Below are 72,089 nucleotides of genomic sequence, written 5' to 3'. Positions count from 1 at the left end.
TTAAATCAAATTCCTACTCCAACCTCATCCCAAATTAATATCCACAAAATTAGATTTTTCATAATACATTTTATGCAATAAATCATTATCTAATAATAATGTTTCTGGTTATCACCTAAAATCATCTTGGGAAGGTGCTACTCAACTCCTTCCTTGGATAATGCTAAAATTGATAATCACTCGATGTAGATCATTTTCCCTCTTTGAATGTCTCTCTATTGCACTAATTAGAATTATTTACCTCTGTTTATCTTCATCATTATCTGAGATCTCTAAGGAAAGGATTGTGACTATAAATTCTATTGCCGGTGATTACCAAGATACTTTCCCAGAACAGCAGCTCAATAAATGTTTGCTAAATGAATTCAACAGTTATTTGAGTGCTCACATTGATTAAGGAATGTGTTAGGTATGTTGGCAGAATTCAAAGAATAATTACACACAGTTTCTCCATCAAGAAGTTTGTAAATTATGTAAAAAACACTTTTGAATGTATATTATGCATATGTGGTTACTTTTCATGATTATTAAAAGCAGGAAAGGTTAATAACTCCCAGCTGAAAGTGACATTGAAGCTATACCTTGAAAGATAGAGGTGTGATTTGTTAGTGTGTGCTTGTATGTGTTTGTTTGGTTGTCTTTAGATTTTATGTAAACATGTACAAAATTCAAAAGTACAAATGGTATTGCAGTGAAAAATGTCTTCCATCCACCAATCCATTACTAGGTTCTCCATCCCCCAGATATTCTGTACTTATGGAATTAAGATTCCAATTTAAGGATTCTGGAGAAAGATATTTCAGAAAAAAAGAATTGAAAATACAAAGTCAGTGTGGTGGGAAAGGGGGGAATATGCAACAACTGAAATTACTATAGAATAGAAAATGGCAGTAAAAATAAGTTAGTAGTATGTAGAATCTGACAATTCATAGAAATGAAAAGACAAATGTCTTTAAAATGTGAGAATAATTAATAAAATAGGTTTTACCACATTTATGATTAAGAAAGGAATGTTAAAGTTACAATGTGATATCGTTTTTCATCTGTACGATGTAATGATCTCAAAATTTAATAACAATGTGTTGGCCAGTGTGAAGGAAAATGGTGCTCTTATAAATTGTTGATGCAAGTATAAATTGGAATAATGTGGAGGGAAATTTGCCAATATCCATTAAATTTTTGAATGCATTCATGCTTTGATCTAGCAATTCCATTTCTAAGATATTATCCTCCAGATGCTAGCAAAATGATCAATGGTATCTATGCAAGGGAATTTATTGCAACATTGTTTAAAATCACAAAATCCTGGAAAACTGACCACCGTTAATAACAAAGTAGTCAAATAAATCGAGGGCATATTCATACAAGGAATTCTATGCCACTTGATAAAGAAGAGAGAGTTTTCCAAAATTAATATGAAATGACCTCTATAATATAGCAGAAGTAAAATGAAAATGTGCATAGGATGCACATATTTCAGGGCAGGAAAGAAAAGGGCTGTGGTTTGTACATCCACATACACACATAAACACATAAACACACTCATTTATCCTCCACTAGGTGTGCTTGTAATATCTCTGAAAAATACAAAAGAAACTGGTAAACAAGTGATTGACTCTGGGGATAGAAACTGGATATTTGGAGAGATAGGAGAGAAATTTACTTTAAACTTTTTTGAAGCTGTTGAGTTTTATAAACAGTGTTTGGCACTGTTTTGGGTGTAGAGATAAAGAACCTACTCCCACGGGGTTTATAGTGTACATGAACATGCTATTAAAAAATTGAAAATGCCTGGGACAAGAATGATTAATGTAATATAGTGAAAATAAATATAAATTATTTTTCCTTTCTTCTCTATACATAAATAACAAAACAATTTTTTTAGCTCTTCTTCTGTTTCAATTCCAAAACTGTATTAGTTTTTACAATAAAATGTAAGAATTAAAACCTGACTGTTCTTTTCCCATAAATTTTACACACAAGTGAATGATGCATTTAGAATTATTTTTATTTTAAATATAAACTTCTAAAAATCATGAAACCAACAATAAGGTTAAAATTAAAAAGTTAAGGATCAGATAAGGCATGCTAGAGTTTAGATAGAAGACTATTAATAAGAATGCAAGTCTCAAATTTGGTAGATTAATTCAAAGATTATTACAGTGGTCCATTCAACAGATTTTAAGAAACTGAATCAAAACAGGTGACAGTGTAGATGAAATAGGAGGAGCAAAGAGAGCCCAAATAACTTGATCCAAACTTGGGGTTTGGAAGTTTAAAGGGCAAGACCTCAATTGTGATCTTAAAGATTTAGATCTTGCTGACATCCAGGTAGGATGTGTCAGAATGGAAAGGAGAATAAAACGTTGAACTCAGTTTGGAACACATTCAGTTCAATTCCAATTGCTTTCAAGACTTACAACTAGATGTAGCTGAGAATGAGAATCAAGGGCTAGAGGGAAACAGAAATTTTGGGTTTGACACTTAATTTTTAGCTTTACTGACATGCAAGAAAACTTCAGCATCACCAAGACAGACTCACAGAAAGAAAACACACCTTTAGGGTAAAAATCTAGAAGAGGGGCCATGGAAGCAAACGGGGCAGTGAATAGATTAACGGGAAAACCAGGAATTGAGAAACCGAGAAACCAGGAAGATGAGTTTTATAAGGATAGTGAAGTTATGGGGTCTGATTGTGCAGGGTGAAGAGGGGATACATAAAAGGAAACCAACCATAGTTGTGACACCTCAGGTATTTGCTTTAGAGAGGGAAATTTTGGAAGTGTTCTCAGACTGGAAGATATTTTATTAGGAGGTAGTGAGTTACAGGGAGGACAGCAAGTAAGAAAAGTGGAACTATTGATCATTAGGAGATCAAAACAGAAATGACCTAGGAATATTTGTTTCACACATTTCTTGAACATTAGTTAAACTGAGGCCTTTAAAGTAACTTAACTTGAATGTGCCTTCTGGTATATCAAGAGGCCTGAAATTGCTAGAAAAGTATTCCATACTTTATACAATAGCATTGCAGTTAATGCAATTGTTCTCCTTATTCCATTAATTAAATTCCTTTTTATTTTACTGAATTCACTAATTTCTCCATTATAATTTCTATGTATCCCCTAAAAGACTAGTTTCCTTTTGATGGAATACAATGGAATAGCCCACAGAGAGAAGCAAAGTATACTCACATTATTCTCCTTTTAATTGAAGTAGAAATAATATATATATTTTTTGGATAAAATTGTATTCGATGGGAGATGAATTCTATTAAATTAAACCATGGAAAAGTTATCTGAATATGGATGGATAGAGTGTTTGTTCAGTGACTTTCCAACTGTCTGGTGAAATCTGATTGAGAAAGAGAAACATAGTAAAGATTCTTTGGGGAAGTGCCATGAGGTGGAGTGAAGTGCCATGAGGGTGGGGTAGGGCTTGGAAAGCTGGAGGGTATTGGGTACCCATGCAGTTGAGCTAATATAACCCAGAAGGAGGGCACAATTTTGTCTACTGCCAACTCTAAGAATCAAATCTACAAATAAGGAAGATGGAGGTATTGGGTGTATCTGAAGATAGCCAGATAATTTTACAATTTATTCAAACAATATAATCAAACCAACAATCTTTGGATGTGGGTGTAGATTTTGCTGAACATCTCAGGAATATCCGTGGAGGGGGGAAAAAAGCTTACCCCCATTTTCTTCCCTGAGTCAATGTTAACTTTTTATCTGAGAGACAGATTTAAGTTTAATAGGGGTAGATAACCAAAATTAAAATGAAACAAACAAAACTCACTTTCTTTAATTAAAAGTAAAGCCAATCCTGTGTGAAAACCAGAAGCAGCAGAAACTACTGTTTCACAGAACCAGAGTCCTTTTTGTGTGTTGCCAGATCCAGGAGTACATGGCTTACTGCAGGCTTCCTAAAGAGGAAGGTGCAAACCACTATAAGGGGTCAGCAGCTCCTATAGGATAACAGAATGTGGCACTTGCAGGAATATTCAAATAGGAACAAGTGTTTTTCTGAGGTTAAGCAACTGTCAGTATACATCTGATCTTAACCTAAGTAATCACCAAAGTAGAATAAAACTATTTTAAAAGTGTGAACAAGAAATGATCGCTCCAGATAATTTTTGGGGGGGGTGAGAGGTGGGGGCTGGGAGGTGGGAAGGGGTAGGCATGGGTCAGTGGGAAGCTTCATCTAGTGGTGTGCTTGATTTAATTAATTTAGTTTTTGGTAATGGTGGTGGTTATTCAATATAAACTATTCCTCTAAAGAAGTGCAATTTGTTTTGTTGTTTTTGTCTGCATGTTTATTTGCTTTCTATTTATCCCAAGAATTGTTCCCACTGTTTGTTTTTGTTGTTTTTGTCTTTGTGGAGTCCAAGTTTTCAGATCTATAAAGTTTTCTTGTATCCAGGCTTCAAGTTTTCTGTAACAAGATCAGTTCTCTTTGGTCAGTCTTCAATTTTGCAGTCATATTTGTGGTCAGATAGATTGGTCAGAGGGTATCTTAGGATTGACCCACTTGGATCTAAACTTAGGACATCTTGTTTGTCTTTCCTACAGTGAATAAATAACACTGAATTCTGCAAAACTGTCCCTTATTCTTGAAATTTTAAAAAGTGTTCAACATGGAGTCATGCAAGATGAATTTGAAAACTAATCAAATAATGTAATGTCAGAAGCAGACTTTATACTCAACTAATCTTTATTCAAAATGAATGCTTTTAAAAAAGAAATCCTTGTCTAACTGACAGTTACACACTTTTTCAATAAAATTTTTTTGTGTATGCTTCCAGACATTCTCTGAGCATTTAATCAGTTATTTTTAAATATAATTGGAATTGCTCTGTATAGAGAGTTCTGAAACTTACCTCCTCACCAAATAAATCTTGACCTTCATCCTGTATCTTTATACAAAGATCTACTTAATTGTCTTTAACAGCTGCATAGTATTCATCTTATGACTGTTCTGCATTAGGTTCAGCAAGTTTCCGCTTCATGAACCCTTGTTTGTTTCTCTCTCTGTGACTAAAAATTTGCTGTCTTGAATATTCTTATAAATTATATTGGTAATATAATCCTTTTAAGTTATGTAACAGAATTTGACATGTATTTTTAAGATCGTTTTAGATTGGAATTGGTAGGGTGAAAGGGAAATGCCAAAGTTTTAGAATCTGATTTCAAAAACATATTGATTTTTCATTCTCATTTGTAATTTTCCTTATCTTTAAGGGTATGTTCTCAAGAAGCTATTAACAATAGTTATTGAAATCAGTAAAATCACATTTACAATCATTAGATAATGATATATCTTATTTGAATAAAGCATATATATGAATCTTATGAATGTGGCAAAAATATTTTATTGCATACACAATTGATGAAATTATATCTCAATTTATTAGTGATGCAATTATTAAAAATAATGGCAGGGCAACAAAATATTATATGCCTCCTAATGTGGTACAATATAAAGTACAGTATGACCTATGGAGTATTTTTGCCAAAAATACCTACACTGTATCTGACGAAACTCTTAGATCTCACTTTTAGTTATAGGAATTACATAGAGGAAACTAAATGATATCAGGAGGAAACAATTAGACAAATCTAGAAGATGGAATGTGGTAGCAACTGGATTAGTCTTTTCAATATGCCAATATGATTTTAAAACAAAGTGATGCTACTCATCTAGATTAAAATATCTTTAAAAGACATGAAATGAGAATCTTGCCACAAGTTGTATTTTGGTTGGAACAAACAAATTATGCCCCAAAACAAAGACATGCTCAAAAGCCAAAGGAGATGTGTCCCAAGGACACTGAAGCCAACTTGAAAGCATTCCTGCTTGTGAAATTTGGGATAATTTGAGCATCCGAGTGAATGACGACAGGAATGCATTAGAAAAATTGAATTAAAAATCTGTGAGTCTGTAAGTTAAAGTGCTTGACATGATGATGATGTTAAAAGCCATTTGTCCGTTTGCTGGGTTTGGAGGGGAAGGGGTTGTTAAATGACAGGGAGTGAAGAGCTCAAAATGTTTTTCTGTTCAAACTATCCAACTCTGATCCAATCCCGTACTGACAGTACCTTCCCAGCATGATACTGTGATGTTACATACAATGCAGTGAACATGACCACCTTGTTACCTAAATAAAAACTGATTTTTTAAAAAAAATCCATGAATCCATAGTGCCAAAAAAAAAAAAAGAATGGGAGGAGGGAAGAAGGGAAATCTCTTCTTGGAAGACAAATTCCAACTAATATTTTTTTTTATTTTAAATTACCATTTTACAACCATAAACATAATAATTGATTCTGGCAAGAATCATTAATGAGTGCTAAAACCATTGAGTGAAAGCTTATTGGGGAATACGATATCAAGCTATCATCCTAAAAATAGCTTATTAATCACAAGATAAAAGAGTACCTTTCTAATGGTGAAATATGAAAGGTATCATTTTAATGAAATAATAAAACTGACATTATTTGTTTCCTGAGAAGGATATAGAATCAACTATGTGGTGTTTCTGCTAGAAACTTTTAACCCGAATCTAATTACAATGTAACCATCAGACAAATCCAAACAAGGGTATTCTGCAAAGCAACTGCTCCTTAAAAGTGTCAATGTCATTAAAAAAAAAAAGACCAACTATCCTAGATCAAAAGAGTTTAAAGAGATTTGGCAACTAAATATGATGTGTGTTCTTTGATTAAATTTTGGGTTGGAGAAAAACAAGAAAATATCTATATGTGTAGTAAATGTATTGTATCAATGTTCATTTTTCCTGTTTATGACAATTACAGGGCGGTTATGTAAGAAAATGTCCTGGTTCTTGGATGATGCCAACTGAAGTATTCTGATGCCTGCAATTAACCCTCAAATGGTTCACCTCTTCTCCCTGCCCTTGTCAAAAGTGTGGTTATGTATGTGTGTGTGTGTGTGTGTGTGTGAGAGTCTGTGTGTGTGCATAGTATCTATCAGTATCTACCACATGTGTATGTGTATGTGTGTGTGGAGAGAGGGAAAGAGAAAGCAAGCCTGCAAATGTGGCAAAATGTTAACAATTAGTGAATTTGTATGAAAGGTCTTTGGTATTCATTGTACTATTCTTGCAACTTCCGGTGGGTTTGAACATTTCAAAATAAAATATTGGGGGAGTAAATAAAAGACCCGTCTACCTCCCACATACTTCCCTCAAATCAAATTCTTTTGAGAATCAGAAAATCTTGGTATGTGTTTGTGGCGAAATTACTTAGACACTCTGTAAGAAACTGTAGGAAGGATTTTTTTGAAGAAAGAAAAATCAACAGATGCTGAACTGTGTTTCAATTTCTATCCCTCAGCCCAGTCTGGAAAAGGAAAATAACTCATACTAACAATTCCCCTTCCTTTCTCCCTTCCATCCACCAAAAATAAAAATAAAAGAACATCCTGGAAACTGAAGCCTAGGTTTAAAATTCAACATGAAAATCAACTTCCCCCTCACATTTTCCAAAAAGTTACAGTTCCTTCATCTCTTCATTAGATTTAATGTCTCATTGACAAAAAGTATTCTGTAATGTGACACAGGTCAACATTACGATCCTGTTAATTGTTGCAATTAAGCTTTTCAGATTTTTTTGGTTTCTACTTTGAATTTTTTCCTGATAGAACTATTATAACTTAGCTATAAATTAAATGAATATAAGTGTATTTGCCCTTCATTTCTAATTCCTCTTGATATTTTTCAGTCCTAGAGCTTTTTTCACCTCAAGCTGTGATTCATCAGGTTTTACAACCTCTGAGTATTGTCAGTGCTGCCTGTGTGTGGATGGGAAACCTCTAGGGAAAATCCAGATTCTGTAGAGAAAGGCATTGGTGATTCAGGAAGTGATGTCCATTCCTTGGAGTGAGTATTGAACCAGTGCCCCAGCACAAGAGGTGCTGTCTTTTTTAAAATGACATAAAACAGATGTCTTAAATTTAGCTATGGGGCTCTTTCATAGAAAACCTCCAGAAACTACCTCCATTTCAGATTTCATGAGCCATCTTAAATTTTTTTTCACATATATACAAAAGCTTTAATACTTAAGAAAATCAGAGGAGTTTTACTAATTTGCAAATATAGCATTCTCTGTTATCTGATGGCTTTTTGAAATGGAAATTTTTTTCTGATTATAAAGTTAGGCTTTTTTATTTATAAAATTCTGCTTTAAAAGTGTAAATCAAATATGCAAACTTACACACATAATCCCACCATTCACACAGAATTGTTAGTGTTTCATCAATGTATTATTCTAAAATCTAGTAAATAAAGGAAAAAAATAAAGCATTTATACTGTTGTCACTGTATGGACTCTCCCTCAGGATAACCAACAAATTCTGGATCAAATCTTTGACTTATTTGTTGTCAGTCTTTCTTATAACTTGGAAATATATTTAAAGTTATATATTTCCTTCAAGGTATTGTTTTAGCTGTGTTCCACAAATATTAACACAAGACGATTTCATTGTTGTTCAATTCTAAGTTCTTCAAAATGATTCCCATTTTGCTCAGGTGCTTTTGTTCTTTTTAAAAAGAATTGTGTTAATATGTATCCAACACGACATTTTCCATTTTCAAGTATAAAAATTCAGTGGTGGGAATTACTTCACAATGTTGTGTTACCATCACCACTATCCATTGCAGAAACTTTTCCGTCACTTCAAACATAAATTCTATACCCGTTAAGCATTAGCTCCCATTCCCTATCCCCTTACCCACCCCTGGTACCTTGCCCAGGTGCTTTTTAATAGCATGTTGTTAATTTCCTGGGCATAATATTTTAAAGCAATGATCTGTTAATGATTTTAAATATAATGCATTATCATAAATCCATAATCAATATGATATTGATCTTTGAAATGTACTGAGGCTTTCTTTATGGTCTAGCATAAGGCCAATTTTTAAAAGAATATTCTATGTGTACTTGAAAAATTAATGTATTTTCTCTTTTTGGTGGGTATAAAATCCTTCTATAGCTAATATTTCAAACATTATTTCCTAGGCGTTCCCTTTCAAATTTTAGACTCATCTTGAATATTAAACTACCCATCTCCCCCAAACCTAAGAAGTAATTTGGTTTTATATTTTTAAAAAGTGGGTTCAGTCAAGTTCAGAAAAAAAACAAAAACAAAAAAACACACAAAAAAACAAAACTAGGCTTTAGGACATAATCTATTGATATAGTCACCAGACAGGATAGGATCAACACACATAACTATTCTTAATATATACCTCTTGGGTTCCACCACTATCTGCTCCAGCTCATTAGCTTCCGGAGCTGGAATTTATCCAGAGCTCCAATTTATCACAGTCCCCAATCTAGAAGTATTTGACTTCTAACCAGTTTTGACTTACTGATGTGGGGAAAAAATAGCTCTCCCTTTTGGTTCAAATAAATTTTTTTGCTAATAAACTCTCACAGAACAGACATAGATAAGGACGGGAGTAATTGAATATCTAGATTTCTATCAGGTTTTACTTACAATTTAATAACTCACTACTGTTTACTTGTGAGAATTTGTTGGGTGTTTTTATCTATGTGATGGCTAGGAAAAGGTGGACAATAGGTACATAAGCAAGTAGCCTGAGCTATAGAACTATTTCCTTCAAGTAGCACCCATTAACATGACATGGAACATACTTTGAGCAACCGTGGAACAATGGATAGTGCAACTGCCAGGAAGACTAGAATCCCTGGTATTTATCTTCCAAGTTTACCAGAGTGATTATGCCCTCCCTTTATTGGAAAAGTAAAAAAATCACACCTCTTTCTTCTGGCACTGATCTTTATAGGAGTGACTTCCTGATTGCATCTTCCCACCATGCCTCTAACATAGCAGGATGGCTCTCTCATGGTATTCCCCATGAAGAGCTCTAACGACATTCTAAGCAATGGCAGCCATGCTGGAACAAGCAGGCACCACTACTGGGAAGCCTTCAAAACCTCATTGATATATAGGTTCACAACTATTCTGCTCAGAAATTTATCATCAAGTCATGCCACATCTGAATTTATTTATTTATTTATTTATTTATTTTTGAGTTTTGTGTACTAGGTTAAATAACGCCTCCCCACCACACACACACACACACAAAGTTTCTGTCTGCCTAGAAGCCCAGAATGTGACTATGGTGGTTTGAGTTTGTATGTACTTCAGGAAACCGTGTTCTTGAATTTAATCCATTCCTGTGATTCCTGTGAATCAATTGTAAGCAGGACATTTTGAAGAGGCTACTTCAGTTAAAGTGTGACCTACCTCAATCAGGATGGGTCTTAATCCTATCAGCAGAGTCCTTTATAAGCAGAACAAAATTCAGACAGAGAGAGAGAGAGAGAGAAAGCCATGGGAAGCAAGAGCTGGATGGCAACAGAATCGGGATGAGAAGGGAAAGGACACCATATACATTGCCACATGACAGAGGGGTCAAAAAACACGGATAACTGGCAGTCAGCCCCAGAATGCCAGTCTTCTGGAAGAAAGCACTACCTTCACGACGCCTTGATTTGAACTTTTTCCCAGCTTCAAACTGTGAGGGAATAAAGTCCCACTGTTTAACGCACCCCATTTCATGGTGTTTGCTGGAGCAGTCTAGGAAACTAATACACGTGACTTTATTTGGAAAAATGGTCTTTGTAGATATATTTATGTTAAAATAAATAAGGTCATCCTGGGTTAGAGTAGGTCCTTAATTCACTATGACCAGTGTCCTTATAAGAAGAGAAGAGGACACACAGAGACACAGACACACAGGGAAGAAGGTCATGTGTAGACAAGAGGCAAAAATTGGAGTGAAGCAGCTGGAAGCCAGAGACAGTCAAGGATCAGCAGCAAACTCCAGAAGCTAGGGTAGGCAAAGAAGGATTCTTCCCTAGAGCCTTCAGAGGGAGCATGACCCTGATGATACCTTGGTTTCTGACTTCTAGCCTCCAGTTTGTGCTAATTTGCTATGACAGCCCTGGGAGACTAATACAGCTTGTATTATGAACCTTTATTCCAACTCCAGTTGGTTCAGAGTAGTGCCCTTTTTTGTCACTGTATCCCCAGTGGGTGTGAAGCAAGTTGCTACACGGTGTGTCATGGGGCCACAGGCTCAGGGCATAACAGAAACTTTCATCAAATGGCCACTTTAATACTTACACAGCACAAAGGGTTCAAAAGAGCAGGGGAAGAGATCCCATCATGGCCAGTATCCTGGGCTGGCCAAACACTGTGCGGGCAGGTTCGGTAGGTTGGTGGCAGCAACACATGCCACACTTAAGGTGGAACAAGAGAGGCAAATCTATGCTGTTTGAATTTGGTATTTATCCATCCCGGGGAGGGGTCCTGCCACTGAGAATTTCTGCCTTGAATAGCTTCTCGGGCTGCTCTTGCCCAGTTTCTGGGTTTAAAATCTTGCTGGGCCTTTTCCGTAGATTTAACATCTCTCCCAGGTGGTGGCATGGAAGCAGACTGAGACATCTTCACACAATAGAAGAGGAGGCACCTCGGGGTGGGGGGAAGAGGAAGCAAGGGCTGGGAGATGTGTCTGTGGCTTCCACAGCAGTGGAAACTAAATGGTGTTTACAGAAATATCTATTTACCTCCTGGATCCATGCTCTTCTTTTTTAAAAAAAACTTTAAACACATTTATTTTGAAATAATGTTAAATTTACAGGACAGTTGCCAAAACAATACATACCCCTTACAGAAAACTCCAACTGCACATTATTCTTAGGGCTAGAAATTGCCCACCACAAGCCTACCCTTAGTTAGAAGAATCTTTGGTTTGCAGGATGTCAGCCTTATTGTGGCAGAGAAAATCATAGCCTTTTCTTGTTGAATTACAGTGAGCAACTATGATACTTTCAAGGTCCTCTACATTGGGGTCAGAAAAAATATATTTTCTTTTTACAGGAAAACAACCAAACAGTTTCACCACAGGGGAAAAAAAATGTTAGAGGGTAAAAGAACTCCTTATCCAGAGCATAGATATATGCAATTGTTCAATGATAAGAAAATAGATAACACAGGATCATCAATGAACTATGAAAATCACTAGTCAGCATTCTGTAAGAGACCAGATGGCCAAGGAAGAGGTTTTTGGAAACATCAGGAACAGGCTAATGACTAGAAAATACATTATTCTCATTTTATACTTAGGTAGACAGAGCAGTCTAACCTCTCTCTTAAAGAAAACACAACATTGCCTCTGATACCTGGGCCACTGACTTTGTTCCTGTCACCATTCTAGTTATATATCTGACTGTATCAGTTATCTATTTGTAATAAAACTTAGTGTCCTAAAACAACCATTATTTATTTAGCTAATGATTCTGTGAATCAACAATTTGGGCTGGGTTGGGCAAGGAACTTTTTCTGCTCTTCTTGGCTGGTCTCACTCATGCATTTGTGGTCAGTTGCTGATTCCGTGGTCGGTTAGCAGACTGGCTGGGGGTTGATTTACCCAGATGCCTAACTCACCTGTCTGGGTGTTACCTGGCTATTGGTTAGGGAACCTCCATTTTCCTTCCCCTGCTCTTTCATCTTCTAGCACAATAGCCCAATTTTGTTCACAAGCGATCTCTGTACTATCTTTGCAACTTATCTTTTAGTAAATCTAATATTATTCTAAAATAAAAAGTTTATTTAAATCTAGGGAAAAAAAACTGTATGTGAGCAAAAAAAGAATACATTTACTTTTAGTTCTGAAACTCATTTCACACCCTGAGCTAGTGAGAGGAGATGATTATCAAAGGAATAAATAGCACCTTGATGTTTAATTATAAAGTGAGATATAAGCCCATATTAAATTAAGAAAAGTCATAGAAACAGAGAATATGACTCACTTAGGAAAAGAGATCAAGGTTAAAAATGGTGTAACATTTTCCAGTTATTGTTTTCCAAGAAGTTACAAAACAATAAAGTGCTGTAAACTGATGTTAATTCACAAAAGTTATTTGGAACTGGTGGGAGACTGGGTAGCTGGAGGACTGGTACAAGAGGGAGACATTCTTTTCATTATAAACCATCCTGTGTCTTTCAAATTTTGTATCATGTGCATGCATGTATTCCCTACTCTTAAAAAATTAATTAACAGTTGGCTCTGTTTGGAAATAAATATAGTTAGAATATTGTATGTGGGTGAAAACCTACCTCTCTCAGCCAAAAAATGGCAGAATTGAGGTTGATAATCAATACAATTAGTGGCCAGGTAAATTTAAGCAGAGAGCAGAGTACATTTTTATGCCTGGCAGAATTTCAAAATTGACAACACCTCAAGTTCAACTCATTCCAAATAATGCTACCAGGGTTAAAAAAAATAGTAATAAATCCAAAATAAAACTGCTACAATCTAAAAACTTTCTATCATGAATATTATCTATTAGTAGAGTAAAAAGGCAATTTGATGGTATTAATATGGTGCTTCAGCAGTTAAATGAAAATTTAAAAATGTGTTTTTATATTCACGAGATAGACCTATCCAAAAAAGTCACCATAATAACGGCAATCTCTCCACAGTAGATTGAAGATTAATGCATACTCAGGCTTCACGTATTTTATATTCAAAGGGTTTGGCAATTTTCATTAACTTTTAGATTAACAAGGAATGTTATAAATGGAAAGATTTTCCAAACCACCCTAGGTGTGATTTTATTTACACAAAGGTTTTCCAAGACCTTGAAGAAAATCTGCTAATGCGTAAAACTTCAGTTCAATTTTTGAGCGGTTGCAAACCTCATGGCTACTGTATTGCTATAGTTTATCAAGTTCTTAAGATGATGACGATAAAGAAACCACTAATCTCTCATGACTATTGACCCATCAGCTAAATAAGAGAATATAGTAGAAATCAGAACAAATACAAGTTAAAACTTTTGAAGGACTCCTAGGATTTTAGAGCTGGAATGGATTTCAAAGACCAATTTAATCAAATCCTTTTTTTCCACAGATGATAAATCTAAGGTTCTTAGAAGTTAACCTTTAAGAAAGTAACTCACCTGTTCATGGTCATTCAGCAAATATTTGGTAAAATAGAACTAGAATCTAAGTTTTCTACCAGGTTGCCTTGAGAGGTATATATTTATACCTATTATCTAATTACACAAACCTTTCACTGATATTCCTAGCACAGAACTTAGCATAAAAATGCTCTGAATAAAAAAGATATTTGGGAGGTGAACCAATTCAATACAAATAAAATCATGGGAGAAATTCTGAGTCCTAAGAGAAAGGATCAGGAATCAAGAAAGGGAGAGAGAAGACACTTATCTCCCATTTCATTTAATGAACCTCTAGTCCTTTATTCCATGCGAAATTTTCCCCCAATAGTATATCCTGAACATTCATCTTCATTCCCATTGAAGTATCTCTATCCGGCCACCCACCATGGACTATATTATTTGTGAATCATTTCTTGATTCAAGCCACTTTTACCCATGCCTCCCATTTCTTATCATGACTGGTTCCAGAAGTCAAAGCTTGGAAATGAGGGGAAAGGGAAAGAAATTGGAGCCAAGAAAAGCAATAGTCAATTCTAGCAATGATGACAATAAAGAAACCTCTTATTAATAGGAACTGAGGTAATACATAATAAGACTAAGCTTAAGAACTTCTGTTCACCAAAGCCTACTTTTCCTGGGCCATTGTCATACCTGGAATCATGTTTTATTTCTTAGCTTTGGCTAAAACAGTCCTTTCCCATCTGTAGTTTGTAACAATACTTGTAAACCATTTTTCTCCACTACCACCTTGCCACAGTTATCCTTAATATTTGGCTTCCATTTTGACCTAGTTAGCAGAATTATCCTTGAATTTTTAATTCAAATATGCAAACCATGCATTCTACTGATAAGCAGATATATACTTGAACAGTGGTTTCTGAATGGAAGATCTTCGTAAGGACATCTGAAATATTTGTTAGGGATTTTTTCTATTAAGGAAAACAATCTTTCCAGAACTTCTTGTTGTCTGGGCTCTACTTGACTAAAAGTGAGAGAAATTCAACCAACAATCTCTCAGTAATTCCCTCTCTAGCGTCTTGCAGTGGGTGCTTGACATTTAGATTGTAAGGGTTTTAATACTGCTGTTTTTATATGTCCATTTTGACGCAAACTAAAAAACTTTTTCCTCAAATAAAAAAAAGCTTTTTTCCCTGATTATAAAAATAAATAGAAATCTTCCAGTTAAAAATGGAGACTTGATTTTGCCTTTTTGTTTTATGTATGTACTGAAATGCTACCAAAACATAAGTATGAATAAAGAAGATGAAAGATCTCCAAGAAATTTTGGAAAGAAGGTAACAATGAGAACTTGAATCTAACTGTGAAATGAGGCATTGTAAATAGTTTTTATATTCAAGGAGTGTATCACATGGTTGGGGAAAAAATCTAACACAAATGAAGTATTAAAAGGCAATTCATAATTAAAACTACATTGTATTGCAAGTTCCAAAAATGTTGCCAGTTCAAAGCATTGAGGACTAGAGCAGAAAAGAAGCTCCCTGGTGAGCTGACTTTTATCTCTCCTCTCTCCCCACTTGCCTGCTTCATAGATACAGATTTTCAGGAAAATTACTAATTTGTTCTTTTACCACAAAGTACATGAGAGTGCTACAAAGAAAAATTAAAAACAAAACAGGAAATGATTTAAAAAATGGTAGATAGAAAACATAATTTGGTATGAATTATTGTAATTTTGTTGCATGTGATTATGGTACTCTGATTGTGGGTGCCGGTTTGAAGCTGTTATGGACCCCAGAAGAGCCAGGACCTTTTAATCCAGTCTTGTCGAGTGAGACATTTTGATTGAATGTTTCCACAGAGATGTGGCCAACCCAACTGAGGGTGAGACATTTTGATTAAATTATTCCCATGGAGCTGTGAGCCTGCCCATTCAGGGTGGGTTTTGATTACTTCACTGGAGTTCTTTTAAAGAGCTCATGAAGAGAAAGGAGCTCAGAGAAGCTGAGAGAGACATTTTGGAAGAAGCCAAGTTATGTAATCCAGAGTTTGCTCCTGGGAGAAGCTAAGCACTGACACAGACCCAGATGCTTGAGGACTCTGGGAGATGCAGACAGAAGGATGTTTGGAGATGCTAAGCTAAGAGATGAAGCCCAGAGTTTGTCCCAGAGAAGCTAAGAGAGGACCCTCAGATGCTTAGAGATATATACTCCAGGAGAACCAAGCAGAGAATGGAGAGAAGCTAAGAGAGCCCAGAGACATTCTGGAGAAAGGCATTTTTGAAATGCAACCTGGGAGCAAAGGACCAGCAGATGCCAGCCATGTGCCTTCCTAGCTGACAGAGATGTTCAATTGGCTTTTCTTCAATGAAGGTATCCTCTTTTCGATGCCTTGGTATGGACACTTTTATGGCCTTAGAACTGTAATTTTTTTCTTTTAAATCTTCATTTTATTGAGATATATTCACATACTACACAGTCATACAAAACAAATCGTACATTCGATTATTCACAGTACCATTACATAGTTGTACATTCATCACCTAAACCAATCCCTGACACCTTCATTAGCACACAGACAAAAATAACAAGAATAATAATTAAAGTGAAAAAGAGCAATTAGAGTAAAAAAGAACACTGGTTGCCTTTGTCTGTTTCCTTCCCCTATTTTTCTACTCATCCATCCATAAACTAGACAAAGGGGAGTGTGGTCCTTATGGCTTTCCCAATCCCATTGTCATCCCTCATAAGCTACATTTTTATACAACTGTCTTCGAGATTCATGGGTTCTGGGTTGTAGTTTGGTAGTTTCAGGTATCTACCACCAGCTACCCCAATTCATTAGAACCTAAAAGGGTTGTCTATATTGTGTGTAAGAGTGCCCACCAGAGTGACCTCTCGGCTCCTTTTGGAATCTCTCTGCCACTGAAGCTTATTTCATTTCCTTTCACATCCCCCTTTTGGTCAAGAAGATGTTCTCCATGCCATGATGCCAGGTCTACATTCCTCCCCGGGAGTCATATTCCACGTTGCCAGGGAGATTCACTCCCCTGGGTGTCTGATCCCACGTAGAGGGGAGGGCAGTGATTTCACCTTTTAAGTTGGCTTAGGTAGAGAGAGAGGGCCACATCTGAGCAACAAAGAGGCATTCAGGAGGAGGCTCTTAGGCACAATTATAGGGAGGCCTAGCCTCTTCTTTGCAGCAAAGTCTTCCCAAGGGTAAATCCTGTGGTAGAGAGCTCAACCCATCCAACCACCAGTCCCCTATGTCTGTGGTCATGTTAGCAACCATCGAGGTGGGTTAGGCCAATACCCCTTCATTCTCCACAGGCTCCTCAAGGACGCTCTACATATTTTTTTCCCTGTTTTTTTTTTTTTAACTTTTTTTTTAAATCAACTGTATGAAAAATTAAAAAATAAAAAATAATAATTAAAAAAAAAAACATACAATAAAAGAACATTTCAAAGAGACCATAACAAGGGAGTAAGAAAAAGAGAACTAACCCAAGATAACTACTTTACTTCCAACATGTTCCCACTCTACCCCAAGAAAGTTACCTAATATAGCAACATTTCTGTGAACTTGTTCCTACTATATCCATCAGAAATTAACAGACCACAGTCATTCCTGGGCATCCCAGAACGTTAAATTTACCCACGATAGCTTATCTGTAGAACTGTAAATTTGTAACCTAATAAAACCCCTTTATAAAAGCCAGTCCATTTCCGTTATTTTCCATAATGGCAGCTTTAGAAAACCAGAACATTGTGTTTTAAAAAAATTCCTTATCTGTAAGTGATACATATTGAAATATTTACAGATGAAATGATGTCTAAAATTTTATGTGAAATACTCAAAAAAGGTTTTTTGGCACACAATAAAGAAATAGAAGAGAATATTAATCATTAATGAAACTGATTAATAGGTACAACTAGATTATCATTCTCTCTGATTTTCTGTTTGAATTTTTCCATAGTATGAAAAGTTAAATAAATAAATAAATAAATAAATAAATAAATAAATAAATAAATATTAAACCTACAGCAAATGTCTTACTTATATGCAGGATTAAAGATTAAAGTTTTAAGAACAAATATAGGATGCCCTCTGTCACTGTTATTTCTTTGGCATCTCTGGAATTAGGCTGTGGAAGGAAACCAGTGGCCAATGCCAATTTTCTATTTGCCTATAAATTGTTTATGTATACATATATACATAGTAACAACCTAAAATATAAAACATACAAGGAGTTGTGGAGATTGCTAGCTGAAAACAAAAATTCATTTTCTCTTTCTTCTGTATGATACACTCGCTGCCTTGCTGTTAGCTGTGGCCATTTTACCTATCATTGGACTAGGAGAGGAAATAATTACTGACACACTTGGCTCTGGATATCCAAGCTCATTTTTCCCTTCCCACTAGCCAAAGATAGAAGTGGTGACAACCCAGCTGTTTACATGACAACAGAGGAGATGGTGGAGCCAAAGGAATCTTGCATTTCTGAATGAAAGGGTGGACCAGAGCTACCAAAATGATCTGGACTGCAGAAAAGAGGAAGTTTTATATTTTACTTAAGCCAGGGGAACAATATTTGTTTTTAATATCACCTTTTTATACATCTATCACTATGTAAGAACATAAACACATTTCTACAAAAAAAAGTTACAGCAATCTTTAATATACTGGGAGCTAAAATTATCTTTATGTATACATACTGACATTTGGGCACCCATATAGAAAAATTAAATATTGATATTTAAAGTCCATAAATTACCTAGGATCTGTGTATGCATCCATTTCACATATGCTTCCAAAGACATTTTAATGTATAGCAATTTTTAAAAAAATATCTTTGCAGCAATATTTTGGTGGTTATTATCTTGATGTTCATTTAATATAGTGAACTCTAAATCTAGCTTTTAACCATGTAACTGAGCTTGGGAATTGAGTTATAACTACTTTATGTTCTAATAAATCTTTCTTGAAATTCTGAAGAATGATATAACCTTTCTTGAATTAAAACTTAAATTGTGAAATCTGAAGAAATATATACAAAGTTTATTCTTAGCAGATAATCAAACAACTATAAAATGTTTGGCATCTCTTTTGCTACAGTGAGTCAGTCACAGAAAAAGAATGATTTTAGAAGAAAATACCTTCAGTTAAAACACAGTTTCATTGAGAGATTCTAACTAATTCACCTTACGACATTTATTCTGAAAATCCTTTTACATTTCCACAAATAGGAAGATATTTTTCATTTGATTCTGTTTTGATTCCATAAGGATCCTAGGGTGTCTTGATTCTCCAATTACCTATAAAATGTAATTGTATCACATTGGATTTAAGTGATAAATCAATCTGTAATAGATGATACAATTTTAAACTGAGAGGACAGTTTTACTGAATAAAGCTGTTCAGAATATTTAGCAGTAGGGTTGTAAATTGAACACTCTCAAACATATTTGATTCTCTTTTCCTTGGGATCTCTGAATAAAATAATGTCAAATGTCGGAAGTACATATTTTGTGGTTACTAGGAGAAATTGTGTTTCGACCCAAAAGTCCATCACCTAGAGATCTGTTCATAAATAACAGTATGTCCCAAAAATGCATAGGAGGCAGCTCTGCTAAGAATGAAGATGTTCTCAAGGGGCTAATAGGGAAGAACTTGAGGACACAGCATTACATGAAGAAAGCAAGATGCAGAACAGAGTATTTAAGATGCTGCATTTGCATTTAAAAAACAGAATAAGGAGAGTAATTTTTCTGGTTTTTGAACTATGTGAATGATTTATTTTAGCTTTGTAAACTAAATTTAAAAAGAAGAAATTGTACAAAAACCTATCTATAAGAAGAAGCTTACTAAAAACGAAGACTCTTTACCACCAATAGCTACTCTATTAAGTTGATTTTATCAAAGAAACATTTAAATAAAAGTGACCATAATTGGACTTTTAAAGAAATGAAAAGATCGAAGGAGACAAAGAAATGCAAATTCATAGTATCCTGCGAACATTTCCCAAAAAGAATGCTTCAGAAACTGCCTATTTTTTAGAGCACTCGCTTTCGCTAATATCATCAATAACATACTACTCATATGGTTTTTTGTACATTATCATTTATGCAGATAAGTTAGACTTCCAGGACTGTTTTAACCTCACCATGGTCTCAGTTTTTATCATTCCTCTCTGTTTGCTTATTATCTAGCAGGATTTGAAAGGGAAAGACTTTCAGATTTCTTTAGACACAGTGGCTCACCTACCAGGACATTTTTCAAGCTCAAACAATTCTCCTTCCTAGAGGAGATTAAGCAGGAGACTAGGCTGAAAAACATACACAATCTTTCAATTGTTCAGTCGCATCTTCCTAGAAAGACTTGTCCTTTTATTTGGAGTCTCTTCCTGACTTCTCTGATTATTACACATGATCATATTCAATTTAGAATTAAAGACCCTTGAAAAAGCAGTTATTATTTATCTTTAAAAATAACATCCTGTTCATTTTTATTCACCCCACCCATGCAAGAAAATAGCAGGATTATCATAGCAGATATTTTGACTGTTTTAACACTTTCTGTGGCCATAAGTTTCTTGCCAAGAAGTTTTAATTTACAATTTTTTGACAAAGGAATGTAATTACCCAGATGGTATCTCACTTGATAATTGTCAAATACTGTTACCTGGGCCTTGTTTCTAGATATTAATATTTTTTCTGATTTTCCTAAAAGCATTGCTTATTTCTAGCCAATCATATGAAATTTAACAACAGTTAATTTTTTCTTCAGCAATCCATAATTGGCCAAATTAAACAGATTGATTTGTACTGAAGAATTTTAAACTAGTTTGGGTAATAAATTTTCAAAATTATTTTCAGCAAACCTCAAGAATGAAGACTATACACTCTGACCTAGTCTTCAACATCAAAACTCGATTTTAAACTATTTTTGCAGTTTTTAATTAATCATGTCCTACTGATTTTTAACTAAACATTTCCCATTTGAACTATTATAATGGCCCTGTAACTGACTTATATGACTCCAGCATCTCCTCAATCCAATTCATTCTTACCCATTTCATTTTTCTAAAATTCTACTACCATTATGTCATTGTCTGATCCCAAACACTTCAATAAACATTCATAATACCTTTGAAAACAGTTATTTTAGCAAATTGGGCTGGTAGAACATCAATGTATCAATGTCTCAGTGTATCAGGGACAGATTAAATATCCTGAAGTATTAATGATTTTTATGAAACTGAAGCCTTGCTTCTTTTCCTTTGCTCAGCCACCATCAGAGTTGAGTTTGTTGGTGGACTTAACTATTCACTCAATTTCCTTGTAATGGTTTAGAAATACATCTTCAAATTCTTTGCCACCCCTTCCTTCGAAAGGTAGAGCCTAATGCCCTTCACTTTGAATAAACTCCAGATTTAGTGACTTGTGTCTAACAAGTAGAACATGGTGGAAGTGATGTTGTATGCCTTCCAAGGCTAGGTCATGGAAAGGACAGCTTTCACTGGTGTTTCTCTCTTGGATCACCCGCTTTCTGGGAGAAACCAGCTGCCATGCCATCAGGGCAGTCAATGAGCCATGTAGAGAGGACCACACGTGGAGAGGGACCAACTTGCCAGCACCATCTTGCCAGCATTATGAGCAGAATGCGAGCAACTTGGAAGTGGAACCTCCAGCCTCAGCCAAACATTCATATGATTTCGGCTCCTCAGTCTTTGGGTATTCTCTCTGATGCCCTAGATGTCGTGAAGCAAAGACAAGCTATCATCCTTGTGCCCTATCCGAATTTCTGACCCACAGAAACTGTGAGATAATAAGAGATTATTATTTTAAGCCAAAAAGTTTTGGTGCAATTTATTACACAGCAATAGATAACTAATACATTCCTCATGTCTCAGGTTGTCACTGTGCTGGGCAGTAAGGACTCCAGAATAACAAAGGCAGTTCTTGCCTTCAATGATGTCTGTCCCTTTATAGAATATCACATATGTGCGTGTTTGTATATATATTTTGCAGTGAGATTTATTGTTCAGAAAAACAGGAAACTATTATAAACATACTTAAAATTTTTCAAATTTTTGTGCATTATTTTAATTATTTTCTAAAATAATGTTATTATTGGCATAAAAATACACATGCCCATTATTAGAAATGTGTCAAAAATAAATTTTAAAGGAGGAAATAATCATAACTCTCATGTAAATATAAAATTAAACATGAGGGAAGATTTTATTTAACTTATTATTTAATGAAGGAATCAATAAGATATCACAACCAGCTCAAAGGAGAATTCAAAGATAGCACAGATATATGTCAAATAAGGAATGTTGTAATTAATTTTCAAGTAAATGCAACAACTGACAAAATTGATCAATATCCATAGATGAGTAATCAGTTACATTCCACTGAACATAATTTGCAGTTCTATGGACAAGAATGATTTGCACTAGTATAATTTTTTTTTTGTCACATTCTCATTTTCTAAAGAATTGAGGTCAATGCCTTGCTGAATATCCCAAGTCTCCATTTGCCTAATTGTTCCCTCACAATCAGATGCATAATAAACTTTTTGAAAAGAATATTTCCTGGGTTGTGCTTGTGCTGGTTTGTATATTTATGTCGCCCAGAAAAACCCATATTCTTTAATGCATTCTTGTGGGGCCAGACGTAGTAGTGTGGACTGAGTTGGAGCCTATTGGTTCAGTGTCCATGGAGATGTGACCCACCCAACTGTAGGTGATAACTCTGATAGGATAATTTCCAGGGAGGTGCAGCCCCACCAATTCATCGTGGGCCTTGTTTAGTTTACTGGAGCACTATATAGCTCAGACAGAAGGAGCTCATAGTGAGCTGGAGCTGAGACAGACATTTTGAAGATGGTCATTGGAAACTGATATAGACATTTTGGAGAACGCCATTTTGGAAATGCAACTTAGAAGCAAGCAGACCTGAGACACATGCCTTCCCAGCTAACAGAGGTTTTCCAGATGACAATGGCTTTTCTCCATGAAGGTACCCTTTGTTGATGGACACTTTATGGCCTTAAGACTGTAACTGTGTAACCAAATAAACCCCTTTTTATGAAAGCTAATCCATTTCTGGTGTTTTGCATTCCAACAGCATTAGCAAACTGGAACAGTGCTAAAACCAATGTCATTTTTATTGGACATGTAGGTGGTATCTATTTTGCACTGTTATAAACCATACTTCAGTTGATGACTTTTCATACTTGTGTGATTGTCTATTTGGAATAGTAGGTTTAAACTTAAATGGGCATACATATCAAGTGGTGACCTTATTGAAATTACAGATTATCATTAATTACAGGTATCTCTAGATATATTAATTTAATAAATCTGGGATAAAGCCTAGAGTCCACATTTTTATTACCACCCAGGATTTTTTCAGTTGCTGCTGGACAGAGGAACACACTTGAGAAACACTACTGTGGAGAAAACTATCAAAAATACATTTTACATTTTAGTAAATATTTCCAACTAACACTTTACCACAAGGCTCCCATTTCCCTAAACCACACACAACAATGTGTTTTGTAAATCTGCATTTATTTCTGATCTACCTGTTTTATCTTTGGAGAAACATTTTTAAGTGTTTATAGATTTTTTTCTGATTAAAACTAATGCATCGACATATAAGATTTATAAAATGCTTTCATTTTTATTTTCACTTTAAAAAAAGAAACACATAGGGTGAATTGGAATGATCATCTCTAGAAGATTAAAATCTGATTTTAAAACTTCCAGTGGAATGAATTACTTACATTACTTAGCAAGCACTTACAGAATGTGTACTGGGTGCTAAGCACCTTGCTAAGTGCTTTACAAATATTAATTCATTTAGTCATCCCAGTAACCTTATGAGACAGATATTTTTATCATTCCCATTCTCCAGCTGAAGAAACTGAGAAATAGAGAAGTTAAATAATTCTTTCAAAGCCTTGCAGAAAGAAGGTGATACAGTTTGGATTCCAACTGTAGAATCCGTACTTTCAACCACTATTCTACAGTTTGTCAAAAACTTAAAATTTCTGTTTCTGAATTTTACTCTGGATGTCAAGCAATGTCATTAATTGAAATTTGCAAAACTTTCTTTTGCTGTTTTTTAATAGAATTTAGTTTTTAAAGTAGTTTTATGTTTAAAGTGTGCAGAAACTACAGAGAGTTCCCATATCCCTCCAGCCCCACCCTGAAACATACGCACACATACACACACATACACACACACACACAGTTTTCCCTAGTAACACTTTGCATTGGTATGGTATTTTTGTTACAATTGATGAAGCCATATTATTATACTATAAATTATAGTCCATAGGTTACATTAAGGTTCACTGTTTTGTACATTTCAGTGGTCTTTTAAAACTTTTATTCTGATAATATACATTCAACTCAAAATTTCCCCCTTTAACAAGATTCAAATATGCATTCAGTGCTGTTAATTATATTCATCATTACCACCATCCATTAACAAACTTTCCCATCATCCCAAACAGATACTCTGTACCATTGGAGAAATGTCCACTCAAATCTTTAGCCCATTTTTCTAATTGAGTTGTTTGTCTTTTTGTTGTTGAATTATGAGATTTCTTTATATAGTCCGGATTTTAACTCTTATCAGATAACGTGGCTTCAAATATTTTCTCATGTTCTGTAATTGGCTTTTCACTTTCAGGAACAGTCTTTTGATGCACAAAAGTTTTTAATTTTGATGAAGTCCTATTCATCTATTTTTCTTTTGTTGTCATGCTTTTGGTGTGAAGTCTAAGAAAACATTGCCTAACGCAAGGTTTCAAAGATATTTCCTCACGTTTTCTTCTAAGACTTTTTTAGCTTTGGTTCTTATCTTTAGGCACTTGATCCATTTTGAGTTAACTCATATATAGTGTGAAGTAAGGGTCCACCTTCATTCTTTTGCATGTGAATATCCAGTTTTCCCAGCACCTTTTGTTGAAGAGAGTATTGTTTCCCCATTTAATGGACTTGACACTCTTGTCAAAAATAAACTGGCCATAGATGTAAGAGTTTATTTCTGAACTTTAAGTTGGATTCCATTTGTCTGTATGTCTGTCCTTGTACCAGTACCATCATGTTTTGATTACTGCAACTTTTTAATAAGTTTTAAAATTGGGAAGCATGGTCTCTTTTCATTGTTTTTACTAGTGTGTAGAAATACTACTAACTTTGGTGTGCTGATCTGGGTATAAAAATATTTCAAACTTGTCTATGTGTGTCTTATGATGTAAATGAATTGATGCTACCCCTCACCTCACAACATATTCCTGAGTTTGTTAGTTAAGTGTTCCCCATTCCCCCTCAAGTTGCAGGGAGGAGTTTTAAACTCTCTTGAGAGGAGCAGAATGGAGTAGAGCAGAGACCTCCGGAGAGGGAGAACATTCTACCATTTCTGTAAGAAACCCAGTGTGATGTGAACAGTCGGAGGATAAAAGAGAGGAAAGAATAGTTTTGACATCACAAGGATTTTACAGTTTTAGGAGGTTCCAGCCCAGGTAAGGAAGTATTCTTTCACAGAAGCAGCAATCAGGGAAATAGTGGATGCCCAAAGGTGACTGGCAGGGAGACTGGCAGTTCCCAGAGAGTGTGGATTTGTGACTTATTCTTGAACACATAGAAAATACTCCTTGGGGATATTCTGTTCAATTTAAAAGATTAGGCCTATCAATTTTTTTCTCTGCAAATTGATTATTCCTCATTATGTTATGATGGATGTCATATACACTGTTCCAGCTAATTAATACTATAGTACAGAATATTACCAATCAATATTTCATATCTTACCTTTAAAAAAATTTAGTGTTCAAATATATACATATTTTTTTCAGACTATCTGATTACCTGATTGAGAAATTTTAGAAAACCTTGAGGAAGACTGCAGAGGCTTAGGGCCTTCCTAGTGAGCAGGTTGAGGAGGCTGGGGAAAGATGAACTGAAAAAGTGTGGTCATAAATACTAATGAGACATCATTTTATCCACAGGTGGGTGGGCTCTAGGATCAGTATGCCTGCATATTTTTTACCACAAAATTAGTCCTGGAAATGTTGGAATGGTGCTGTCCAAAAGGTATCTATCAAATGGAGTGGGGCCAATGGTGATTAGTGATTCACTTCCTTGGCTGCTCAAGCAAATACAGTGCAATGGTTTGGTTTAAACAATGAAAATTTACTGGCTCATGGTTTTGAGGCTAGGAAAAGTCCAAATCAAGGTTTTATAAAGGTGATGCTTTCCCCCAAAGACTGTGGTATTGTGGAGCTGGCTGCTGGCAATCCTTGGTCCTCAGTTCCTTTGTCACATGGCAATGCACATGGTGGCTTCTCCCTTCTCTTCCAGGTTCTCTTGATTTCAGCTGCTGATTGCTCCCTCTGTGTCTTTCTCTCTATTTGTCTCTATTTCATGTGTTATAAAGGACTCTAGTAATAAGACTACGACCCATGCTGATTGAGGTGGGTCACACCTTAACTGAATTACCTCATTATAAAGATCCTACTTAAAATGAGTTCACATTCACAAGAATAAACTAAGTTTCACTGCCACATTGATGCAATTTCTAAAGATTGTATGGAAACAGGTAGCAGAATTCTTTCAGGAGCAGTGATTTTTATCAGCAGTTCTCAAATTCAGTGTAGCAGTATTGGGGTTTGTCTTGAAGATTATAAGTAAATTGTTATCAACAATAAAATGCCAAAATTGTAAAAATATATTATATATAAATTAGATCAGTTATTTTTGTAGTGCTTTGTCCTCTTGAATTTCTTGGCTGGGGAAAAAATATATTTTCAGCTAGTACACATACATGAGAAAAAGGCTAATCTGGTCTGCATGATGTTATTGGGGAATAATTTTTAGACCTCAATCCCACAGTCCTCCCGACATACCCATACTTCCCTAAACCACCCACATATTTATTTGATATTTCATTTTTTCTTTGTTTTAAGATTTTGGACTTAAAGTTTCTTTGTGTTAAATCAAATAGGCATAAGAAATTGTGAGCTACAACATTTCCACAAAATGCGTTGAAATTTACTAGATGATGTGTTAAGTTAAAATTTGATTTAAAGGCAAAACATTATCCAGACAGTGGAATTCTTGGCAGAGTATGACATTGAGTGGTCAGAGAACAGCAGGATTATTTGTGGGACCTTGAGAGTAACAGGAGTTTGAAGATGCTGATGTACAAAGGATGTCAAAAACCAACAACCCATTTGGCATCCAGAATCATGATGTGGAACACAGCACTGAAATACATTCTAGCCTTGGCTTTGAAACATGCCTTTGGATAGTTGCTGAACTTTCTTATTTCTCTGTTTCCTGGCTGATTAAAATAAGGTTGCTAAAGGAAAGAAAAAAAAAAACAGTCACATGTTTTTGTAACAGGCATCTCATTCACTGCTGGTAGACACAGAAATTGGCACAGTCGTTCTGGACATCAGAGAGACAATATATGATTATTTTCTTTTGTTTATAAATTTAGTATAATACTGTGATATGAATTTTCCAGAAAGACACAACAGTTTTTTACCTTTGCTATTTATTATTAAGGGATCAAACTCTGAAAAGTTTAATGTTAACATGTAGATTTGTTTCTGGTAGAGATACAAATGATTTCTATTTACTAAAAAGACATTAACCACCTCTTTAAAAAAAAATATATCAATCTTATTCTTTTTTTTTTTTCCAAATGCCTACAAATACCAAGTTCACTCTTTGGGCTTATAGGCAATGGAAAAAGAAAACCCTAAAGGTTCATTTTTAAAAATGAGTAGTTTTATTAATTTTAGCAAGTGCTATGCTAAGGAAAAAGTACACATTTACATCATCCACTCTTCTTAGAAACCAAAATTAATGATAACATATTTATACCAATGTTTATCAAATGAAAGCACCTTTGTCTGCATATGTATGTTTTAAATTGAACAGAAGGCCATATTTAATAAATATAAGAAAAAATGACTTGGAGTTTCCTAACTATTTTGTTAGGGAGTAAAAAGATGTGGTTCAATCATTTTTGTTTTCTCAACACATTGAATACTTCTCCAAAAATTGCTTTTCCTCCAAGCAATAAACATTTCCATGCTGTAATCATGTGCTTATCTTTCTTTATGTCATGAAACAGGTACTTGGCTTGGCCCTTGGCTTCATCTTGGAGCAAGGCTTTGTTAAACAAAACCTAGGTAACTACTTACATCCTTACATTCTTACAATGCAGCAGCATTGAAATTAGCATTGTAAACTCCAAGTGATGTGTATGACGTTCTGTTTCCTTTTTATGATAGAACAAATCTTTTTTCCCTTTCATTCAGTATTGATATAAACAAGTAAACTTGACGCAAAGTACGTACATAACTTGAAAATATAAAAAGTAATATGAAAATGTAAATGATCCGCCCATTTCCACTAATTTTTAAAAGTTCAATAAACAAACAGAAACAAAACAAATGATCAAAAAACATAAAATATCTCGAGAAGATAATTTATATTACGAAACCAGTTTTTTTTTTTTTTTTTTTACTTTTTAGAGGTATTACCTGCTTTAACAAAAAAACTAACCAAAAATCAACCTAACACCAATATTTAAATGAAATGAACAAGGTTCTGTGTTGTACAGGACTTAAGACCCTACAGGAATGATTATAGAAGAGCTCACCATCACTTGAATTACAAATACGCCTTCTGCATATGAGTGTGGGAAAAAGGGTCAGGATTTGAACTTTATCTTTAAAAATGTAGATTTTGATAACCGACTTGCAATTTTAATATTACTCAGTAGGATAGAATCATAATTGTTTAAAAATGAGGCCCTTCGTGTAAGTTGAAATGAAAATGTAAATTGTGTCCCTCGTTTAACAAACTTTTTCATTACTGGAAAATCCTTCCAATTTCATGGTTCAGCCTCTCCTTTAATTGATAAACAAAAGTAATTGGGGTCACTTGCTGTCCTTTGGTAATTCAACCAGTTCCCTTTCTATCAAATATCCATTTTCTATCTGGTACTTAGTCTAAGAGGCTTGAGGAAATAGGCGTAGGTGTTTTACTTCAAATTTGCCATTTTGATTCAATCCGAATTATTTCCAGTTTTTGCAAACATTCTCCAATTTATTTTAAGGTCTAAAGTTTAATCTCATTGGTTTCAATAGATTCTTTTTTTTTTTTTTTTTTTTTTTTTTAATCATCATCTTATTGAGATATATTCACATACCACGCAGTCATACAAAACAAATTGTACTTTCGATTGTTTACAGTACCATTACATAGTTGTACATTCATCACCTAAATCAATCCCTGACACCTTCATTAGCACACACACACAAATAACAAGAATAATAATTAGAGTGAAAAAGAGCAATTGAAGTAAAAAAGAACACTGGGTACCTTTGTCTGTTTGTTTGCTTCCCCTACTTTTCTACACATCCATCCATAAACTAGACAAAGTGGAGTTTGGTCCTTATGGCATTCCCAATCCCACTGTCACCCCTCATAAGCTACATTTTTATACAACTGTCTTCGAGATTCATGGGTTCTGGGTTGTAGTTTAATAGTTTCAGGTATCCACCACCAGCTACCCCAATTCTTTAGAACCTAAAAAAGGTTGTCTAAAGTGTGCGTAAGAGTGCCCACCAGAGTGATCTCTCGGCTCGTTTTGGAATCTCTCTGCCACTGAAGCTTATTTCATTTCCTTTCACATCCCCCTTTTGGTCAAGAAGATGTTCTCCATCCCACGATGCCGGGTCTACATTCCTCCCCGGGAGTCATATTCCACGTTGCCAGGGAGATTCACTTCCCTGGGTGTCTGATCCCACGTAGGGGGGAGGGCAGTGATTTCACCTTTCAAGTTGGCTTAGCCAGAGAGAGAGGGCCACATCTGAGCAACAAAGAGGCATTCAGGAGGAGACTCTTAGGCACAAATACAGGGAGGCCTAGCCTCTCCTTTGCAGCAACCGTCTTCCCAAGGGTAAAACTTATGGTAGAGGGTTCAACCCATCAAACCACCAGTCCCCTATGTCTGTGGTCATGTTAGCAACCATGGAGGTGGGGTAGGCGAATACCCCTGCATTCTCCACAGGCTCCTCAAGGGGGCACTACATCTTTTTTTTTTTTTTTCCTTGTTTGTCTTTTTTCTTTTTTTTTTTTTTTTTTTTAACTTTCCCTTCTTTTTTCAAATCAACTGTATGAAAAAAAAGTTAAAAGAAAACAAACATACAATAAAAGAACATTTCAAAGAGACCATAGCAAGGGAGTAAGAAAAAGACAACTAACCTAAGATAACTGCTTAACTTCCAACATGTTCCTACTTTACCCCAAGAAAGTTACATAATATAGCAACATTTCAGTGAACTTGTTCCTACTACATCCATCAGAAATTAACAGACCATAGTCATTTCTGGGCATCCCCAGAACGTTAAATAGCTTATCTGTTCTTCTTGGATTATTGTTCCCACTTCCTTAATTGCTCTCTACTGCTAGTTCCCCTACATTCTACATTATAAACCATTTGTTTTACATTTTTCAAAGTTCACATTAGTGGTAGCATATAATATTTCTCTTTTTGTGCCTGGCTTATTTCGCTCAGCATTATGTCTTCAAGGTTCATCCATGTTGTCATATGTTTCACCAGATCGTTCCTTCTTGCTGCCGCGTAGTATTCCATCGTGTGTATATACCACATTTTATTTATCCACTCATCTGTTGAAGGACATTTGGGTTGTTTCCATCTCTTGGCAATTGTGAATAATGCTGCTATGAACATTGGCGTGCAGATATCTGTTCGTGTCACTGCTTTCCGATCTTCCGGGTATATACCGAGAAGTGCAATCGCTGGATCGAATGGTAGCTCTATATCTAGTTTTCTAAGGAACTGCCAGACTGACTTCCAGAGTGGCTGAACCATTATACAGTCCCACCAACAATGAATAAGAGTTCCAATTTCTCCACATCCCCTCCAGCATTTGTAGTTTCCTGTTTGTTTAATGGCAGCCATTCTAACCGGTGTTAGATGGTATCTCATTGTGGTCTTAATTTGCATCTCTCTAATAGCTAGTGAAGCTGAACATTTTTTCATGTGTTTCTTGGCCATTTGTATTTCCTCTTCAGAGAACTGTCTTTTCATATCTTTTGCCCATTTTATAATTGGGCTGTCTGTACTATTGTCATTGAGTTGTAGGATTTCTTTGTATATGCAAGATATCAGTCTTTTGTCAGATACATGGTTTCCAAAAGTTTTTTCCCATTGAGTTGGCTGCCTCTTTACCTTTTTGAGAAATTCCTTTGAGGTGCAGAAACTTCTAAGCTTGAGGAGTTCCCATTTATCTATTTTCTCTTTTGTTGCTTGTGCTTTGGGTGTAAAGTCTAGGAAGTGGCCTCCTAATACAAGGTCTTGAAGATGTTTTCCTACGTTATCTTCTAGGAGTTTTATGGTACTTTCTTTTATATTGAGATCTTTGGTCCATTTTGAGTTAATTTTTGTGTAGGGGGTGAGGTAGGGGTCCTCTTTCATTCTTTTGGATATGGATATCCAACTCTCCCAGCCCCATTTGTTGAAAAGACCATTATGGCTCAGTTCGGTGACTTTGGGGGCCTTATCAAAGATCAGTCGGCCATAGATCTGAGGGTCTATCTCTGAATTCTCAATTCGATTCCATTGATCTATATGTCTATCTTTGTGCCAGTACCATGCTGTTTTGGCAACTGTGGCTTTATAATAAGCTTCAAAGTCAGGGAGTGTAAGTCCTCCCACTTCGTTTTTCTTTTTTAGAGTGTCTTTAGCAATTCGAGGCATCTTCCCTTTCCAAATAAATTTGATAACTAGCTTTTCCAAGTCTGCAAAGTAGGTTGTTGGAATTTTGATTGGGATTGCATTGAATCTGTAGATGAGTTTGGGTAGAATTGACATCTTAATGACATTTAGCCTTCCTATCCATGAACATGGAATATTTTTCCATCTTTTAAGGTCCCCTTCTATTTCTTTTAGTAGAGTTATGTAGTTTTCTTTGTATAGGTCTTTTACATCTTTGGTTAAGTTTATTCCTAGGTACTTGATTTTTTTAGTTGCTATTGAAAATGGTATCTTTTTCTTGAGTGTCTCTTCCGTTTGTTCATTTCTAGCATATAGAAACATTACTGACTTATGTGCATTAATCTTGTATCCCGCTACTTTGCTAAATTTGTTTATTAGCTCTAGTAGGTGTATCGTTGATTTCTCAGGGTTTTCTAGATATAAGATCATATCATCTGCAAACAATGACAGTTTTACTTCTTCTTTTCCAATTTGGATGCCTTTTATTTCTTTGTCTTGCCGGATTGCCCTGGCTAGCACTTCCAGCACAATGTTGAATAACAGTGGTGACAGCGGGCATCCTTGTCTTGTTCCTGATCTTAGAGGGAAGGCTTTCAGTCTCTCACCATTGAGTACTATGCTGGCTGTGGGTTTTTCATATATGCTCTTTATCATGTTGAGGAAGTTTCCTTCAATTCCTAACTTTTGAAGTGTTTTTATCAAAAAGCGAAGTTGGATTTTGTCAAATGCTTTTTCAGCATCTATTGAGATGATCAATTGATTTTTCCCTTTCGAGTTTTTAATGTGTTGTAATACATTGATTGTTTTTCTTATGTTGAACCATCCTTGCATGCCTGGAATGAACCCCACTTGGTCATGGTGTATGATTTTTTTAATGTGTCTTTGGATTCGATTTGCAAGTATTTTGTTGAGGATTTTTGCATCTATATTCATTAGGGAGATTGGCCGGTAGTTTTCCTTTTTTGTAGCATCTTTGCCTGGTTTTGGTATTAGATTGATGTTAGCTTCATAAAATGAGTTAGGTAGTGTTCCATTTTTTTCAATGTTTTGAAAGAGTTTGAGTAAGATTGGTGTCAGTTCTTTCTGGAAAGTTTGGTAGAATTCCCCTGTGAAGCCATCTGGCCCTGGGCATTTATTTGCGGGAAGATTTTTGATGACTGATTGGATCTCTTTGCTTGTGATGGGTTGGTTGAGGTCTTCTATTTCTTCTCTGGTCAGTCTAGGTTGTTCATATGTTTCCAGGAAATTGTCCATTTCTTCTACATTATCCAGTTTGTTGCCATACAGTTGTTCATAATATCCTCTTATAATTTTTTTAATTTCTTCAGGATCTGCAGTTATGTCACCTTTTTCATTCATTATTTTGTTTATATGGGTCTTCTCTCTTTTTGATTTTGTCAGTCTAGCTAGGGGCTTGTCAATCTTGTTGATCTTCTCAAAGAACCAACTTTTGGTGATATTTATCCTTTCTATTGTTTTTTTGTTCTCTATGTCATTTATTTCTGCTTTAATCCTTGTTATTTCTTTTCTTGTACTTGGTTTAGGATTGGTTTGCTGTTCATTTTCTAGCTTCTTCAGTTGATCCATTAGTTCTTTGATTTTGGCTCTTTCTTCCTTTTTAATAGATGCGTTTAGTGCTATAAATTTCCCCCTTAGCACTGCTTTTGCTGCATCCCATAGGTTTTGGTATGTTGTGTTCTCATTTTCATTCGTCTCTATATATTTAGCAATTTCTCTTGCTATTTCTTCTTTAACCCACTGATTGTTTAGGAGTGTGTTGTTTAACCTCCAGGTATTTGTGAATTTTCTAAGTCTCTGATGGTTATTGACTTCTAATTGTATTCCATTGTGGTCAGAGAATGTGCTTTGAATGATTTCAATCTTTTTAAATTTATTGAGGCTTGTTTTATGTCCCAGCATATGATCTATTCTGGAGAAAGTTCCGTGAGCACTAGAAAAGTATGTGTATCCTGGTGATTTGGGATGTAATGTCCTGTAGATGTCTGTTAAATCTAATTCATTTATCAGATTGTTTAGGTTTTCAATTTCCTTATTGGTCTTCTGTCTGGTTGATCTATCTATAGGAGAGAGTGATGTGTTGAAGTCTCCCACAATTATTGTGGAAACATCAATTGCTTCCTTTAGTTTTGCCAATGTTTCTCTCATGTATTTTGTGGCACCTTGATTGGGTGCATAGACATTTATGATTGTTATTTCTTCTTGCTGAATTGCCCCTTTTATTAGTGTGTAGTGGCCTTCTTTGTCTCTCAAAACATCCCTGCATTTGAAGTCTATTTTATCTGAGATTAATATTGCTACACCTGCTTTCTTTTGGCTGTAGCTTGCATGAAATATTTTTTTCCATCCTTTCACTTTCAGTTTCTTTGTGTCCCTGTGTCTAAGATGAGTCTCTTGTATGCAACATATTGATGGTTCATTTTTTTTGATCCATTCTGCGAATCTATATCTTTTAATTGGGGAGTTTAATCCATTTACATTCAACGTTAAAACCGTGAAGGCATTTCTTGAATCGGCCATCTTATCCTTTGGATTATGTTTGCCATATTTTTCCCTCTCTCTATTAATATCCTTTATTGTACCCATACCGAATCTCTTTAGTACTGAACCTTTCTCCAAGTCTCTCTGTCCTGTCTTTGTTTCTCTGTCTGTAGGGCTCCCTTTAGTATCTCCAGTAGGGCAGGTCTCTTGTTAGCAAATTCTCTCAGCATTTCTTTGCCTGTGAAAAATTTAAGCTCTCCCTCAAATTTGAAGGAGAGCTTTGCTGGATAAAGTATTCTTGGCTGGAAATTCCTCTCACTCAGAATTTTAAATATATCGTGCCACTGCCTTCTCGCCTCCATGGTGGCTGCTGAGTAGTCACTACTTAGTCTTATGCTGTTTCCTTTGTATGTGGTGAATTGATTTTCTCTTGCTGCTTTCAGAACTTGCTCCTTCTCTTCTATGTTTGACAGTGTGATCAGTATATGTCTCGGAGTGGGTTTTTTTGGATTTATTCTATTTGGAGTTCGCTGAGCATTTATGATTTGTGTATTTATCTTGTTTAGAAGATTTGGGAAGTTTTCCCCAACAATTTCTTTGAATACTCTTCCTAGACGTTTACCCTTTTCTTCCCCTTCTGGGACACCAATGAGTCTTATATTCGGACGTTTCATATTATCTATCATATCCCTGAGGTCCATTTCGAGTTTTTCAATTTTTTTCCCCATTCTTTCTTTTATGCTTTCATTTTCCATTCTGTCATCTTCCAGGTCACTGATTCGTTGTTCAACTTCCTCTAGTCTTGTACTATGAGTGTCCAGAATCTTTTTAATTTGGTCAACAGTTTCTTTAATTTCCATAAGATCATCCATTTTTTTATTTAGTCTTGCAATGTCTTCTTTATGCTCTTCTAGGGTCTTCTTGATTTCCTTCATATCCCGTACTATGGTCTCATTGTTCATCTTTAGTTCTTTGAGTAGCTGCTCTAGGTGTGTCTCTTCTGGTCTTTTGATTTGGGTGCTTGGGCTTGGGTTATCCATATCTTCTGGTTTTTTCATATGCTTTATAATTTTCTGTTGTTTTTGGCCTCGTGGCATTTGCTGACCTTGATAGGGTTCTTTTAGGGTTTGTAGACCAGTTGAAGTCCTTATCTCTAATTTATCAGATCTACAGCTTCGTGGAGTACACTTTCTCTAACTAACCAGCAGGTGGCGTCCACGAGCCACCTGTTCTCCACAAGCCAGATCTCCCCTGCTTAGCCTTTTTGGTGAGTGGGGGAGTGAGTCTTGTGGGGCCCAGTTGGTGTACCAAGCTTGCGTGTGTAGTTTTGTTGCCTGCCCTGTATGTGGGGCGTGTTTCTGGGCAGTCGGGGAGGGGGGGTGGCCCTAACAATCAAATCTCCCTGATGATCCTAGAGTTTTAAAGCTACTGCAATAGTCTAATCCTTCAGTTCAGTCCTGCCACAGTTTGTCTCTGCCACTGACCCACAAGTCTTTGGTATTGGCGTATGGCTCCTGAGACTTGCAAGTGGGCCCCTCTTCCAGGCTGTGCACCCCGGGTCCTCTGTTGAGGGATGGCTGTGCTATGTCACAGGTGAGTGCCGTCCCCCCAGGGCAGTTCTGGGCTGCTGGGCTGTGTTGGGAGGCTCCCAGTCTGCTCAAATGATGGCTGAATGGGGCTCTGTTAATTCACACTGCTCCCCCTTCCCAGCTCTGGGACATTCAGCTGAGGTTGCAGGGAAGGCTAATGTCCACGCCCAGTTTTGTGGTGTGTGCCTGTTATTTGAAGCACTTCCGTCACACTGGGTTGTCTGGGGCAGCTCTGGGCTATGGGGCTGGCGATGGGCAGGAGTGTTTCCTGTCCACCAGGATGGTGGCTGTGAGCGGACACCCCCCTTTTCTTGGGAAGTTGTGTTGTTTAGTGAATTTTCTCAGCCACTGGATTATTGCCTTTTGTCTCAGAGCTCTCTTAGTTCTGCTCTTGACTTGACGTGCCCAAATTTCAATTCTTTGAAGCTTTCTGTATTGAGCTTCTTAGAGTAATTGTTTTAGAAAAAGCAAAAAGGATTTAAAAAAAAAAAAAAAAAAAAAAAAAAAACGGCCCTCCTCAGAGATCTAATGGGTTATTGAAATGCTAATAGACAAAGCAACCAGGGCCATTAAGGAAAGGTGCACAGGGCAGAGAGATCAGCCTTGCTTCGGGATTTGCATATGCGCCTCAAGGCCTGATCTCCGCCCTTCCCCTTTCTGTGTTCACCAGAACTCCAAAAATCCTCTGCTTTTATTTTGGAGTTTTTCGTGTTGTTTTTTTTCTATGCCTGTCTCCTCTCTGCTGGGCTGGCTGCTCTCAGGGTCTCTGGTGTCTGGTCTCAGTCTATCTATGGTTGGAGTTTGAATCAGTAGAATGAGTTTCCGATAAGAGCAGCCACTGCAATTCTCCCTTCTCCTTCCTGGAGCTGACAGCCCCTCCTCCCCCGGGACTGAGCCTGGCAGGGAGGGGCGCGGGTCCCCTGGCCGCAAAAACTTACAGATTTCGCTGATCTCAGCAGTTCCACGTTTTCATGAGTGTTGTATGAAGTATGCCCAAAGACAGATTGCTCTGTGGTGTCCAGTCCACGCAGTTCCTGGCTTTTTACCTACTTTCCTGGAGGAGTAACTAAAACATACAGCTCACCAGTCTGCCATCTTGCCCCGCCTCCTCAATAGATTCTTAATCCTCTAAAACTGATAAAATAAAAAGGAATAAAATCTCACATGAATATCCTATTATAGAGGTACATTATTATCCTCATTTAACTGATGAGAAAACTGAATAGGTGAGAAACTTGTCCCAAATACCCAGCTAGTAGGTAGAAGAGTCAAGAGTTAAAACTAGAGTCTGAGTCAAAAGCCTCTACAGCTTTACAGATTCTGGAATAAAATGGCTGTTGGGTCTCCAGTTTTAAAGGGCCAATGTCAAATTTTCAGAAATGGCATTGTGTTTATGGATTTAAAAAAATACTAAGATAATTATTTTATGCAGCTAAAATATAACTATAATATGAATACCAAATATATGGAAATTATTTTAGGTTTTAAATGTGTAGAATTTGTGTATGTATGTATTGATCTGCTTCATTATCTTTTGGGAGATCAGAGACAATTTGTTTCTTCATCCTTGTTTCCTCAACCTAGATGTAGGCATAAATAATGATGATATTAAATACTGAAGGATGAATCTTTGATGACATAAGTATATTTGTAAAGAAATTAAGCTTGTTTTAGGAAAATTTCATATCTGTGTAGTAACTTCAAAAAAATTCTCACATCACACAGAACCCCATTTTATCCTAAACCCAAACAAAATAAACTAAGGAAAGCATTATTGTTTTTATTTTACAGTATTTTATTTTTTATACACAAAAATTAAGTGTATTGCCCAGCTAGAGGGAAAGGACAGTCAGAAACTCAATTCTCTGAACTCCCTGCCTCAGGCTCTATTACTCACCTTTGAAGAAACTACTATCTTTGTTGAATATCTTTTGCTGTTTTCATTTCATTTTTGTTGTAAGACACATTTTTAGAAGAATCCTTGACAATAGCCTTGATCTGGCTATTTCCAGGAGTTGTGGGACTAATTAAAAACACATTCTTTTTTTTAAATTAAATTCAGTTTTATTGAAATATATTCACATACCATACAATCATCCATAGTGGACAATCAACTGTTCACAGTACCATCATATAGTCATGCATTCATTACCCCAATCTATTTTTGAACATTTTCCTTACATTAGAAAGAATCAGAATAAGAATAAAAAATAAAAGTAAAAAAGAACACCCAAATCATCCCCCCCATCCCACCCTATTTTTCATTTAGTTTTTGTCCCCATTTTTCTACTCATCCATCCGTACACTGGATAAAAGGAGAGCAATCCACAAGGTTTTGACAATCACACTGTCACCCCTTGTAAGCTACATCATTATACAGTCGTCTTCAAGAGTCCAGACTACTGGGATGGAGTTTGATAGTTTCTAGCTATTCCAATACATTAAAACCTAAGAGGTGTTATCTATATAGTGCATAAGAATGTCCACCAGAGTGACCTCTCGACTCCATTTGAAATCTCTCAGCCTCTGAAGCTTTATTTCGTTTCATTTTGCATACCCCTTTTGGTCAAGAAAATATTCTCAAGCCCATGATGCTGGGTCCAGATTCATTCCTGGCAGTCATATCCTGTGTTGCCAGGGAGATTTACACCCCTAGAAGTCAGGTCCCACTTAGGGGGGAGAGCAGTGAGTTCACCTGCCGAGGTGGCTTAGTTAAAGAGAGAGAGGGCCACATCTGAGCAAAAAAGAGGTACTCAGGGGGAGACTCTTAGGCACAATTATAAGCAGGTTTAGCCTCTCCCTTGCAGTAATGAGCTTCATAAGGGCAAGTCCCATAATAAGAGGGTTCGGCACATCGAACTGCCAGTCCTCAATGTCTGTGACAACATCAGCATCAGTCCAGGTGAGGAAGTCCAACTCTTCTGCATTTTCCCCCACTTCCTTAGGGGGGCCCTGCAAATATACTTTTATTCTTTGCCCAAATTACTTTGGGATGTCACTGTTTCATTCTAACCTATACAAACCTACCATATATCCCTTCCTATTCAAAGTTCCATGTAATTGTGGTGTTTGAACAAACTGACTGTAGAGTCACACTATAAAAACGCATTCTTAATAGTTCATACAATTATTTGTGAGTTTGGGACTTTTTTGGGTGGGGTGGAGTAGGAGCGCTGACCAGGGTACTGCATTTGAATTTCCTCGTGGGCAATGAATGATAATTATGCGGTTGCCAAATTAGTTCAACTAGTTTGACTGTTAAGCAGCAGGCAAGGGCAGAGTGGTGTTTCCCCCATTCTGACAGGAAACTGATGACAAAAACCTTTAACCAGGGAAAAACAGCTCCAGAGTCAGTAAAGAGGTCTTAGTTCAGAGTAATTATCATTAGTAAGCCATTAGAGTAAAGCTTTTCAAAGTGGGCTGATACACTATTTGCATCTGAATCCTCCGGGGGCATTTTTTAAACTCCTCAGCCTTACCCCAGACCTGCTGAATCCGAGTCACTGTGCTGGGACCAAGATTTATAACATCATGAATTTAGAGAGAAACCGATAAAATAGAATTAGGTAAAGGAAACAGAATTTCGCTGCTGAAAATTAACTCCCCACTCCTTAATTGCGGGCTTCGCACAGAGATATTCTTCCAAAGAGAAACCTGACAAATAACTACTACATCCAGTTGATCAAGGTAAAAAACAACTGTGGTAAATTGTGGTACGTACCCTTGATACGAAATGATGATTTCCCTTCCCCAAACACATTACCCCAGGCTAATAATGAAAACAAACAAACAAACAAAAAAAAAAAACAGGCAATTTCCAGTAGTAGGATTTGAGTTTTGAAGTGTGTAGACCATCTCTTCATATTTTCAAGATGTAATGTTAAATTTCTGCGTTTTAAAAAGTTTGACCTTGATTCTAGATGCACACTTCTTCTAATACATGTACCTGCACATGTGACCTTTGTGAAAAGAAATTTGCATGTATAATCTGTGTTTACTTGTAACTTTCTGCTTATATTCTGCTTTCATCTGTGGATTCAAATTACTGAAATGAATACCAATAAAGAAACCTCGGCCAAATTAAAAAAAAAATTTTCAAGTAGTAGGGTGTCACACAGAAAGCGAACAAACAAAATCAAAAAGGAAAATAGTACTCCTCAAAACTTCCAAGTTCAACAGAAACAAGGAATATCTGAGAAACTGTCACAGCCAAGCAGAGACTAAGGAGATGTGACAACTAAATGTAATGTGGTACTCTGGATAGGATAATGGAATGGAAAAGGACATTAGGCAAAAACTGAGGACATCTGAATAAACTATGAACTTCAGGTAATAATAATGCATCAGTATGGATTCACTGATGGTGATAAATGTACCACACAATATAAGATGTAATAATAGGGAGTACTGGGCTTGCCATGTATGGCAAATCTCTGTACTATTACTCAATTTTTCTCAGTTTAAAACTGTTCTTAAAAATAAAGTCTATTAAAAAAAAAAGTCCTGGTCTACTTACAGTAACTGGGGTCATTAACAGTAAATGATAGAGAAAAACAAGATTTTTCTGGTATCAGTTTATGCCATGACTGAATTGTTCATGGTAGAACAATGTTCAAGATGACAAGATAATGCAGTTGGTAAGACACAGAATTGTTTACCCAAGACAAAGAACTTTCAGATTTTCCTTTAGAGTGCCTTTAAGTCAGTGTTTCACCAACCTGAGTTTGAAAAAGAAGAGATGACACTGAGGGAGGGTTTACTGTGTGCCAGGCCCTATTCTAAACACTTTATATGTGTTAATACATGCAATACTCCCGACATGTAATACTCCCAACATGTGTTACATGGGAGCATGTAATACTCCCAACAGCCCTATAAGCCTTGGTTAATCCCATTTCATAAATGAGAGATTAATTTATTTGCCCAAGTCTAACAGCCTGTCCGTGGCAGGGCCCTCTATAAATGCAAGCGATGTCTACAAGTCTGTCCCCTGTACTCCTGCACTGTACACCTGCCAAAAGGGGTTTCTCAGTGAGAGCATTCTCTAACTTGGAATAAGAAAGAGTGACTTAAGTCATTAGAGGTTTGTTCCCCCTTTATAACTCCTCTCTGTTCCTCATATCATACATCCAAATTATCAAGAAATCCTGTGGCTCTACCTCTAAAATATATTTGGAATCTGACAATCTGACTACTTCTCGCCACCACCACCACTGCCACACTGGTCCAAGCCCCCATGGAAGCTTGCCCGGTTTATTGCGATTCCAATCAGTTTTGTAATGTAAACAGGTGCTTAACAGTAAGAATTACAGTCTAGAACAGCCCATCACCCCCTCAATTTCTCTCCTGAACCTTTTGGTCAATCCTCCCATGACTACTACCACTACCACCAGCCTCTGGTAACTACTCATCTGCTTTCTATCGCCATAAATTTGCCTTTTCTAGACTCCATTTCATTTAAATGGAATCACACTGTACATATTTTGTGTATGGTTTCTTTTACTTGGCAAATGCTTTTGAGATTCATTTATGTTTATGTATCAGCAACTCATTCCTTTTTATTGCTGAGGAATATCCCAATGTATGAATGGAATACAATTTGTTTATCCATTCCCCAGTTGATGGAAATTTGGATTGATTCAGTTTGGGGATATTTTTAATAAGGCTGTTATGAATGAACATTTGAGTACAAGTCTTTGTGTGAATACACATCTTCATTTCAGTTGGTAAATTTACCCAGGAGTGGATTTGTTGGGGCTTATGTAAGTGTATGCTAAACTTACTAAGAAATTGTTCAGTTTTCAAAGTCATTGCATGATTTTGCATTGCCACTGTAAGAGTTCTGGTCGTTTCATTCACACTCTTGATAATGCTTGGTATTGAGTCTTTTCAAATGTAGCCATTGTAGTGGAAGTATAGTTTTCATTTCATTTTCACTGTGATTTTAATTTGCATTTTCCTAATGACTAATGATGTTGAGTATGTTTTTATTTACTTATGTGTCATCCATGCATATTCTTTGGTGACGTGCCTATTCAAATCTTTTGCTCAGTTTTTAATCAGTTTATTGTAATTTTATTATTGAGGTATAAAATTTCTTTATGTATTCTGGACACAAGACCCTTTATCAGATATATGTTTTGCATATATATTTCTCCCAGTCTGTGGCTTGCCTTTTTGTTATCTTAGTAGTGCATTTTGAATTTTGGTGAAGTCCATTTATCGCTTTTTGTATTTTATGGTTTGTACTTTCAGTAACCTATCTAAGAAATCTTATTAAGAAGTAAATTCTCCCAAATTGATCCATTGATACAATGCAATCCCAATCAAAATCCTAACAAGCCCTTTTGTAGAAATTGGCAAGCTGGTTCTAAAATCCATTCTGAAATGCAAAGGACATAGAATAAACAAAATAATTTTGAATAAGAACAAAGCTGAAGGACTTAGATCACCTGATGACACGACTTACTATAAGGCTACAGTAATGAAGACAATAATTCAAGTCTATTCATGTAAAAGTAGACATAGAAATCAATGAAACAGAATAGAGAGTCCAGAAATAGAAACAAACACATATATATTTAATTGATTTTTTGCAAGTGTCAAGGTAAAGGGAAAAGATGATCTTTTGAACAAATAATTCTAAACAATTAGCTATCCATAGGCAGAAAAAAGGGGGGGAATAGAAAATAATAAAAATTTGATTATTAGCTAACACCACCCACAAAAATTACCTCAAAATAGACCCAAATGTGCTGGTTAGGCTATATTATGCTCCCCAGGAAAAAGCCATGATCTTTTAATTCAATCTTGTGGGATATTTGGATTAGGTTGTTTCAATAGAGATGCAACTCACTCAACTATAAGAGATACATGTGACTAGATTATTTCCATGGAGGTGTGGCCCCGCCCATTCAGTGTGGGTCTGAATTAAGTCACTGGAGCCCCATAAAAGCTCAGACAGAAGTTGCTCACTGCTGCAGGTGAGAGATACATTTTGGAGATGGCCATTGAAAACAGACTTTTGCTGGTCCAGTGTTTGCCTGGGAGAAACTAAGAGAACACCCCTAGATGCTTAGAGAAAAACATCCTGGGAGAAAGCCATTTTGAAACCAGAATCAGAGAGCAGATGCCAGCCACGTGACTGTGCCTTTCCAGATGACAGAAGTTTTCCGGACGCCTTTGGCTGTTCTTCAGTGAAGGTACCTGTTCTAGTTTGCTAATGCTGCTGGAATGCAAAACACCAGAAATGGATTGGCTTTTATAAAAGGGGGTTTATTTGGTTACACAGTTACAGTCTTAAGGCCATAAAGTGTCCAAGGTAATGCATCAACAATCAGGTACCTTCACTGGAGGATGGCCAATGGCGTCCGGAAAACCTCTCTTAGCTGGGAAGGCACGTGGCTGGTGTCTGCTCCAAGTTCTGATTTCAAAATGGCTTTCTCCTAGGATGTTCCTGTCTAAGCTTCAGCTCCTCAAAAATGTCACTCTCAGTTGCTCTTGGGGCATTTGTCCTCTCTTAGCTTCTTCGGAGCAAAAGTTGGCTTTCAAAGGCTGTCTCCAAAATGTCTCTGTAAGCTGAAGCTCCTCTCTCAGTTCCAGTGCTTTCTTCAAAGTGTCCCTCTTGTCTGTAGCTCCTCTTCAAAATGTGACTCTCAGCTGCACTGAGTTCCTTCTGTTTGTCAGCTCATTTATATGGCTCCAGTGATTTAATTTAGACCCACCCTAAATGGGTGGGGTAACACCTCCATGGAAATCATCCAATCAGAGTCATCACCCACAGTTGGATGGGGCACATCTCCATGGAAACACTCAAAAAATTACAATCTAATCAACACTGATACTCAGCCCACACAAGATTACATCAAAGATAATGGCGTTTTGGGGGACATAATACATCCAAACCAGTGCAGTATCCTATTGTTGATGCCTTAATTTGGACACTTTTATGGCCTTATGACTATAACTTGTAACCAAATAAACCACCTTTATAAAAGCCAATCCATTTCTGGTATTTTGCATTCCGGTAGCATTAGCAAACCAGAACAGAAGAAAATCTTTATATGTTAAGCCAAAGCAGGAGTTGGCAAACTAAAGCCAGTGAGCCAAATATGGTTACTCTCTGTTTTTATAATTAATGTTTTATTGGAATACAGCCATGTCCATTCATTTTCATATTTTTTATGGCTTTTAGTCTTCAAGGACTAAGTTAAGTAATTACAACAGAGATCATATGGACCATGACTTCTAAGATTTATAACCTGGTCCTTTACAGAAAAAGACTGTTAACTCCTGGGCCACAATGATATTTTTAAATGGACACTTAACACCCATTACATTCAGGGAAACCATCTAGCACCTTTCAGTATCCTACACGGAGCTTTGTGAGCCTCCACCATTTCCCCCTCCCTGAGCCTCTGTCTACTACTCTACCCCTGTCTCAGTGCTCCACCCACACTGAGGATCCATCCAACTTCGCAGCAGCTCTTACCTTCGGGCCTTTGCCCTGATGTTCCTTGCCTGGAATACTCTTTCCACAGGTATCCATTTGGCCCCCACCTGCTCCAACTGTCAGATCAAATGCTATTTTCTTAAGGAGGCCTATATTTACTACCATTGTACCTTTGTAACTCATGCCTACCCTCTCCTCCATGATCTAGTTCATGCTGGCTCCACTTTTTTCTTTTTTTCCCTCCACATCACTTATCAACTTCTAACATTCATTTTATTTTTATTTTTTTTTAATCTTCATTTTATTGAGATATATTCACATACCACGCAGTCATACAAAACAAATCGTACTTTCGATTGTTTACAGTACCATTACATAGTGGTACATTCATCACCCAAATCAATCCCTGACACCTTCATTAGCACACACACAAAAATAACAAGAATAATAATTAGAGTGAAAAAGAGCAATTGAAGTAAAAAAGAACACTGGGTACCTTTGTCTGTTTGTTTCCTTCCCCTATTTTTCTACTCATCCATCCATCAACTAGACAAAGTGGAGTGTGGTCCTTATGGCTTTCCCAATCCCATTGTCACCCCTCATAAGCTACATTTTTATACAACTGTCTTCGAGATTCATGGGTTCTGGGTTGTAGTTTGATAGTTTCAGGTATCCACCACCAGCTACCCCAATTCTTTAGAACCTAAAAAGGGTTGTCTAAAGTGTGCGTAAGAGTGCCCACCAGAGTGACCTCTCGGCTCGTTTTGGAATCTCTCTGCCACTGAAGCTTATTTCATTTCCTTTCACATCCCCCTTTTGGTCAAGAAGATGTTCTCCGTCCCACGATGCCAGGTCTACATTCCTCCCCGGGAGTCATATTCCACGTCTAACATTCATTTTAATTTATGTTTTTAAAAATCATTCGCCAATTCCCACCCTTCCAGAAGGGAAGCACCATGACTGTGGGGATTGTTATCTGATGCATTTCATGGCAGATACGATTATTGTATGTTTTCATATATTCAGTATTTATGGAGATCTTATCTAGTCTATATTGTCTACTTTGATAGGAAAGTATTATCCCTATGTATAATTATTTGGTTTAATTATAGCTTCCATTTCCTACATGTCTCCTAAGATAATATGGGTCTAAAGACCCATATTATCCTGTTAGTCAATCCTCACAATAACCCTGAGTTATAAATTGTCATCACAATATTACAGAGAAGAAAATGAGGGCTTGGGGATAGTTGGTAATTTGCTCAGGGTCACATAATTTATTAAATTGCAGACAAAAGACTCAAGTTCTCAAGTCTTTGCTTAGTTCAGTTATTCACATTCAGGGAACACTAAATTCTAGACCCAATCCACAGACACTATTGGCCTAAGAGGAGAGCTGCCTGGGTTTCAGGCAAGTTGACAGGAGCAATATAATTATCTCTAAAACATGGGCCGATTGAGTCTTATTTAAGATTCTCTAATTTCTTTATGCTGATAGCTGGAAAATTAAAATATTAATTTTATGTTTCTACTAAATTAATTATTAATATTTTGAATAGATTGATAAAGTAAATAGTAATTGATTAATGGGTATATTAAGTGTACAGGTGCAAAATCCCTTTTCCAAAACCTTTGGGAACACCTATGGTTTGGAACACATAATTTTTGGGCTTTTAGGAATATAAGACAATATACATACTATATATTGGTCCTCCTGAGGGTGATCTGGGGTAGTATCTTATAATTATAAACATTGATATTTCTGCAGGAAAATGTTCAAATGCCCATACTTTATGGAATAAACAAAGATTGTAAAAAGCTTCACGTAAGTTCTGTCTGCAAATCAGGTCAGAGAAGGTCTAGTTACAGTTCCTTGGCCTGCCAGCTATGTTTCCTCAAGCAAATTGTTAAACCACCCTTTGCCTCAGTTTCCCTGTCTTTAAAAATGGATGTTAATGAGGTACCTACATCCTAGGATGGTGAAGATGTCAGTTTAATATTTGTACAGATGTGAAGCACTTAGAATTTAGTAGCTGGTGCATAGTAAGATAGTAAGTGCTTAATAAATTTTGGCTAATATTATGTAAGTGGTCTGTGTTTGGAAATGAGAATAATCAACAGGATTTTTTTAAGTAAAAAGCTGTACTATGCAATTATCTGCCAGAATCACAAAATAATATAACTCTTTCTGATACAGAGCTTTTGTCTTATTTATCTTAATTTATAATTTACAGAATATTAAGAACACCAAAAACAGTGATTTTAGGATGTTTTCCTTTTAAAACAATTCTGCTTCATTTTCATTCACAAATAAACTGCTCAATATGCCAGTGTACCAAGAAGCCTGCTTCTCATTGTCTAATCCCTGTCTGTATTAGCATAATCTATTATTTATTCTCAGACCAAATTACCATCCCATTTGATGTTTCAGCTAGGTTAGTGACTTCTGGCCAGGACTGGGGTAAACTGATAAAAGTGGTTTCAGCATTTTAATGATGCTTACCATCCTGGATGTAGCAGAAACTCTGCCATACTTTGATCCCAAAATGAATAAACTAAAATCAATGTATCCTATGTCAAAACCCTCTTGAGGTGATGGGAGCAATCTTAGAGCAATGCTAATCAAGCTGTGGGTAGAAAGAGGGCAGTGCTTGATTGGTGATGCATTTTCCTTCACTTACAGGTGTGCCGCTAGCTAGCCTCGCTGCTTGCCATCTTCTCTTGCGCTGGATATTCCAATTATAATGAAAAAGCCTGAATAGCCTCAGGACCTTTGAAAAGGTTCCCTCTGCCCGGAACATTTGGGTTCTCCTCCACAGCCACCATTCCCCTTCACACCTAACTCCGACGAATCTTTCATTTCTCAGGCTAGGCATAGTTCATCAGCAAAGCCTCCTCTAATGCCCCAAGCCTAAAGCCCCAAGCCAAGCCTCCCCTAACACCTCTTGCAGCACGCTGTGCAGAACCTACGTCATTCTGTTTTTCAACTTTGGGCAGCGTGTGTTCGTTAGCTGTTTACTTGTCTGTCTTGCCTAGATTGTAATAAAGACAACAACTATCTTGTTCCATACTGTATTCCCAGTGCTTAGTGCAGTACCCAGCACGTAGTGGTAAATATTCGATAAATAAATAAACCTCTCAAGGGTTTTTTAATATGGGAAAAAAAAGACAATACAACTACCCTATAGAATTGTGATAGGAAATTCAGATGCTGTGTATGGATATGCTTATGTATCTAAATGCATAGTGGGTAATGAGTGTTCAGTAAATGTTAGTTGAATATGAAATCTGCACTTTCTCAGTCACAATACCAGGGCGTTTTAATTTTGTGGCAGTTCAAACTATTATTCTCCATGTATCTTAAATACACTAACATTCATTTCTATCTTCATATGGTCAGTTTTTTTTGTTGTTGTTTCTGGCTGTTAAATGGATTGTAAAATGTGCTGAAAAGTTAAATGCCCTTTTTAGTAAGGTTGGGTGACTCTGACTGGTCTTTTGATTTTTTACATCTCCAACTGCTTTTGCAAACACATTTTGGTCACTAAAACCCCAAAATTCATTTTGTGAAGGACATTTCCAATTATATTTTAAGTACACATTTTTGTACAGAAAATTGAAGCTACCATATACTTCTGATTTGTTTACAGTTAAGATGCAATTAACATTTTGCTTCAAAAAGTATCTTGATAGTCAATTATTATCTGTATGATGAACAGGACATATGCATAGTCTCAAATATTTTCCCATAAATTACTTACTAATGACAAAGTGAAAACAGTAAACTTCAGAAATGTAGCATCAGAAAATGTAGCGGACGACACCTCACCCAAGTGCTCAAAGAAAACATCACCTTGGATCAAACCAACATGTATGTGTCTTTTGATATGATGCACTGTGAAGGTCACAAAATCACCATAGTTGTACTTCTGCCAAAAGTGCGCAACCTGAATCTAAACAGAAGGAAACATCAGGTAAACCCAAATTGAGAGATTTTCTACAAAACAACTTGCCTTACTCTTCAAAAATGTCAAGGTGAAGAAACACAAAGAGAGGCTGAGAAAATGTTCTATATTAAAAGAGACTAAGAGATGTGACAATGAAATGCAATACATGAACCTGGTTTGACTCCTCAACCTGAGGAGGGGGAGGCAGTGTGGAAGCTAAAAGGACGCTGCTGGAAAAACAGAGAGATTTTGAAATATAGATCATGGATCCAAGAATTTTTTTTTTAAATCAATGTTAAATTTGATTAATTGAACTGTGTTTAGGTGAGAAAACATTATTTTTCTAAGGAAATACCATCTGAAGTATTTAGGGGATATCTCTTAACTTATTCTCAAAGGGTGTAAAAAACGGCAGAGAAAGAGAAAGAGAGAATGACAGAGCAAACATGACAAAATATAAAGGGTATATTGGATTTCCTTGTTTTATTCTTGCAACTATTCTCTGAGTTTAAATTTATAGCGAACTAAAACATTACCCCAAAAATGCCCTCCTCTGAAATAAACTTTATGCAGTTTGGTGTTAGACATCCAAATAAAGATAGGTGGTCAATTATTCATTGACAACCTTGAAAAAATTAGACTGCTTATTAGTTGCTGGTTAATAAGAATTCTAAAGCTTAGTGACCTAAACCAGTGATAATTTATTATTTTTATGATTCTGCAGGTGGACTGAGTCCAGATAGTGTTTCCATGAAGCATAGACTGGGGCTATCATTCTGCTGCATTCAGCTGGAAACTCAACTGTGGCTGGAAAATCCATTATGGACTCTCTTTCCCCCACTCTCTTCATTCACTAGCTTAGCCTGAACTTCTTTAGAGTTAGAAGCTGGTACAAGAGGGAAAAACAAAAGCGGCCAGTTCTCTTAAACCATGGGCTCAGAAGTCTCAGAATGTCTCTTCCATGGTATTCTGTTATTAAGAGCAAGTAATAGCACAGCCCATATTCAAGGGGAGAGAAAATAGACTATGCTCTCGAGGTAAAGAGTGGCTGGCACGGGAATTGTTGGCAGCTATAGCTAGCTGCCACAGAGCCAAAGTAACCTGATTTAGGATAGCTTTGAATATGCTTACCTATGGCAATAATTTAGGTATATTCACATATGAAATAAATGTCAAAAGAATTTTACTTTGAATGAAAGTTAATATAATTTGCTGTGTATGTGAATTCAGCATCGTCATTTGTAATTGAATATTAAATGTTATGTTTTCATTATAAAAGTGTAAGGCAGGGAGCTCTGGTTGAGCCTCTCTTTGAATCTAAACTTTTGTTTCTTGTCAGCAACTGAGAGACCGTCTGTAAGATGGACCTTTGAATTAAAGAGAAAAAGGAGTGTTTGTGTGGGCTCACAGAGGGGAGGAAGGGTGGTGGACCATATTGTCTCCACTAAGATATTGTTCTCTTGCCCTGGCCCTATGGACTTGGGTTGAAGAATTCATTCTCCTCCACTTGGCAAGTGTGATTTCAATTTTCCCTCAGAATCAACCTATTAGAATTATCAATAGAATGTGTGCCTGCCATTGCTACCATCCGAATCACTGTTAAAATTGATATATGATACCCTGCTAAATCTTAATCATTCTGTCACAAGACCTGTTGAAACCTTAATTTTTTCTAATGTCCTGCCCTCTCAACTCAGAATCATTATACATGAATCAGCTGAGAGCACACTTGAAAGATCTTTGAGTTCCATGCATTGATAGTATTGCAGTTTTATATCATTTAAATTTTCTCTCAAGGATAAATATTACAGAATGCTCATAAATGCAGGAAGGTCCTTCTCTAAAGAAGTAAATGGTATTTCTCTTTTTACCCTAGAAGTCCTAATTTTTAAACAAATTATACCTTTATGAAAATTTTCTTCAATGTAAATTAGAAAAAAATGTATAATGTCTCACATGAAGTTTTATCTCTACCCCTTCCTTCCACTTTCACCCAGACCCCTATTTGAATTTTTCAGCAAATTCCAGATGACATAACTTTATCCCAAAAAAATCAGTATCCATTAGTAAGAGATAGACTTTTTAAAAAATCATAACTATAATACCATTTTCACACCTTGAACAATTAATAATTTCTAAACATCATCTTTTATTTAGTCAGTGGTCAAATTTCTTTGATAGTATCAAAGATACCTTTTTACAGTTTGTTTGTTTCAATCTAATTCTAAAAAATTTCACATATTGCCATTGGTTGGTAGCATCTATTAAATCTTTTTTTGTCTTATATTTTGAAGAAACCAGGTCCTTTATCTTGTATATTTTTCCTCCCTTCCCCATGGTTTATGATTTGTCTGATCACACCCTATAGGTCCTGTAATGTTTTCCTCTGGGCCCAAGATTTTTGAAAGAAGGATTTGGGGGCAATTAATTATACTCAAATGTTGTAAATCACAGTATTAGGAATTGTGCAGTGGTAAAAGATACCCAAGGAGCAAAATGGATGGCAAGATGTACTTGTTTTTTGTGACAATCAACCTGAGGATGACAATCTAGAATTAATCAGTCAGCCTTAAATTAACATCTACTATATCACCACTGGGGCCTCTGATTTCAGAATGTCTAATGACTAAAGTGAAACCTTAGAGTTTTTCTTATGATATTTTTATTATGGATGCTGTCATCTCCATATCTCCACCATCTCCACACACCCACCTACTCTATTCTACTTTCAACAATAATCCTTCAGTGTAGCCTGATTCCTAGCAGACAACTCCAAGGATTTGTGATGAGTTGCTCAGGAAAATGTATCATATCACTACTGTAATAAATAATTGGTTCAGCTTTAAAAGTTTTTCTCATATTTCTTTATATCATATTTGAATCTAAGTGGTTTTTTCCTTCTGTTTGCACTAATCAAAATAGGACTTCTAAGTTTTAAAAGGAATTAAATTCATATAAAATGTAGATTTTGAAACTGAAGTCTCTGGAAAGATTTTTGCATGTGTCCTCTTTTGAGAAAAGGATGTCACTTAGTAAGATTTATAGAAGACAGCTGTATTCTCATATCTGCTTCTGCATTCAATGTTTTTTGTATGTTGATTTGAGTGAAGTATATGAAGAAAATATAGCCTTGCACAGATTTGTAGTTTGAAAAAGGAGGAACATTTTAACAGCTATTTCAGATTAATTGTGGATATTCTTTGAATTTACACCCAGACTCTCTAAGTGATAGCTTCTCAAAGATTAACTGTAATGTGGAATCTGAAATCATGGTAAACTTTTCATGCTCTGTGACATTAAATATATTGGTTTGTCTTTCACTTTGAATGGATCTTTTCCTCCTGCATGATTTTTAATATAATACACTGGTCATTTCGAAAACATTGATTGGCTAAGTTATGCAAATCTTTCAAATACAGGCGTATCATATTAGGCAAAATTAAAAAAAAAACACACTTTAATGACTAGCACCATCATTCTCATCAGAAAAGTCTTGAAATATGGGGAGGCTGTCAAACTTGAGTTGTTTGTTTTGTTTTGTTTTTGTAATTTAATTTCAAATAATTTATTGAAGTCAAATTAATGAAATGGTTCAGAACAATAATGACTTGAACAAATTTATAATAAAAGGGACAATAAGCAGAAAAGAATCTTCACATTTACACAGGTTTGCTTTTTGAACAGGTTACTGAATTGTGCTTTATTTAGTCGTATCTTTCCATTACAGTGTCCGTGTTCTTAAAGGAGGATAAAAAAGATGCTGGAGGCAAACTCAAATGTTTACAACTAGATAGTTATTTGCTATTTTAAATGTTTCTTTGAAATAAAAGTAATGGTTGATGTGTTTTGCAAACACTTGTGACCATTCTTTATCCATAAGGAGCAAAGGATTATACGTAGCATCCCTGAAATCATGTTTATGGGAGGATTCTTGAAACAGTTCCTGCTTGCAGTAGTTGACACAAGTTTCCTAAAATTCTAGTTTTGAATTTTTAAAGTTCAAATTTTAACCTTGGCAAAAAGTAGTCAGTTATTTTCATTGAGGTAACAGAATCATTTCATTCATTTTTGAGAACATGCCTGCCAAATACCCAAATGTGAATAACCAGTTTTCTCTCAGTCATTCTTTCAAGTAATAATTGTGTTCCATGAGAATACCAGCTGGTTCAATTCTTAAACAATTCCATAGGTGCTTTTCTTCAGGAAAAGCATTGTACATACATATGCAACAGAATTGCTTTATGCATACTTCCCATTTTATCAGATAGGTTATTAAAATAATGTGCACTCAAGGGTCAAGATTTAATAAAATTGATCATTTTTAATGCTGCTGCATCAAGGATAATTTAAAATAAAACTGGCTCTTGTTTTTTTGTTTGTTTATTTGTTTTGTTTTGTTTTGTTTTGTTTGATTCAGGGTGGTGAAGGGAAAAATGATTGCCAGTACAGTTTGGTGCCATTGCCTTGTTTTGTGCTAAGGTGACAGCTGCACTATCCATTATTACTTTTGTGTTCTAAGTGTAAATATTAACAACATGAAAAAGTCAGATAATACTTTCGAGGTCTCCAGACCCATTCTCCAAGAATTGCTGACTAGAGAAATCTTCACAACATATGCACAAGTCAGGTGTCCAGGTATTCACGGTAGTATTTTTGTAATAAAAAGTTGGGAGCAATTTAAATATCCTTCAATATGGGATGATTAAACAAAATACAGTGCATTCATATTAATGAATACTATCCAGTTATGAAACATATACATTAATTTTTATATAAAGATCAGAAGAATCTCTAGAATATAGTATTACCAGAAAAACAGTCACAAAGTATTTATATCACACCATAGCATTAAAAATTACCCAAAAATATACTTGCACATATAAAAAAGATATTTTAAAGAAAATAAAACCATGCATACTGTAAATATGTATTACAAACTTAGATACTTACAAACACGCACACTAATGCATAGAAGAAAGCAAGAAAATGTGTACTAGACATTTAGTGGTGACAAATGAGGAAAGAAGAGGGAAGGTTGTCATGGGGCAGACTCTTCATTCTGTATGCTTGGATATTTTTGTTTAAGGAGTTGTAATCATATATAACTTTGGGTATTAAATCTTTAATTAATAGCAAATAAATACTCACAGAATTTTACCCAAGCTATGAAGTAAATATATTACACTGGAGAGAATTCTAAGAGTGAAGTGTGCTAAACAATACCTCGGTTCCTTTATACAGGAGTAGGCAAAAAGGAAGAACTTTAGTGAAACCTTGTACAGATAAGCCTTTCATCACCCATGTATATACCGCTCTATCTAACTACATTTTTGTTTATTTGTTTGTTTGTTTGTTTTGTAGTGGATGAAATATCCTTTGTTATTACTCCCTTTAGAGTTTTAAAATTCCTAAGACATGGAAAATGCCCTCTAAACCTGATACTAACTACAGTTTACTGAAATATGGAGAGAGGGTAAAATATGGAATTAATTTCAGTTTGACCTTTTTAGAGTAGGTCAGATTTTTCAGGGTCTATTTTGGCTCAAAGAAGACATCAAGAAAGGTTTCAGCACATGGAAACCCAAAGGATAATGAGTCTACAAATGAAGCAAATTTTCTAAACTAGTTTTTATCTTCTTTGTATAAAAAAAGTTATCTCATTTTATAAACCGATTATAGTTTCTTCTTCTGGGCTACCTGTAAGTCTATACTTGTATTATTATATCCAATTTCAGGCAATTCATTAACAGATTACCAAACAAAATTTATTTTAGTTAATTCATTCACCCAACATATATTTATCATGTGCTTATTATGTGCCAGGCTCTCTTCTTGGAGCTGAGGTTATAACAAAGAACATAAAGGTACTGAATTTATGGTGCATACAACAGTGAATATAATAAACCAAAACTCCTGCCATCATGGAGCTTACCTTCCAGTGGAGAGGAATAGACAAAAAACCACATAAATATATAAAATATATTTTATGTTAGATAGTGATGAGTGCTTTAGAGAAAAATAAAAATAGGGAGTGCTGGTGAGGAAGTATGGTTGGGATCAATTTTATGCAGTTAATCGGAGAAAACCTCACTGAAAAGATTCCACTTAAGCAAAGCTTAATGAAGATGATGAAGTGAGGCAGCCAGTAGGGCAGATTTCTGAAAGAGTTTTCCAGGCAAAATGGCAGCAGCAGGTGCAGAGGCCTGAAGTGGGAGCATAACCTGCAAGTTCAATGTGGAACAAAGAGGTCAGTGTGGGCAAAGTGGCATCTGTGTGTGGAGGAGTGCTGCAAGATAGGAAGATTGTGGAAAAGGGGATTTGGGCTGGGGAGGTATGGCATGTTGAGTCTGAGTATAAAAAATTATAGTGGAGATGATGAGTAGACAGTCTAAGTCTGAGGAATTAATTACATCATCACACAGGAAGTATTTAAAGGCCTGAGACTGAGTGAGCTCATCAAGAAGAGAATGTACAGAGACAATCCTGGGGCAGGGAAATGAGCAAAGGAACATGAGAAGAATTGGCTGGTGTGTAGGAGGAATTATTTTTCATTCTGAAAGTAAAGTGGACAAAAGGTTTCAAAGAAGAGGGAGGGATTAATTTTTCATAGTTTAGAGGAGAAAATAAAATTGTAATGAATGGTTTGGATTAATTCTTGAAGATTAGCAACACTATCAAGAACATTCCAGCAGCTTTAAAAATTAATATATATATATATAGAATTTTAAAGGACTTTGGAGAATTGACTAGACCCTATATTTGAAATGTCAAACTAGTTACTATAATGTAAAAATACATAGCAAAGCCTACACATAATATGAGTAAATGCTGGAGATTAAGGAAAGTGAATCCACAGTTTTTGCTAATTAATGGCCGTCTTCAAGTGATATAAAAGAGTTAAAATTTTTGTATTTATTTTTTTCAATATGAGTTATTTCTTGGCAAAACTTTTTTTTATGATATCCCCAATAAGTGTTTTAACGCAAAGAGAGAGAGAGAGAATGAGAGAGAAAGAACTAGAAAGACAATGACTACAAATGATAACAATGATAATAATGAAGTGATTGAGTTGCATTTGAATTTTCTTTTTTTTCTTATCCATATTTTCAAAGTGTCCTACAGTAACCATGCATTAAAAGCATGCTTTAGCAGCACCCAATTGTCTTGGCAAAACTTTTTATTTACTGTTCAACAACAACAACAAAATGCATTGTATTAAAATTTCTCTTGCTCTTATTTTTATGAATATGAACTAAAATAGGCTCAAATTGATTCATGATTGATGAGTAACCTGTCTTCTCTTCATTTGAACAATATTTACCTAAAGGTACTGATTTTAGAAATGTGTATACTTTAGAAAAAAAGAGAAAAATTTATTTTGGGCAATAACATTTCAGTGAAAGAAGATAAAAAAGAACAAAGACAGAAATAGATATGTAATATAATGTTAGATAGTGACTGAGAAAGGGAAAAGAATGATGTCAACAGGGGTGAGGTTGTGATGTTGATCGAGTGACTGGGAAAATGGGAAATGAGGCTGTAACATGAGTGCAACAACATGAAATACGGATGTGGTGAGCAATGCAGAGACATGAGGGAAGGGCATTCTAGACTGAGAGAAAGGCAAGTACAATAGCCTGGCAGGCTCACCTCTTTTGGAATAGCAAGAAGGCCAGCAGGCTGGAGTAGACTGAGTGAGGAGGGAGGATGATAGCACTGGATGTTGGAGTAGTGGACAGTTACCTGGTCACATGGTCCTGGGGTGGGTTCAAAGAGTCTTTAATTTCACCTTACGTTTCTTAGGAGTCCATGAGAATGTGTTGAGCCACAAGGAGACATAATTTAATTTCTTTTTAAAATAAATACTCTGACTACAGGGAAGAGGCTATGAGAGTTCAGAGTTGAAACAGGAAAAAAAAATCAGTTAGTGCAATTAATGATATCTGGGATCATTGTGGTAACTATGGACATGGTAAGAACAGATCATAATTTGGATTTTTCAAGAATGGATGTAGAATATGAAAGAAAAAGGAGGAGTCAATGATGTCTCCAAGGATTTTGACCTTAATAACTGCTGTCATTTACTGAGAAGGGGAACACTTAAATAGAGGCTGAGGATAGAGTCAAGAGCTTATTTTTTGAACAATTTAGTTTGAGATGCCTATTATTTCAAAGCAGGAAAGTTGTTTTTTGCACTAGCTTGTCTGTTTTTGTTAGCTCCTTGCACTCAAGGAAATCTCTGTCCTATCACTAGCTGGATACAAACTTGAGGAACAGTCAGCTCAGGGGGCTAAATCCCAGAGATAAAACTTCAGAATATTAAAATGTACAGTGTACCAAAAAAAGATTACAAAGCAAATAAACAGGAAATAATGGCTCAAACAAAGAAATAAGACAAAAATCTAGAAACCATCAATGAAGAAGCCCAGATTTGGGATATATTGGACAATGACTTGAACCAAACAGAAGCACTGGAGTTGAAGACCCCAATAACTGAAAGGAAAAGTTCCCTAGAGGGTTAAAAAGCAGATTGTAGTTGGTAGAAGAAAGAATCAGTTAATTTGAAGACACGGCCATTGAAATGATTCATGGTAAAGGGCAGAAAGAAAAAAAAGAATGGAAAGAAGTGAACAAAGCCTAAGAGGCTCATACAACACAATCATAAATACTGATATATGCATTAAGGGAATCCCAGAAGGAAATGAAAGAAAGTGCGGTCGCGGTTACTGCCTTTGGGGGGAGTGGCGGCCGGCAGCCGAGCCCTCAGCTCTCGGGGCTGCTTAAAGGGTACCGGCGGCGGGGGCTCTTTCCCGGAGGCGAGGGCGAGGCGGAGGACTTGGCCAGGTCCTCGGCGGGGGGCGTGCAAGGTGTGGAGGGCGGCGATAAGGACAAGACACTCTTCATCCAGTAGGAGTATGCGCCAAAGAGATTTATTCAGGGGTGATTACAGGTTATATAGGCTGGTAAGAAGGGCAGGGCTGGAAAGGAGGTGAAGCAGCCTTAAATGGCAATACTGAAGGGAGAGGGGCTAGGATTGGTTCTGAGAGGACGCAGGAGCCGTTGCAGCGGGCGGGAGTTGTTCTGGCCACGGTGCATGCGCGCTGGCGGTGGCAGGAGTTGCCTTGGCACAGGGGAGTGTGCGGGCAAGATAAGGAAGTGAGGAAAGGGCGGTTGGGAGAAAGGCGGTTTCCTCCGGCAAGCCTCCCCTGCCAGTGGCATTTTGGGTGAGGAAAAGGGAGCTGCCTTGACCTCGCTCCCCAGGCTCGGGGGGGCTGCAGAGGGCACTAACGCCCGTACCCACTACCCTCCCCAGGGGGTGATATCAGGTCCCCTGGCCCAGGCCTGGTAAGTCGAGGTACAAGCTCAGTCACCCGCAGAAAGAAAGGGGCAAAAGGAATATTCAAAGATGTAATGTCAGAAAACTTTCCAAATTTAATGAAAGACATGAATATGCACATTTAAGAATCCCAACAAACTCCAGACAGGATAAACTCAAAGAGAACCATGCCCAGACTCATGATAGTCAAATTACTTAATGCCAAGAAAAAAGAGAGAGTTTCTGAAAGCTGCAAGAGAAAAGCATGTGTTATGTAAAAGAGAGCTCTAATAAGAATGAGTGACAGTTTCTCACCAAAAACCATAAGGACCAGAAAGCAATGGTACAAAATATTTAAAGAACTGAAAGAAAATAATTGCTGATCAATAATTTTATATCCAGTGAGTGTGTCTTTCAGAAATTAGGGAGAGATTAAAATATTCTCAGATGTCACCAGAAGACATGCCCTATAAGCAACAATAAAGGGAATTCTTCCAACTGAAAGGAAAGACACTAGACAGTGGATTGAAGCAACATAAAGAAACAAAGACCACTGGTAAAGGTTACCATATGGGCAATTATAAATGTCAGTATTATTGTATTGCATTTTGTGGTATGTATTTCCACTTTTATTTCTTACAGTTTCTAAAATACAAATGTGATAAAAAGGAATGATAAATAAATGTATTTGGACATGCAATGTATAAAGATTTATTTAGTAAAAAGTACAACCAAAAGGTGGGGAGGATGAAGGGGTATAAGAAGAGGGTCAATACTTCTGAGGTTAAGTTGATATCACATCATACATGACTGTATAGATTTAGGACATTAAATATAAGTTCCATGGTAGCCACATAGAAAATATCTGAAAAGTATGTATAGAAGGAAATGAGAAGGGATTAAAAATATTACACTATAGAAATAAAATTATACTATGAAAGTTATCACCTTTCTATATATATATCCTATATTTCACAATAAAGAAATACTGACACTGTAGAATTGTAACCCATAGCATTCTTTGAAATTACTTATGTAACTACTTGTTAAATCTTACTTTGAAAGTTATCATCCTGCTGTATATATGTTGTATATCACAATAAAGAAATAACTGAAATCGTGGAACTGTTACCCATAACATTCTTTGAAATTTGCTAACTTCTTTTTTTTTTTTTTTTCTGGAGGAGAAAAGAATTTATTTACGATCTTGCAAGATGGGGCGTCCAGCCAAACACGCGGAAGGCTGGCGCCCCAGAGGAAGAGAATGGCGATGTTTAAATCTCCTACTCCTAATTCGCAAGTCCCTCCCCTGTTTCCCCATTGACTGGGTACTACAGAGGTTACAGCCTATCCGAGAACACTAACTAATTCATCTTTTGAGATTTTAATTTGTACAGCCAATCCCAGAGAGCCAACTAGCTCATTATTGAGATTTTGAACTGATTAGCCAATGCCCCCCCAAATTTTTATTTTTTTGCTGTGAGTTCCCGCCTCTGATACTACCTCATGTCTCTTTACATCAGGCAGATTCTCTCTTCTCTTTGTCTGGGGCTTGTTTAAACTGGTTTTGCCTCCATTTCCCTTATTCCATGCTGTCTCTATGTGAAAACGAAACTTATTCCTTTCTTACAGATTCCCTCCTCTTTTTTTTTTTAAACACTTTTAGTTTTCACATTTTAGATTCTCAAATTTGCTAAGGGCTTTTTTACATTCCTCATCATAGGGATCTTTCTTATTTTTGATTCTAGTGGTTTTGATGGCTTTTTGAACTAGCCTTTGAGCACACGGGATTATGTAGCACCCAGCTGTTATAAACATTTTGGCTGGAATGATAAGGAAAATTAAAATAGATGTTGCAATTCCTTTCCATTTCTCGAACCAATTTTCCAACCATTCTATGACTGGGTTGTTAATGCTAGAATTCTTTTCTAGATTCTGAAATAAGGCTGTTAAGCCTTGTAGGGCTTTGATGATAGTTCCATTAGGTGCGGTATTATTGGGGATGAATGTGCGACAATTTCCCCCAACTATAGCACAGACGCCTCCTTTTTCAGCTAGCATCATGTCTAGGGCCATTCTGTTTTCCCATGCCATTCGGCTAGTGGCATCTAACTGTTCTGCTATTTCTTTAATGACATTCCTGGTATAGTTGATAAATTTTAGCTGATGATTGACATTTTTATTGATGGTGACCCACCAGAATAAGGACGATTTAAATTTTGCAGCTAATTGATTTTTAGCTTTAAACTCATTAGGAACTTTCTGGGGAACCCCTATACTATCTACAAACATTTTTTATTGAAGGAACTAGGTACACTTTGTACATTTTTCTTTTCTCCTTTGCCTTGGGTTGGTACTTTATTACTTTCAAATGCCAGGGTAAATGAGATAGCCAATTGAACCAGAGCACAGGTTCCTCCCCACCTTTCAGGTAGTGTTGGCCAGAGGATGCCCTTCCCACAGTACCACCAGAGGTCTGCTCGGGGTATAGTCAGGCTGGAGAAGTTGCCAGTACTATCCTTGCTCACATTCCACACCTGTGTACACAGAGCCATGGTACCAAGATCCTGGAGCCCTTCTTCCCATCTGGAGAGACAGGCAGAGTGGTTTCCGGGACCAAGGTGAGACGCTGGTATGGCTTTGACACTTCCCTCCTGGGAAAAGGGAGGACAACGTACTACAACTTTCACCAGGAGTAGCATTTTGAAAGAGGAGTGTTATACATTTAAACTCCCTTTCATGCTTTTTCATCCCCAAGGGGAAGGGCATAATCTGAACAGTGGGTTGTTTGGTTGTACAAGCATAACAGTCACTTCTGTTTAGACTCTGGATGGTATGTTTGCCCCATTCTACCCAGGCATTTGTATTTCCATAACCTGTCTCTATTTCTGTGGTTTGCTTTAAGTCTTTGGTCTTAAGTATTCTAATGACCTTGGGGTCAATTTGTACTGGAGAGTTAAATTCCAGCCAAGTTTCCCTTAATGGTTTTTCCTCCAACCTGGGTAAGACCCATCCTTCATACTGTGTGGTCCACCAAGCAGTGTTCGAAGAATAACAAGGGTTAGGTGTCTCATAAGTTATACTCTCAAATGTTCGCCCCCCAACAATCTTGCTTTCTATTTGAACAGTCTGCTTACACAAATGCTTATATTCCTCCCTCAGTTGTTGCTGATGTTTTAGATTTTTACAGCTCATTACTTGACAAACATCAAATTGTACAGTTTGAGACTTTAAGCCTTTGACTACACTTATAACCAGCTTAGCAGAACCTGTTACTCCTTGAATATAGAACATTATGATCAGCATAAGCAATTTCATCATTAAGCTATACACAGAGCACAATGCAAACATAGGGTTTAATCCAGCCCTTTCTCCCTTCTAATATGTTCCTTTAACTGTTGCCTATTTAAAGTGATCCTTAGGGGATCTGAGGTAGGAGTCACTTTCCAGGATTCAGGTTGAGTTGCTGGATACTTATCGTCTGGTTCAGGCACCGGTCCCTTCACTTGTGTGTAATGAGTCCAGCCTCTTTCTGCCATTCGGACTGCCGTCTCAGTTGTCAGCAAGACTTGATAGGGTCCTTCCCAGATCGGTTGAAGTCTGGATTCTTTCCACGACTGGATCAGAACCCAGCTGCCAGGCTGATGTCGATGGGCAGCAAATTCAAGAGGCGGGGTCTGAGCCAGCAGTCCACGGTGCCTGAGAGATGATAAAGTAGAAGACAAGGCCAGTATATAATTCTTAAGAAAAAGATCCTTTGTGTCTAGGGAGGGGAGCTCTCCAGTCCTCCTGGGGAAAGGCAAACCAAAAACCAAAGGCCTACACCTTGTAATTGCCTAAGTACTAAATTACACATGGCTTGCACCCCTCTAATGACTCCCCTAGTGTAAAACTGCTAATACTTGCTTTAGGTACAGACACAACTTACCAACATTTCAGGCTAGAACAATTAGACTAAAGGACAACAATAATTTACAATAACCTAAGATTAATGAACATAAAAAGGCTTACCACTCTTAAATGCTAACTTAAAATTCAGTTTTTAGTACACCTAGTTTAGTGATGCTTGAATATACGTGATTCACATATATGCATACCCTGAACATACACACAAGTTTTGCTGTTAGATGAGTAAAAACCCACTCTCCAGGGAGAGGAGGACAAGCCTTGGTGTGTAGTATTTGACAATATATGTGGTGTCTTTATTCCTATTAGACTTAATGTTAAGATAGCAACCTGGCATTACCAAATGGAGACCTGGGAAGAGATATGAACCATTCACTGTTCTAAGTTTGTTTAATTCAGCTTTAGTGAACCTTAAACCCTTTTATAGGAACATTTACTTGCACTTTGAGTATGGACCTTTTGCTTTTGCCCAAAATATATCAGAAAAATTATTCTGCTTTTTACAAGAATACACAGTCTCATATATCTGGAATACAGACACATATAACTTATATACACACTCATAACCATACGAAACAGACATACATTCCCATTTACAAGCATGTATAGCCAATACACTACTGTTACACATACATAGAAAACTTTTACACAGTTTTTCTCACTTTTTTTCATTTTTCACACTATTGTGAAACTGCACACAATTGCCCAGCTTTAGAGTACACACAAACTAGTATACGCTATAAAGACACAAAGAAATAGCTTCAGTTTACTATAGATGAGTACACAGGAAATTTTTGCCAAGTTTTAAATTACACACTGACAAACTTTAACAGTTTGAAAGACTCCTACGTAATTATATTACATGCTTTTATTACATACAAATACAACTATCCCACATTCCTGTGTAAACATACAACTTAAACTCCCATTAGATTCATGAAGTTTTAACTCTCAGAATGCATCCAAATACAGTCCTAAAAAATGTGCATTTAACTTTCTATATACCCTGATACACACATTAAGGGACTTTAAATGTAGCTTCCACATGCCTTAGACTTAATTACACAGCACACTAAAATATGTAAATGTATTTATTAATACCTGTTTAGCCCCACATAAGTATATGAATAGAGAATCACACAAACCCCATGCTACAAATTTCCTTCCTCCTTTTTTTTTTTTTTTTTTTTAAACTGCTCCAATTACTTCTCTATCTCACTTTTGTCTGTTTCCTCCCTGGCTTGTTGACTCTCTGAATATTTCCTCTAATGGCTTATTCAGCCATTCATCGATTTTTGGATCTTCTCTGAATATTAGGCTAAAATTCCTTTATATAGCTGACCTTTTAAAGTCTGAGTTATTAACAGAATGACATTGTATTCTTGGGGCTTGAGGGAGTGGGAGTCCAACCCTTTTCAGAGGCTTTTGTGGCAGCCCTTTTCTTTTCAAAGTCTGGGGTGATGTTGGGGAGATTACCTTTTTGGCCCCACCCTTCTTAAACATCGGGGTGCCACCCAGACTCTGCCTCTTCGGTAGGCAGATAGGTAGGTAAAGGCTCTACCTAACAGTGGGGTGGCAGCCAGGCTTTTCCCATTCCCCTAGGAATGTGCTCCACCCTCTGGGTCCTGAGGCGGCAAAACTTTTCTAGAGCATTGAGGCGGAAGGCCCACCCTCAACCCCCAGGGCAAACTCACCCTTTTCATGCATGTGGGCCACTCCACTCTCCCAGCCTGAGACCACTTGACTTCAAACCTCAACTTTCATCGTTCTTTGGGGATATGGGTACAGCCAATTTTATTTTAGGTGGATGCAGTCTCTCTCTTTCTCTCATAGCCGCCCTCTTTCCCATTTCCCTTTCTTCTCCCAAGAAAGGGATATTTACATAAACCAGATTTTAAGAATCAAGTTAATTGTTATTCAGCTAGCCTTGCTAGGCTTTTTATTAATGATTCTTACCTTCCTTTCTTTAAGAGCCTTTAGAAACAGAAACTTTTGGAAATCTCTCCATTTTTTTTTTTTTTTTTTTAACTTTTGGTGGGTTGTAATTACTGGAGCAGTCAGCATTAACTGGCTCTCCAATTGCCTGGGGGCATAGACTGCTTCCACCAAAACCTCAGGCTTTAATGGTTCCCGCCCCAGTGGGGGAGGGGAAACCATAAGGTGGGGGAATGCTTATCCCAGGTTTTAGTTTCTTTTTTCCCTGCAGCCACCACATGGCACAGTTCAATTCTGCCTTGGAAAAAGGTTTATTTTTATTAACATGACACACGAGGTCAGCACAAAGCCAACTCTTATCTGCCTTATATTTTGGCCAGAATATATTTGGCAGCAAAATGCTTTTTTTTTTTTTTTTTTTTTTTTTTGTCTAAACATAACAATAATATTTGATCATTTTCTTTTACCCTTTCCCTTGGTCCAATTACTTTTAGCCCAATGTTTTAACATGTTTCCCAGTGGATTATTTAGAGGAATGTTCCCCGGGGACCCTAAAGGTACCCCCTTCCCTTTATTCCCGGCCGGCTGACTGCCTCTATTCCCCATTCTGAGTCTTGCCTGAGCATCTTTCCCTTAGGATCAGCTCTAGGCTCATCAGAATGTCCCCATTCTGAGTCTTGTTTGGGCATCTTTCCCTCAGGATCAGCCCCAGACTTTCAGAATGCTTTAACCACCAAGGTAATATAATATTTCTTTCCTTACCTTGGTCCGTGCACGGAGTTGCCTGGTTAACCAGAGGCAGGCCTTTTCTTTTCCCCCTTTTCTCATCCACAACCGGCAGATCCAAGCATCTGGTCTCGGGCCCTTTAGCTGCCGGAGATGGGCCCCCAATGGCGGAGTCCAAGACCGCTCAATCAGCGGGGCGCGCCTTCCCTTTGTCCACCTCGGGGGTCCCCCTCCGAAGCTTTGGATCCCGGACGAGCCCCCAAGTTGTCGGAAATAAAGTGGTACCTGTAAGGGAATAAACGCTCTCTCGGTTCTGGAGGAGAAAAGAATTTATTTACGATCTTGCAAGATGGGGCGTCCAGCCAAACACGCGGAAGGCTGGCGCCCCGCTAACTTCTTTTTAAATCATAGTTTGAAAGTTATCACTGTTCTGTATATATGTTAAATTTCACAATTAAAAATGTACAAAGAAATCAAACAAATATGAAAGTTGGCATTAATGGGAGAATTGATGGACAAAACACATATAGGACTTATAAGGACCAAATAGAAAAATGGCAGAAACTAGCCCTTTATTATCAGTAGTTAACTTAAACATAAATGGATTAAATTCTCCGGTTAAATTGTAAAGATTGGCAGAATGGATTAAAAAAAAAGCATTACCTAATATTATGCAGTTTAAGAAAGATTCACCTCCAATTCAGAGTCAAGGAGGTAGAAATTGAAAGGATGGTGGAAATTATACCATGCAAATAGTAACAAAAAGAGAGCAAGCGTAGCTATACTAATATCAGATAAAACAGGCTTTAAGTCAAAAACTCCTGTGAGGGACAAAGATCAATATATACTGACAGAGGGGTCAATTCAACAAAAGAGTAACAATTGTATTACATATATATATATATATATACACATATATATATATATATGGGCAGAGCCCCAAAATATATGAAGCAAATATTAACAGATTTGAAGGGAGAAATAGACATTTCTACATTAATAGTGGGAGACTTCAATATACCACTTTCAATAATGGATAGAACATCTACTGAAAAGATCAAAAAGGAAATAGAAGACTTGAACAATAGTATAAACCAACTAGACCTAAGAGACATAAATAAAACAGTTCACCAGGCAGTAGCAGAATACACATTCTTCTTTGGTACACATGGATCATTCTCCAGGATAAAACATACTTTAGTTCACAAAACAAGTCTCAGTAAATTTAAAAATATTAAAATCACACAATGCATCTCCTTTGACCACACTGGAATGAAGCTAGAAATCAATAATAAAAAGAGGACTGGAGTATTTCAAATAGGTGAAAATTAAACAATACACACACAAACAACTAATAAGTCAAAGAAAAAAAAATCACAAGGGAAATTAGGAAATATTTGTAGGTGAAAGAAAAAGAAAACACAACATACCAAAAAATATGGTATGCAGCAAAGGCAGTGCTGAGAGGGCAATTTATAGTTTTAAATGCTTACATTAAAAAAAGAATGATTTCAAATCAGACACCTAATCTCATACCTGGAGGATCCAGAAGAGGAAGAGCAAACTAAATCCAAGACCAGTAGAAGGATGGGAAATTACAGTTTAGAACTGGGATAAATGAAATAGTGAATTAAAAACAGTAGAAAAAATCAAATAAACCAAAAGTTGGTTGTTTGATAAAAAATCAATAAAATGGGCAAATCTTAGCTAGACTGACAAAGGAAAAATGAGACAGGACACAACTAAAATTGGAAATGAAAGGGAGGGACGTTACCACCAACCCCTCAGAAATGAAAAGGATTATAAGAGGATACTATGAACAACTGTAGGCCAACAAAACCTAGATGAAATAGTTACATTCCTAAAAACACACAAACTGCCACAATGACTCCGAAGAAATAGAAGTTCTCAACAGACCAATAACAATGAAAGCAATTGACTCAGTAATCAAATACCTGCCAAAAAGAAAACAAACAAAGAAACCCAGGATTCAATGGCTTCGAAGGTGAATTTTACCAAACATTGCAAGAAGTAACACCAATCCTGCTCACACTCCTCCAAAAATTGGAAGAGGAGGGGACACTTCCTACTCATTCTTTAAGGCCAGCATAACTCTAATACCAAAGTCAGATAAAGATGCCACAAGAAAGGAAAATTACAAACCAATATCTCTTATGAATACAGATGCAAAAAAACCTCAACAGAATATTAGCATACTGAATCCAGCAGCATATTAAAAAACATTTGCACCACGATCAAGTGGGATTTATCCCAGGTATGCAAGATTGATTCAACATAAGAAAATCAATTAATGTAATACACCACATTTACAGAATGAAGGAAAATAAAAACACAAGTCATCTAAACTGATTTAGCAAAGGCATTTGACCAAATCCAGCATCCCTTTTTGATAGGGACACCCAGAGAGCTAGGAATAGAAGTAAATGCCCTCAACATGATAAAGGGCATATATGAAAAAACTGCAACCAATATCTTTACTCAGTGGTGAATGTTTTCCGTCTAAGATCAGGAACAGAATATGGATGCCTAATCTTATCACTGCTATTCAACATTGTACTGGAAGTTCTAGCCAGAGAAAATAAGCAAGAAAAAGCAATTAGTTAGATGGCACATTGCTATATGGAGAAAATCCTGAAAAAACCCAGAACAAAGCTACTAAAGCTAATAAATGAATTCAGCAAACCAGTGGGGTAAATGATCAACATGGAAAAATCAGTAGTGTTTGTATATGCTGGTAATGAACAATAAAAATAGGAAATCATTTTCAGTATTCCATTTTCAGTATCAACTAAAAGAATCAAATATATAGGAATTAATTTAACTTAGGATTCAAAGGACTTGTTCACAGAAAAGAACAAAACACTGTAAAAACAACTTAAAGAGAACTAAAGAAATGGAAGGCCAGCCAGTATTCATGGATTGGAAGGCTAAATATTGTTAAAATATTAATTCTACACCAAATGTTTTACAGATTCAATGCACTCCCAATCAAAATTCCAACAGCCTTCTTTGCAGAAATGGAAAAGCCAGTCATTGAATTTAAAATAGCCAAAACCATATTGAAAAAGAAGAATGCAGTTGGATGACTGACACTTCCTGATTTTAAAACTTATTACAAAACTACAGTAATCAGAACAGCACAGCACTGGTGCAAAGACAGCTATATAGAGCGATGAAATTGAATTTAGGGTTCAGAAATAAACCCTTACATCTATGGCCTACTGATTTTTGACAAGGGGGCTAAGTCCACTCAGTGGGGGGAAAATATTCTCTAAACAAATGGATTTCCGTATGCATGAGAATTAAGACGGATGCCTAACTCACACCTCACACCATGTACAGAAATTAACTTAATGGATCAAAGACATAGATATAAGGTCCAAACCTATAAAACTTCTAGAAAAAAACACAGGGAGGCATCTTCAGGACCTTGTGTTAGGCAATGGTATCTTGGGCTTTTCAACAAAAGCACACACAAACACACAAAAAAAAAAAAAGAAAGAAAGAAAGAAAGAAAATATACATAAATGGGTCTTCATCAAAATTAAAAACTTTTTTGCAAACAAGGACTTCATCATGAAAGTTGAAAGTCAGCTTACAGAATGGGAGAACACATTTGGAAAATACATATCTGATAAGGGTTTAATATCTGAATATAAAGAAAGCTTATGACTCAACTATAAAAAGATAAACAACCCAAACAAAAAATGGGAAAAAGACTTGAATGGACATTTCTCCAACAAAGGTGTACAAGTGGCCAAAAACACATGAAAAGATCCTCAACATCATTATCCATTAGAGAAATGTAAACGAAAACCATGAGACACAATTTCATACCCATCAGAATGACTACTACTGAAAAAAAAAAAGGAAAATTAGTGTTGTAGAGGATGTGGAGCTATAGGAACACTTGTTGATTGTTGACGGGAATGTCAAATGGTGCACCTGCTGTGGATGACAGTTTGGTGGTTCCTCAGAAAGTTAAATATAGAATTATCATAGGACCCAGCAATTCTACTTCTAGGTATATACCTAAAAGAATTGAGAACAGGGAATAAAGCAGATATCTGTACACTGATGTTCACAGAAGCCTTATTCACAATTGTCAAAAGGTAGAAGCAGTTCAAATGTCCATTAGCAAACGAGTGGAAAAACAAAATGTGGTATATACCCTCAATGGAATATTATTCACCTATTAATAGGAATGAAATTCTGATATATAGGACAACATGGAAGAACCTTGAAGACATCCTGTTGAGTACAATAAGTCAGACACAAAAACACAAATATTGTATAGTTTCATTTATATGAAATAAGTAAAACATGCAAATGTATAAGGACTGGAAGTAGATTATAGGTTACCAGGGGAGGAGGTGGGCCCTGGAGGTTGGGGAATGGGGAGTTAATTCTTATGAGTACAAAGTTTCTGTTTGGGGTGATGGAAAAGTTTCAGTAATGGATAATGGTGATGGTAACACAACAGTGTGAATGTGATTAACAGCACTGAATTATATATTTCAATGTGGTTGAAAGGGGAAATTTTAGGTTGTGTATCTGTAACTAGAATAAAATTTTTAAAAACAGCATAGTGAACCCTAATGTAACCAATGGACTATAGTCAATAGTATATAATAATATTGTTTCATGAATTTATAACAAAGGTACCACATTAATTCAAAGAGTTAATAATAGGGAAAACTGTGGTGGGGGAGGGGGATATGAGAAATCCGTATTTTCTGCATTTTCTGTAAGCCTACAATTTCTTTTGTTAAAAAAAAAGAAGTCAGTGGAGTTGTTAGCTGTTGGTACAGAATGGGCAATGTCTGATGGCAGGAGGGATGCTTCAAGGGCAAGAAATATTCTGTTTCTTGATCTGAGTCCTGGTTATATCAGTGTATTTAATTTTTTAAAATTCACTGAGTTGTACATTTATCATTTATCCATTTTTTCTATATCTAATACTTCCAATGAAGAGTTCACACTAAAAAAAAAAGAGAATTGAATGAATGAATGAATGGCCTTACTCTATTTTAGGAACATCAGTTACTTCTTATGGATACATTTCCTAGATTTGACCTTTCCAAAGTTCACTCATTCAACATGCCATGAGTGCCTACCTACCTACCATGTGTGAGAAACATGTCATTGAAACAGACAGCAACAAAAAAATAACCTCTCTCTTCATGCAATTTACAGTGTAGTTTATTTGCTTTGAGCAAAAGAATAGGACCATTACCATTTCCATACAAGTCTGGGCCATAGTTCATTGATGGAATGCTCTATGACCCATTGTCTTTTTCTTGGTATATTCCTTTCAGCTATTCCCTTTTATCAGGAAGTCCCAGTATCCAGATAAAGCCATTTTATATAAGAACATCCTCCTAGTCCCTAGAGGTTAAGGATTTCAAATTTATTGGTTTCCAAGTTACTTTAATTTGACCACAAAGCCATTTTTAAATTCTGAGAAAGAAGAATGTTTTATTGAGACCACATTTCTTCCGAGATTGTTTGTTAATGAGAACAAGTGATTTGCAAAAATGTGTGCTCTATATTTTCTTCCTTTAAGACTTATGTGAGATGTTATCAGTTCCCCATATTTCTTTTGAAAGGACACAAGAGGGACATCATTATCTACTCCCCTATCTTTAAATGTGAGAAGCATGTGTCCAATTAAATCTAGTGCTTCCTCTTCATTGTTCTGTATGAACAATTAACCTTTCTAAGTGCTGACATCAGGAAAGTTTTGAATTCTCCCTTTCTTCCAAGGGAAAAATAAAATATGTGGAACTGATACTTCTTAACAGTTTTCTTTTTAATCATTTTGAAAGATCGTTAATAATAAACTATGAGTGTGAAACTCTAAAATGTTGATTCTGAAAATTATTTTGTTTATTCTTTGGCATTAATGATTTTATTATTAATGTGGTCTTCTCTAAAGTAATAATATTCTCTAATGCAATCATTTAGAACAATATGGCCACCAATCTACTTTCATTAGTCACATGGGAACACTATAAATCAATTTATATGATCTTTGCAATTGAAACTTGCTGGATGCCAGCTGTGTTAATTTCTGTTAACTATCATCCTTTTAAAGCTCATTCTTTCTTTAAGTAAGATATGCACTTTAGGCCTTTTTTTAATGGTTTAAATTGTTCTGCTTATCCTCCTACGGGTCTCCTACAAGGTTTTTGCCTCTTTAAGTTGATTTATAATGTAACCTTGGAACAAGGAGAAGCATTAGTCGGCTGCTGTTTTGATAAATGGCTTGTCAGCTCTTTTACAACTATGACTATTTCTTTGACTCAAGAAATTTCTAGATAGCAGCCTTTGTAATCCCTAATTATTTTAAGAATGTGGCTGGACATTCTTGATGTTGTCTATCTCAAATAATTCCCTGACTGCCAGAGGAAAAAAAAAGCTTTGATTTTGTCTACTATTTTGATTTTTATCATAGACTTATTTGCCACTTGCAAAGTTGAAAATGTAGTGAAATCATTTTATATGTGTCCTGTTAAAGGAAGAGTCTGAAAAATTAAAGGTGTGTCTTCAAATTGTAATAAATACAGGTGCAATTCTATCCCAATTATGAGAAAATTTGATAAAATTAATATGGCATTTTTTCCCAACGGATGTATTCTTTTCTCTGAGCTTTTGTTGTTACAAGCCTTTTGTATTAAAAAAATACTTAAACACAAAGTAAAATACAAATACTCCCAAACTTGTTTACATTGACAAAAGTAGAATATCACCATTTTCATTCTTTTATAATTAATAAATCTAGTCATAGAACATCAGTGGCTATTCACCCCACAAAAAAAAAGGAAAACGTATACATTGTTTTTTTTTAAATCTTCATTTTATTGAGATATATTCACATACCACGCAGTCATACAAAACAAATAGTACATTGGATTGTTCACAGTACCATTACATAGTTGTACATTCACCACCTCAACCAATCCCTGACACCTTCATTAGCACACACACACAAATAACATGAATAATAATTAAAGTGAAAAAGAGCAATTAAAGTAAAAAAGAACACTGAGTGCCTTTGTCTGTTTGTTTGTTTGTTTGTTTCCTTCCCTTATTTTTCTACTCATCCATCCATAAACTAGACAAAGGGGAGTGTGGTCCTTATGGCTTTCCCAATCCCATTGTCACCCCTCATAAGCTACATTTTTTATACAATTGCCTTCAAGATTCATGGGTTCCGGGTTGTAGTCTGATAGTTTCAGGTATCTACCACCAGCTACCCCAATTCATTAGAACCTAAAAAGGGTTGTCTAAATTGTGCGTAAGAGTGCCCACCAGAGTGACCTCTTGGCTCCTTTTGGAATCTTTCTGTCACTGAAGCTTATTTCATTTCCTTTCACATCCCCTTTTGGCCAAGAAGATGTTCTCCATCCCACGATGCCGGGTCTGCATTCCTTCCCGGGAATCATATTCCATGTTGCCAGGGAGATTCACATTGTGTGTTTTTGATGGAAGAATATAATATCACCCATCAAGTAGCCTTGGGAAAGGAAAATAGAAAAATCAACACAAGCCTTTAAAATTTCAGGAAATACGGGCTCCTGTGTGGCAAAAAATACCGCAGGGATGCAATAAGCAAGTTCATACTGCAAAACTCCAGAGGACATACAACCCAGTTTCTTCAATGAATAAATTGCTTGGTGGAGTGGGGAGGAGTAAAAGGAAACTTTAAGCGTCATAGAAGACAAGACATATCAACCCAATTGCAGTGTGTGAACCTTATCTAAATCCTGATTTTAGAAAACATTTTAAATGATTTTATTAGTTAGGAAATTTGAACATTAATCATTGTTAAGTAATTTAAACGTGAAATTGTGGTTGTGTTTTTTAAAAAGAGTCC

The sequence above is a fragment of the Choloepus didactylus genome, chromosome 3 (genome assembly GCF_015220235.1).
Source record: "Choloepus didactylus isolate mChoDid1 chromosome 3, mChoDid1.pri, whole genome shotgun sequence".
NCBI classification, from domain to species: domain Eukaryota; kingdom Metazoa; phylum Chordata; class Mammalia; order Pilosa; family Megalonychidae; genus Choloepus; species Choloepus didactylus.
This window is presented reverse-complemented; position numbering follows the sequence as displayed.